Source organism: Coregonus lavaretus (assembly GCF_964263955.1).
Source record: "Coregonus lavaretus genome assembly, contig: HAP1_SCAFFOLD_502, whole genome shotgun sequence".
Classification (NCBI taxonomy): domain Eukaryota; kingdom Metazoa; phylum Chordata; class Actinopteri; order Salmoniformes; family Salmonidae; genus Coregonus; species Coregonus lavaretus.
The window spans coordinates 191715-243211 of record NW_028167160.1 but is presented as its reverse complement, the minus strand read 5'-3'; the positions used below and the strand labels follow the sequence as shown (position 1 = coordinate 243211).

The window sequence follows — 51497 nt, the reverse complement described above, 5'->3', positions numbered from 1 at the left end:
ATGTGTATGTGACCAATAAAATTGTGTTTTATTTGATATTTGAAAGTGTTCCATAATTCTCAATCCATGTTGCGTCTTGCCTAAGAACAGCCCTTAGCCATGGTACTGTATATTGGCAATATACCACAACTCCTCAGGCCTTATTGCTGAATTAGAACACTTAAGTGTATTATAAGGCCTCTCTCTCTTCCTCCATTCCTCTAACCTCTCCCTCCCTCCTTCTAACCACACCCCTCTGGCAGAACCAGGAATTCCATCCCCCTCCCACAAACTCTCTTCTGAGGAAACGAAACTGATCTGAGTCTCTGTGTCGTCTGTCTGTCTGAGAGTGAACAACCGTCCAAATGGCAGAGCAGGGAGTTCTGCTGGACCAGGACCAGTTCTGTTGTTCTGTCTGTCTGGATCTACTGAAGGAGCCAGTCACCATCCCCTGTGGACACAGTTACTGTAGGAGCTGTATTGAGGGCTGCTGGGATCAGGATGTTCTGAAAGGGGTCTATAGCTGTCCTCAGTGCAGAGAGACCTTCACTCCAAGGCCTAATCTGAGGAAAAATAACATGTTGGCTGAAGTGGTGGAGAAACTGAAGAAGACAGGACTTCAGGCTGCTCCCCCTCCTGCTCTGTGCTATGCTGGACCTGGAGATGTGGTGTCGTATATGATGAATGGTGGCAATTATTGCTGTCAACAAAAAGTCCGCTATGCTGCATCGTGTTAGAGGCTTTTATTAAAATCACGAGTTTACAGCATAGGTACAGACTCGCGATGTCCGGAGAACGGCTCCCCAGATTGATATGGCCGTTCTGACGTCTCATCGTTTAACTCCTATTTATAAACAATGCAAAAAGAGGGGTGACCCTCTTCTGACCAATCACCAGTCTCCCCTGGGGCATCACCCTCCCAATGCTACATTTGAACTAAGATCATAAAACAACATTCTTTGTTCCTCCAAAACATTTAACAAAGGCATAATCTTCAGATACGATATTCCCCCCTTTCGAGACGAAATAAACGTCTCGAAAACAAACAGAATAAGATTATGACTATTAACCATTTATCTTATTGAGCATCTTTAACATTAAACCAAACACATTCTCCTCTAGAGTGTAAATACCTTTCTATGAAATACCTGTTTATGAAGTGTGAATACATTACTATGACATATGAAGAAATCTCTATGGAGTGTAAGAGCGAAAAACTGTCTGGCAGCCATCCATCCATATCAATCAAGACAGTAAAATTCTCTCACGGTCCCTCTGCCCCAGGCAACCACCGTCGGTACTCCAGATAACCTCATTAACCATGTAAATGCATTTGAAACTATGATGCAATTAAATACACATGTAAGCCCCTGCAAACATGCAAACAAAATCCTATCCATAAACATCCATTGTACGGCTGGTCAACCCATAGGACCGGACAATGAAACTCTCCCTTCCTAGCCTCTCTGTCCCTAAACATTCACCGAAATAAACAAAAACATCTAAGATCCTCCCATGTATTCAATAACATCAAACATCATTCTACAAAAATTAATACCTGAGACTATTACACAATTATGTATTACACATGTCTATATTTCATTGCAAACACTGGAATGTAGTCCACTACACTTCATCTCCCTGTAGTGTCCTCTTCCAATGGACTTGTTGATGATGGAATCAGCCACACCCTCCTTGTTTCATCTCCTCCAGTCATATTGTCCCTTCATATTGTCTTTGTTTGAGTATTCCAATCTCCACATGTTCTCCCAAATGCTTCTGGAATGACAAGAAAATAAACGACCAAACAGTATCTTTTGCAAAACAACATTTTCAAATTAAACCTCAACATCAATTTAAGAATATAAAAATGACCTATAAATGATGTATGAATCACATTAACCTATCCCCCCCTTGATTCATAAATCATACCAACATCACCCTACTATTGAAAAAAAAAAAATGAAAAATAATCAACTCATAAAAAAAAATGATATTTATCCATCAGTAGTCCATCCATCTTTATCCAGATCAGGAACAGTCAACACCGGCATCTGAGTGTTGTCTCCAGGAATCACTCTCCAACCTATCTCAATATCATAGCTTTCTCAAAGGTAAGTAACAAATTACAAACATCACCCAGTGTTATCAAAGCTGAAACTAAAATCTGACCCATCACTGCCCCTACTGGCCTAATTGATCTTGCAACCAAATCTTCTCAGATCTCCCAAACACATCCCTTATAATGCATCTATAACCCCAGTGATCTTATCTGAACTATCTGGACTCAAAGTATAACTAATATTTATCAATATGATCTTCCCAAATGTTACACCATACCATGAATAAATTCCCCCCTTCTCCCTTAGATTCATCCTTCAATGATAGGCTTGAAGACTATGACATGTCGCTTTTCATCCTATTTTGAACTCTAGTTTCAAATTGATCTGTGTTCGGTGCTACTCCTCTTTTAATAGTAAAAGCCTCATATGGAAGCTTCAACGTTGACATGTAACCAAATCCTATCCCTCCATAGGGTAAGAATAAATATACTTTATCCTCACAAACCCCCTCTAAATATCTCTAAAATTCCCCATAGTCATAGGCAAAAGCTAATCTTTTAACCATCAAAGTCCTGCTTTTCTTACTACCTGCTACCTAAAAAGTAACATATTTCTCATTACTACCCTTAAGGTCATGCTTATCCAAAGTTATCATATAACATCCCAATCTGATCTTCCCATAAACACACCCCTTACCTCATATGTTTTATTAGAACAAAAACAACTTTTAGCCCTCAATATTTCACCTGAATACTTCATGGTTCCGTTGTTACCTGATTTTCCTTTCCATCTAACAATTCCCATAGGGTAAACCATTTACCCAAGAACACTACTTAAACCTAAGCTTAAACCACTGTTCTGACAACGACATTATTTTATCTGTCAATGACTGTTGCCAATTCCACAGTCATGACAAAGCATAAGACTGACCCACACCTGACAGAGGCTGCGCAACCGTCTAACATGTTTGGGATGGAATTCTCAACAGACATGGACCCTCAAGATTCCTCACTGATCTTACAGAATGAGTTAATCTATCTCTAATTTCCACAACAGAAGAACGAGCGGCACTGATCAGATACCTCTCCCTGTCTGTCATCAAAATCAAAGATCTCATCCTGTCCTCCATGATGAATCTATATTCTCTCTACTACTCTCTGTTCTCCTATTTTAACCCCATTCGTACTATCATTGACAGCCCTCTCCATCCGTAACATAACCCATGAGTCTAAAATCCCCCATTTAATTTCAGAAAAGTTGTTGTCGATGCCATACTCCCTACATCGTATCATTAATCCCTTCCAAAGTTATCATTAAAGTAGTTGATTTATTAACCTTAATTACTTCTAGTGCAAAAGTTCCCATTATCCTCTGTGTATTATCTACTGTTGGAGTGACTACTATAATCTACACTTCCTGAACTCCCTTGGTGACTGCGGAAGCTTCAACAGATTTCAAATCTTCCATTATAGGCATCACTTTATGAATTACATAGCCCTTTAACCAATAATTCCTAACCGGAACAACTTCTAATGCTTGCCCTAAATAAGTACACATATATTCTCCCTGACCTTTCTCTGTAACATTACGCCAAATAAGTGAACAGTCACTCCTAACCTCTTCCACTTCATATCGTTGTACAAACTATCCCTCCGTTGACTAAGTGCAACAGCTTCTACTCCTGGTCCTGATAACAATACTTATTCTCCATAATTATCTCTCCATATGAGAGAAACGTCCCCATCCTAAACCCTAATAAGTAGTTTTCCCTAACATTGGTGCTGTATTGGTTCCCTTATAATCAAATGCGATATATTTATGGCTTTAATAACTATCAATGTTGAAAGAGTTAAATTGCTTCTCCCTGTTGTTCTAATAGACTGAAGTGTTAATGTCCTTATTTACTCCTAGTTTTCCCCAGTTTTCCCCTAAGACTTTGAACTCTTTACTTGTACTTCCATCTATCACCACTAGTGTCACTTTTTCCCCAAATCTCAGTCCTATCTCTAAATCCCTGACTTTCAAACTTTTGATTACACAAAATACCCCTATAATTACCTTGATCTTCCTACTCTACAGTGTCCTTCACCATTGTTCTCTCTCTTACTACTAACTTTGAAACTTGGCTTACTGTCTTAGAGTCCCTTCAACCTAGCCTACCCCTAACTTATTTTAATCTAATCCTTTCTCTCATAACATTTAAAACCTTTTCCCCTGATTTTCACAAAATCCCTTACCACCAAATTTGTAGAATATGTGATTGGGAAAGTTCCCCACCTGCTTCTGACTCATTACACACAGACTTGGCAAAACGACTAAACACCTTTTAGCCTAGCCTGAAATCCCTTAGTGTAAGAATGTAACCCAGAATAATAGTCACCCCTTTTAACTTTTCAGACAGATTGTCTTAATATACAGTCTAGTGTACATCTTATTGTACAATTCAATTCTCTTCCCAACACTGCAATAACAGTATCTTCTAATATTAGTATGTCTATTTTGATTAACTGTTTTACTACCTCAAATCCCTATCCTAATTCGTTATCAATTAGTGAGATGTTTAACCTCTTTAGGCCTAAACCCAAATAAGTTTTTCCCCTATTCACTATCCCTTCTAATGGTCGGTTGTTTCAACTGTTAGCTATTTTCTCTTCTTCTCTAATCGATGCTCTCAGCAATGCACTCCCCTTCATCTCTTCTAGAACAGGTGATCTTCACTTTCTCCTTCATCTTCCTCTGTTGTTTTCTCCTGTTCTTGGGATTCTCTCAGCAGTTTTCTTGGTCCTCTTCCTTCTCGTCGTTGACATATCAGTATTCTTCAACCTTAGTTCTAAGTTCTGTCCTCGAAATATCATCATCTTCTTACTAGTGGGCTCTTCTTGACCTCAATGTGTTCTTCTCCTTCCATTCTTGAATTCTTCATCCAATCGTGTTACTTCTTATTCGATTTATTCAGGCATGATAAGCCATCTGCCTATATCTCCATTTCTTCTTTGCTCTTGTACCCTTCTTTCTTCAACCTTCATCAGAGATCAAGTCTCCAGTATCCTTCTTTCCTCTCTTGCCACTTCCTTCTGATCACAGAGTCATATCCACCCATGACCTCTCTCAATCACTCTCATCTTCATCATCCTCATCTCCTTAAGTTCCCAGACATCCCAGTTTTCCTTCCTTCTGGAGTTTTGAATTCATCTTCATCGTCGTTTCTGCTCGTATTCGTCTTCATCTCTGATGCCATAATCACCCTGCTGGATGATGTCTTTCTGCTGAATCCATATGTGAGAAAGGTGTACTAACTTCTGCCATTAGTCTCTCCTAACACTACCTTAGTTAAATAATTACTATTTTAGTCAATTTTCCCCTATATCAACCCTTTTAAATTCCTTTATTGTGAACTATGCTATTTTAGACTGTATAGCCTCTGGCTTCCCCCCTTAAATTATTAATATAACCCTAACAACCCCAAAAAAATAAAAAATAAATAAAAATAAAATTCCCTTTCCCCCCCCCCCCCCCCCCCAAAAATAAAATTAAATAAAATATGAATATTAAAAAATTCAATTAAATGCCTTATTCCAAAACCATTTAATTAAAAAATTAAAAACCAATTAAAAACTCAATTAAAAATTATGAATAATTTTAAAACCAATTCTTTATTCCTATATCACCAATTTATCAATTAGTGTTGGCTATCTTACCACAACCCATCAAATGCCAGTAAATGAAGTTAGTCAACTTCAAAGCAATCCCCCAAAAACAAAACCTCTAACCCCAATAAGTATTTTTATAAATTCCATTGTTTAATATGCACCCAAGTATCTTAATTGCCGAATAATGTCAGTACCTGATTCCCAACCCAATTCCAATCAAACCCCAGTTATGCACAGAGCCACCAAAATACAATTTTTAATGAAATCGTATTTGCCAAGCCTATGTAAAATTGTCATAACATCACATATTCTGTTAGGATGATTTTGTGTACTAGCCTGATCCGATCCTCTGCTGCGTCATGTGACGTCACGCCACGCACCCGTCAGCCCCTCCTCTCTCTCTCGTCTCGTTCCATGTTCCTCTCATATTTCACAAAAACATAGAAACACACACGATCTCAGCAGTTAATGCAATCACTGAGTATTTCCAACCATCCAATATTCGTTCGTTCTACATTATTCACTCTAAGACTAAACTCAGAACTAAATAGATCGCTCAAAAACATTTGTTATTTTAATCCGTCTTTTAATTATTTAATTCAATTTATTATAATCCGCTACCATATATCTAATTTATAAATTCAATAGGTCCCAAAACAAGTTTCATCTTAACCCACCGCCGTTTAAACTTATAAGATTCGTGTTAAAATCTCTTTATGCGTATTTGTTCCGTCGTCTGTGTTCCTCTGTCTCCCCCTGCAGTCTAACCAATGTGTTGTTTTGCAGAATCCCACGCATGCGCAAATATCATTTTAACCTCATGCTTGAGTTTTAGCATCCCCTCGTGGTGTCGTTTAGTGCCGTAAACAAAACGTTCCCTAATCTCGTGCCATAAACTCCCCTTTCTGTAGTGTAGTGTCGCAAAATTAAACGCATGCGCACATCCATTCAAAAACACGTTTTCACCATGGAAGATTTAAGATCTCTCCCCAAACAGACAGAATAACCGCCCAACTGTAACACTCGTTTTCCCCTCCTAGTCAAACAACATTTAACAGCGCTCACAAAACATACAACCTGACTTACAGACAGTGACAAGTTTAAGAGACTTTAATCCATCGCAATGGAATCTCTAAGGATATCCGTTAGCATGTAGCACGCAACACAATTTAGCATGTAGCATTAGCATTTAGCTTAGCCTAAGGTACACTGCGGCACAAAACACAATTAGCATGTAGCATTAGCATCCACCTCAGCCACCATGTAGAATGTAGCATGATTCACACTTTAGCCTTACAAAAATTAGCCTTAGCAACGATGTACCACGTGGCCTGAAACAATCAAGCATTAGCTTCAGCCTCCAGCCAACTGCGGCCTACTAGCTATACAAATGAACACCCCGCACCGTGGCCAAATCATCATCATCACCATTATCTCCGTCTAACTTTTTGTTGCCTTGAAAGATGAATCTCATATCAAGAGGTTATCCCCAACATATCTCCCGTCGGCTATAGAAGAAGTATAACATAAATACAACCATTCACTTCATAATTCCCGCTTAAGGAATCAACCTGACCCAGTCTAACTAAGTCCGGATTTGTAGCCCATTCCTAAAGAATCGCCTCGATCAAGAGGTCTTTTCCGTATTCACGGTGCCCTAACTATGCAGACGTCTTCCAACATTTATTCTCTACCAATCCATTGTCACCCGTTACCAATGAATTATACACTTTCAATACTTAAATCCTACCGTTTAATGCTCTACATTCCAATTAACTGCCGTTTTTGATGGAATAAATTTTAGCAGACTCCAGTCGACCAGCAACAACGCCACCGAGGCCAGGTCGAAATGGAACATCTCTTCAGTGTACACAAGTCATATCCAATCTAACAAACTCCGAAGCGATAAGGACACTCACCCTTTTTCGGCCATGCTTCAGAGAGAGTCAGGCCGGCGGTTGACTGAAACAAGGAAGAGACGCAAACCCAGCCCCACGTTGGGCGCCATTATGTCGTATATGATGAATGGTGGCAATTATTGCTGTCAACAAAAAGTCCGCTATGCTGCATCGTGTTAGAGGCTTTTATTAAAATCACGAGTTTACAGCATAGGTACAGACTCGCGATGTCCGGAGAACGGCTCCCCAGATTGATATGGCCGTTCTGACGTCTCATCGTTTAACTCCTATTTATAAACAATGCAAAAAGAGGGGTGACCCTCTTCTGACCAATCACCAGTCTCCCCTGGGGCATCACCCTCCCAACGCTACATTTGAACTAAGATCATAAAACAACATTCTTTGTTCCTCCAAAACATTTAACAAAGGCATAATCTTCAGATACGATAGTGGCGTGTGATTTCTGCACTGGGACCAGAAAGCAGAAAGCCCTCATGTCCTGTCTGGTGTGTCTGGCCTCTTACTGTGAGACTCACCTCCACCCTCACTATGAATTTCCTGGTTTCAAGAAGCACAAGCTGGTCAAAGCCACCGCACAACTACAGGAGAAGATCTGCTCTGATCATGACAAACTACTGGAGGTTTACTGTCGTACCGATCAGCAGTGTATCTGTTATCTGTGTACAATGGATGAACATAAAGGCCATGATACAGTGTCAGCTGCAGCAGAGAGGACTGAGAAACAGGTAAGACCAGAACAACTTGTTGGTGACTGTCTGATAAACAAAGAATTAAAGATACAGTAGGAACTAAGGCTGTTTGAATATGAGATCATTGAAATGAATTCGATCCTCATCAGAACAAATATGAACACAAACCTGGAGTATATTGAGTTTGCTCCAAATGTATCACCATTTTCTGAAGTCAAACACTATTATCATTCCGAATGTCCTTTTAGGAGTTCAAAGTTCAGTCTCAACCCCTTGATACATGTACATCTACCATAAAAACTATAATCATTCACATAGCAACATATAAATATTATATTGTAAATGGACCATCAATTGTTTAGACCTTCCTCTCTATGGGCCCTATGTCCCATTACTATACTATTGATCTACTTTACAAATAAAGCTTGATAGCTCATTGAAGAGTGATTCTCCACAGAGGCAGCTGGGGATGAGTCAGCAGAAGGTCCAGCAGAGATTCCAGGAGAGAGAGAAGGAGCTGAAGGAGCTCCAACAGGCTGTGGAGTCTCTCAAGGTGAGTATTGTTGACCAGAGGAGACACACCATTTCACATCTCTCCTCCAGTCAGAGAGAGAGAGAGAGAGAGAGAGGGAGAGGGGACCCCATCCAATCCGACTGACCCCGCTGTTGGGAACCGGCTGTCTGGACCCCTTTCAGAGAATAGTCTGCTTAATGTAACCGATGGAATATGAACCCGGGTCTACCACAGGAGAAACCAACATCTTGACCGTTACACCAAGAGGACATTCCCTATTGGGCTGAGGGCCGACACTGATTTTGAAGTCGCAGGCGGGGCTACCTCATCACGTAACCATGACTGACTCATGTCCCCTATATGTAACAGTGTTGCTTCCGTACCTCTCCTCGCCCCTACCTGGGCATGAACAAGGGACTCTCTGCACACATCGACAACAGTCACCCTCGAAGCACCGTTACCCGTCGCTCCACAAAAGCCACGGCCCTTGCAGAGCAAGGGAAACAACTACTTCAAGGTCTCAGAGCGAGTGACGTCACCGATTGAAATGCTACTAGCGCGCACCGCTAACTAGCTAGCCATTTCACACCGGTTACCTATACATTAACATGAAGCACTCGCTCTCTCTCTCAATTTAATTTAAAGGGCTTTATTGGCATGGGAAACGTTGCAAAGCAAGTGAAATAGATAATAAACAAAAGTGAAATAAACATTCAGAAATGAACAGTAAACATTGCACTCACAAAATGTTCAAAGGAATAGAGACATTTCACATGTTATAATTCAAGTGCAAACAGAGTGAGCCATTCGCCAGACTGAGTTCTGGAGGTGAAATGGAAATGAATGAGGGAGAGTTAAGTGAGGTAGAAGGTGTGGTGATGAGCTCAGAACCAGAGCCTGGCATCAATGGACATGATAAAGAAGAATCTGGTGCAGTAGGAGTTACATTGTTGTAGAAAGTGGATCCATACCTTTTGGCAGATCCATTTGTGGTTTCAGGGTGTGTGGGAAAGGAGTTGGGTGCAGTTTAATCAGTGAAGGTAACTTTTATGATGAGTTTCTGGTATGGAGAAGTTCAGGATGTAAGAGAGAGCAGTCGACACTCAGCTGGAAGTTTGATTTGCGTTTATTTCAGTAATGGATCATATAATAAGACAAACGTGCTTTGCCTCTTATCATATGACTGACTTCCTTACCACATCTTTCAACTTATATAATGCCCTTCCAACCTACTTTTATCGTACCCAGTTTTTTTAAGTTTTTTTTTTATTTCACCTTTATTTAACCAAGTAAACCAGTTGAGAACAAGTTCTCATTTACAACTGCGACCTGGCCAAGATAAAGCAAAGCAGTGCGATAAAAACAACAACACAGAGTTACATATGGGGTAAAACAAAACAAAGTCAAAAATACAACAGAAATACATATATATATATACAGTGTGTGCAAATGTAGCAAGTTATGGAGGTAAGGCAATAAATAGGCTATAGTGCAAAATAATTACAATTAGTATTAACACTGGAATGATAGATGTGCAAGAGATGATGTGCAAATAGAGATACTGGGGTACAAATGAGCAAAATAAATAACAATATAGGGATGAGGTAGTTGGGCGGGCTAATTTCAGATGGGCTGTGTACAGGTGCAGTGATCGGTAAGGTGCTCTGACAACTGATGCTTAAAGTTAGTGAGGGAGATAAGTGTCTCCAGCTTCAGAGATTTTTGCAATTTGTTCCAGTCATTGGCAGCAGAGAACTGGAAGGAATGGCGGCCAAAGGAGGTGTTGGCTTTGGGGATGACCAGTGAGATATACCTGCTGGAGCGCAGACTACGGGTGGGTGTTGCTATGGTGACCAATGAGCTAAGATAAGGCGGGGATTTGCCTAGCAGTGATTTATAGATGGCCTGGAGCCAGTGGGTTTGGCGACGAATATGTAGTGAGGACCAGCCAACAAGAGCGAACAGGTCACAGTGGTGGGTAGTATATGGGGCTTTGGAGACAAAACGGATGGCACTGTGATAGACTACATCCAATTTGCTGAGTAGAGTGTTGGAGGCTATTTTGTAAATGACATCGCCGAAGTCAAGGATCGGTAGGATAGTCAGTTTTACGAGGGCATGTTTGGCAGCATGAGTGAAGGAGGCTTTTTTTTTGCGAAATAGGAAACCGATTCTAGATTTAACTTTGGATTGGAGATTCTTAATGTGAGTCTGGAAGGAGAGTTTACAGTCTAACCAGACACCTAGATATTTGTAGTTGTCCACATACTCTAGGTCAGACCCGTCGAGAGTAGTGATTCTAGTCGGGTGGGCGGGTGCAAGCAGCGTTCGGTTGAAGAGCATGCATTTAGTTTTACTAGTGTTTAAGAGCAGTTGGAGGCTACTGAAGGAGTGTTGTATGGCATTGAAGCTCGTTTGGAGGTTTGTTAACACAGTGTCCAATGAAGGGCCAGATGTATACAAAATGGTGTCGTCTGCGTAGAGGTGTATCTGAGAGTCACCAGCAGCAAGAGCGACGTCATTGATATACACAGAGAAAAGAGTCGGCCCAAGAATTGAACCCTGTGGCACCCCCATAGAGACTGCCATAGGTCCAGACAACAGGCCCTCCGATTTGACACATGGAACTCTATCTGAGAAGTAGTTGGTGAACCAGGCGAGGCAGTCATTTGAGAAACCAAGGCTATTTAGTCTGCCAATAAGAATGCGGTGGTTGACAGAGTCGAAAGCCTTGGCCAGGTCAATGAAAACGGCGGCACAGTACTGTCTATTATCGATCGCGGTTATAATATCGTTTAGGACCTTGAGCGTGGCTGAAGTGCACCCATGACCAGCTCGGAAACCGGATTGCATAGCGGAGAAGGTACGGTGGGATTCGAAATGGTCGGTGATCTGTTTGTTGACTTGGCTTTCAAAAACTTTTGAAAGGCAGGGCAGGATGGATATGGGTCTGTAACAGTTTGGATCTAGAGTGTCACCCCCTTTGAAGAGGGGGATGACCGCGGCAGCTTTCCAATCTCTGGGGATCTCAGACGTTACGAAAGAGAGATTGAACAGGCTAGTAATAGGGGTTGCGACAATTTCAGCGGCTAGTTTTAGAAAGAAAGGGTCCAGATTGTCTAGCCCAGATAATTTGTAGAGGTCCAGATTTTGCAGCTCTTTCAGAACATCAGCTGTCTGGATTTGTGTGAAGGAGAAACGGGGGGGGCATGGGCAAGTTGCAGCGGAGGGTGCAGAGCTGGTGGCCGGGGTAGTGGTAGCCAGGTGGAAAGCATGGCCAGCCGTAGCAAAATGCTTGTTGAAATTCTCGATTATTGTAGATTTATCGGTGGTGATAGTGTTTCCTAGCCTCAGTGCAGTGGGCAGCTGGGAGGAAGTGCTCTTATTTTCCATGGACTTTACAGTGTCCCAAAACTTTTTGGAGTTAGTGCTACAGGATGCAAATTTCTGTTTGAAAAAGTTAGCCTTTGCTTTCCTAACTGCTTGTGTATATTGGTTCCTAACTTCCCTGAAAAGTTGCATATCGCGGGGGCTATTTGATGCTAATGCAGTACGCCACAGGATGTTTTTGTGCTGGTCAAGGGCAGTCAAGTCTTAGGAGAACCAGGGGCTACATCTGTTCTTAGTTCTGTATTTTTTGAATGGGGCATGTTTATTTAAGATTGAGAGGAAATTACTTTTAAAGAACAACCAGGCATCCTCTACTGACGGAATGAGATCTATATCCATCCAGGATACCTGGGCCAGGTCAATTAGGAAGGCCTGCTCGCTTAAGTGTTTTTGGGAGCGTTTGACAGTGATGAGGGGTGGTCGTTTGACCGCTGACCCGTTACGGATGCAGGCAATAAGGCAGTGATCGCTGAGATCCTGGTTGAAGACAGCAGAGGTGTATTTAGAGGGTAAGTTAGTCAGGATGATATCTATGAGGGTACCCATGTTTACGGATTTAGGGTTGTACCTGGTAGGTTCGTTGATAATTTGTGTGAGATTGAGGGCATCTAGTTTAGATTGTAGGATGGCCGGGGTGTTAAGCATATCCCAATTTAGGTCAACAAGCAGTACGAACTCTGAGGATAGATGGGGGGCAATCAATTCACATTTGGAGTCCAGGGCACAGCTGGGGGCTGAGGGGGGTCTGTAGCAAGCGGCAACAGTGAGAGATTTATTTCTGGAAAGGTGGATTTTTAGAAGTAGAAGCTCAAACTGTTTGGGCACAGACCTGGATAGTATGATAGAGCTCTGCAGGCTATCTCTACAGTAGATTGCAACTCCACCCCCTTTGGCAGTTCTATCTAGACGGAAAATGTTATAGTTGGGGATGGAAATTTCAGAATTTTTGGTGGCCTTCCTAAGCCAGGATTCAGACACTGCTAGAACATCAGGGTTGGCGGAGTGTGCTAACGCAGTGAATAACTCAAACTTAGGAAGGAGGCTTCTGATATTTACGTGCAGAAAACCAAGACTTTTACGGTTACAGAAGTCAACAAATGATAGCTCCTGGGGAGTTGCTAACTATTACTAACTGCCACTCACTTCCTGCATATCATTCCTCTCCTTGGTGTCGTGTGACACCCTAGCCAGGCCATTCCATCACGTACCCATCCTAATATTAGCACCAGTGGCCCCCAATCTATCTTGGCAAACTGACCTTCTATTCCTCACTCGTGACACCACTAACACATGGTGTGTCCTTGTCCTGTGTCCACATACAGCTTATGAGTTGCGCATACATTAATGAATATTGCATTACAAATCATCATTACAGTAACCTGTAGTGGACTTGTGATATTTGTGACCAGATGGAGTGGGCGCTCCGTGTCACACAACTTGGGTCAAGATCTGTTTCTTGCTTTGCTCTTAGGAACAGGGCACCATTGAAAGGAGTGATTTCTGGGGTAGCGTTAAGTGTGGTGGTGGAGCAATTCAAGTTGAAGCTTCTTGGTGTTTGTGATGCCCGCCGTTTGGTGCGACGCAGACCCGGTGGTGAGCGTGGTGAAACAGAGGAGTCACTGTCAGTCCTTTTGAGTTTTGTGTCTACCTGACAAATTCATGTTAGGATATATCAGTTATCCTGTTAGAGCTTTTGTGCCGAAACCACTGCGGTATTTCAGGTGCAACGTTTGTCATGTTGCAGCAGTTTGTAGGAGGGAGATTCCAAGAGGCTGATTTTGTACGTTTGCCCACTGACAAAGAAATGATCAGTCTATAATTTTAATGGTAGGTTTATTTGATCAGTGAGAGACAGAATAACAACAAAAAAATCCAGAAAAACGCATGTCAAAAATGTTATAAATTGATTTGCATTTTAATGAGGGAAATAAGTATTTGACCCCCTCTCAATCAGAAAGATTTCTGGCTCCCAGGTGTCTTTTATACAGGTAACGAGCTGAGATTAGGAGCACACTCTTAAAGGGAGTGCTCCTAATCTCAGTTTGTTACCTGTATAAAAGACACCTGTCCATAGAAGCAATCAATCAGATTCCAAACTCTCCACTATGGCCAAGACCAAAGAGCTCTCCAAGGATGTCAGGGACAATATTGTAGACCTACACAAGGCTGGAATGGGCTACAAGACCATCGCCAAGCAGCTTGGTGAGAAGGTGACAACAGTTGGTGCGATTATTCGCAAATGGAAGAAACACAAAATAACTGTCAATCTCCCTCGGCCTGGGGCTCTATGCAAGATCTCACCTCGTGGAGTTGCAATGATCATGAGAACGGTGAGGAATCAGCCCAGAACTACACGGGAGGATCTTGTCAATGATCTCAAGGCAGCTGGGACCATAGACACCAAGAAAACTATTGGTAACACACTACGCCGTGAAGGACTGAAATCCTGCAGCGCCCGCAATGTCCCCCTGCTCAAGAAAGCACATATACATGCCCGTCTGAAGTTTACCAATGAACATCTAAATGATTCAGAGGAGAACTGGGTGAAAGTGGTCAGATGAGACCAAAATGGAGCACTATGGCATCAACTCAACTCGCCGTGTTTGGAGGAGGAGGAGATCTGCCTATGACCCCAAGAACACCATCCCCACCGTCAAACATGGAGGTGGAAACATTATGGTTTGGGGGTGTTTTTCTGCTAAGGGGACAGGACAACTTCACAGCATCAAAGGGACGATGGATGGGGCCATGTACCGTCAAATCTTGGGTGAGAACCTCCTTCCCTTGGCCAGGGCATTGAAAATGCGTCGTGGAAGGGTATTCCAGCATGACAATGACCCAAAACACACGGCCAAGGCAACAAAGGAGTGGCTCAAGAAGAAGTACATTAAGGTCCTGGAGTGGCCTAGCCAGTCTCCAGACCTTAATCCCATAGAAATCTGTGGAGGGAGCTGAAGGTTCGAGTTGCCAAACGTCAGCCTCGAAACCTTAATGACTTGGAGAAGATCTGCAAATAGGAGTGGGACAAAATCCCTCCTGAGATGTGTGCAAACCTGGTGGCCAACTACAAGAAACGTCTGACCTCTGTGATTGCCAACAAGGGTTTTGCCACCAAGTACTAAGTCATGTTTTGCAGAGGGGTCAAATACTTATTTCCTTCATTAAAATGCAAATCAATTTATAACATTTTTGACATGCGTTTTTCTGGATTTCTTTGTTATTCTGTCTCTCACTGTTCAAATAAACCTACCATTAAAATTATAGACTGATCATTTCTTTGTCAGTGGGCAAACGTACAAAATCAGCAGGGGATCAAATACTTTTTTCCCTCACTGTATATCTTTAAGGATATGTATTGGTGCATTTAAATAAACATCTGTATGTGCCTTTCTGGAGGAGGCAGGGAAAAAATGGTCATTAGCTTATTGGGTTAGGTTGAAAGGCTGAAAGGAGTGATTTCTGGGGTAGCATTAAGTGTGGAGGTGGAGCAATTGAAGTTTAAGCTTCTTGGTGTTTGTGATTCCCGCCGTTTGGTGCAACACAGACCCGGTGGTGAGCGTGGTGAAACAGAGGAGTTACTGTCAGTCCTTTTGAGTTTTGAGTCTTTACCCAATAAAGTCATGGTAGGATATATCAGTTATCCTGTTAGAGCTTTTGTGGCGAATCCACTGTGCTGATTCAGGTGCAACGTTTATGGTAATGTTGCAGCAGTTTGTAGGAGGGAGATTCCAAGATGTGGGAAGTGTGCAGGAGGTCATGGGATAGAGCATTGTGTAGTTTCGGTGGATAAAGTTGTGTGTCAACTGATGGGATGCCCATGTTGCTGGGGATTGGAAGTGTCCGGTGCGAGAGAGGCAGGTTGAGGTGGCTAGAGTCAGAGTAGTGCAGAAGGTGTCGTATGCTGAGGCAGTGAAGAAAGTAGAGGAGGATGGGTCAAGGGTGAGAGATCCTGAGAGGATCCCTGTGAGTAGTAGATCTGTGCCAGCACAGAGGGATAGGCCAACGAGTGATATATGCTTCAGTAAAGATAGCTTCTTAGCGTTCATAGCAATGGTTATAAACTGTACCGCAGAAATGGAATGTAAATCACAGAAAATAGATGTTGTGGTGGCAGCTGCAGAGAAGTATTTGGGCATACAAGATTAGACTTCAGAAGAGTTACAGGGTGTGTTGAGTGGTGGTGTCCCGTCCTCCCAGGCCGTTGGCATGGTGCAGGAGCAGATAGGGTCAAAGTAGTGGAATGGGGTAATGGGTATTCAATGTGTAGGGTTAGTTGGAAGGGTGTTTTTTAAAATTATTATAGTTTCCCCTTTTCCCATGTTGTATCACCAAGTAAAATTGATTGATATTATAGTCCAGTAGGGGCGGTAATGCAACATATTGGATACCAACCGCCGTTAAACTCCAAAGAAGAAGAACCGTTATATTATGGCTATGTACAGTGTTGTAACACTGTCTCTCTCATTCCATCACTTTCACGGTAGTTGGTTGTGTGGGTCTCTGGTTATGAATGGGGTGCTGACAGACAATCGTTGATGGATATTTATAGAGCTCTGATCAGGACGACAATTGATTTCGGGTGTATAGTTTATGGAACAGCGGCAAAGACAGAATCCAGTATAAAGCTTTAAGGATATGTATTGGTGCATTTAAATCAACATCTGTATGTGCCTTACTGGTGGAGGCAGGTGAGATGCCTTTGGATATACAGCGTAAAAATTGTCATTATCTTATTGGGTTGAAAGGCTGTGAGGTTGAGCATCCCACTGCTACTGTTCTAGATGACTGTTGGGAATATACTAGTAGACAAGGCAGTGGTTTTGGTTGGACAGTTGGAAAGCTTGCTGATGAGAGTGGTTTGAGGGAGTTGGAGGTTGGCCCTTCTGTGGTGATAGGGGATGTTCCTCCATGGTTACTCCCAGACGCTGTTGTTGATCTAACCTTGGTAGAGAAAAGGAAAGATTGTTCAGAAGTCAGTGATATAGGGAAACTGGTTGACAATTACATTGTTAGAATTTTTTATGCTTTTTTACTGCTTTTCACAGATGGATCCAAGGACCCAGAATTATAGTATACTCAGATTCTCTGTCTGTATTGAATAGTTTATCATCTGGTAAATCTAATAGGAGTGACCTGCTATTGGAGGTATTCATGTTATTATGGAGAATTGAGAGAATGGGTGTAGTAGTGAGATTCTGCTGGGTCCCAGCACATTCAGGTGTGGAAAGGAATGAAATTGTAGACCAGTTAGCTAAAAGAGCTTTGAAACGAGATATAATTTATATTAATGTTCCACTGGGTAGAGGTGAGGCCAAATGTAAGATCAGAGCCATTTTGATAGATGTGTGGCAGAAGAGATGGTACTCTGAGCACAAGGGCCGGCATTTATATGAATAGTTTACAGTTTTACAGAAAGGTCGATGGACCAAGATTCAAAAGTCAGATTAGGAAGGAAGAGGTGGTGTTTACTCGATTGCGCTTAGGACATTTTACATTGATCTCGTCATTACATCTGGTTGGCAAGCATGGGAATGGTTTGTGTCTGGAAGGTACGGTCGATGAAACGGTGGAGCATGTGTTGTTATATTGTTGTAAGTATGTTGAAGAGAGGGAAAGATTGAAGTGTAGGGTCATTGAGGTTGGACGGGGTTGGGGGGGTTTGGAAGGGATTTTGGGGATGGGGGAGGGTCTATTAGAAGTTAGTAGGGCTCTTCTTTATTTTCTCAGAAGTACTGAGTTAGGTAGGAGGATTTAGAAATGATGGAAACCGTGATTGACCACACACTCCAGCACAGTAGGTGGCGGCATGCACCTTTAACGTTGGTTTGTGGACCGCCATTATATCATAGAAGAAGAAGTTTGTTGTGTGATAGTTTTGTGGTTCGTGAGGAGGGCTACTATTCTTTTTTCTTTTGGTTCTTGCGTATTTTCTGAATTGATTTTCTCATGGTGGAGGATTTGTTTATTGGTTTCCACTGTTTATCGTTTAGATTTGAGGGGGGAGTAGGGGTAGTTTTTTATGGCGGCGTGATGGCCTCAACCGAGTGGAGAAGAAACCCTGTCGCTTCGGGTGCGTTCCGAAGAAAGGTGTCGAGGAAGTTTTGCTCATGGTCGGCGAACAGGTTGGAGCAGAACATCTGCACTCTGCATCCAGAATGAACAAGGCGGTGGTTGTGTTAATGAAAAAGGTTTGTCTTGTTGCGAGTGGGATTTTTGTGAGGGGTGTGTTGGTGCTGAATTCGCCTCTTTCGACAAGAGTTGTGGTGGCTAATCTGCCTCCGTTTATTACTTACGAACAGACCGCAAGTAGTTGGTTAGTTTTGGTAAATTTAAAAATAAAGTGGTTTTCGTGTGCTCTCGGCTGGGTGCCAAGCGGAATCCGTTAAACATGTCTCTTTTTGTAGACAAGTGTTTGTTTTTTAACAAACTCTTGGTTATGCAGGGAAGGGGTGGAACGCAGGGTTTGCTAGCACAGATAGTTTTGGGTGTTTCTAGTGTGGGGATGTAGGGCATAATGTTAGTGCAGACAAGCGCGACCAGCCGGCAGCGGGGGCTAGGACTAGGCTGGACACAATACATTTTGAACGCCTTGTTCTGATAAAACTACTTAATTACATCCGCCATGGAGCCCAGTTTCATAATATTACCATATGTCCCAGATGCTTGCCGTAGTTTAGAAATAATAGGGCATGTTTCACCCTGCCAGCTCCTATTAGTTGTATTGAGCTCTGTGGCACCAACTCGCCTAATGAAAGTTCTATTCCCAGCCCATTGTTCTGCGTCACAATGCCAGCTTCACTATTGTTGGTAATGAGACCAGCCCGTATTAACATTGTAGCTTTACCTCAGGTAACTTATTATTAACAAGGTTATGACTACTTGGTGAGCAAACTCATTGTTCACCTGGGTACATGTTGTGGTGACCAACAGTGCTACATATGGTTGGCGCATAACATTTAACATTTTCTGGTCATGGTTAATCATATTTTATTTCAGAAAAAGGTGTATAACCTAAACAAAACGCATATCCATCCTCTTTTTCAAGATGTATCCGATTTAAACAGCCAGAATACATTTTTTCAATTAAGAAATAACCTTAAAAAAAAGGTTTTTACATTTATTGTTTCTATATTACTGCTGGGTAATTTGATATGCGTCGAAATCGGTAAGTTCGTTGGCATTGAATTGAGCTAATGCTGCGCAGGTTCACTGAGTTGTAAACTAAATGGATAGGTGTAGCTCATTGATTTATAGACCTGACACAGTTGCTACCTCAGATAATGAGCCTAGCAAGTGTCGTGAATGAGGTATGTAGTACCCACAGAAGGCCACAGGGATGAGCAAGATAGCTATAAACCTATTCATTTTTTTTGCTTTAAATACCCTAAACCTAACAATCAATCAATCAAATGTGTTTATAAAGTCCTTTTTACATCAGCAGATGTCACAAAGTGCTATACAGAAACTCTAACCCTACTTATAACCTATTTTAGCCTTAACTCTAACCCCTAACCCTAATTCTAGGGTAGGGTAGCCTAGAACACATTTAGAAACTATTTTAGTAATAATGTTATGTTAGTAAATACCATTATAGTACTAAATAGCATTTATTGTTATTTTTTTAATAAAACCTATGTAATCTTTATTAGTCATTTTATTATATGTATTATTGCAAGGCAGAACACTTGATAAACAACACATTAGTTTAATTTTTTTAATGTGGTTTGAACTGGGTGTGACCTAGTAACCTGTATGTGAAAGTCCAGCAATTGGCATGTCATAGGTGGGGCAGGTTTGAGACTGATCTCCAGAATTAATAAGAAAAATACACTTTATTTCTCAGCTGCCTCACCAATGTCTTTACATGAATTAATAACTTTTAATTGCTAAATATTTCCAATAGATGGCTGCATAAGACCACAAAGCATCAGTTATAGGCTACAAGCATAAAATAGCATGCAACCAAAGACTATGTGCTATGATTTTCTAAAAAGGTCACTCATTACTTTACAGTTAGCTATATATCTCGTATTAAGCCTGTGTTGCTTTTGGGAGAGCAACAAAATATTAACTCTAGCAGGTATTGAACACCGGCCAAATAATCACTAGTCAAATGCGCTAACCTCAACCCTAGTAAACATGCATTATGACATCATCTTAATATCTCATATATTCCAGCCCACCAATAAATCATGCAACCATCGCGGTTAGAAAATGTACCTCAACATGCCCCTCGCTTGTGCTAGAAGGCAGAGTGCTCGCTGCCGCTGACGGCACAAGCTTTTTGCGGGGCTTGTTGAGTTGGCTACTTGTTCGAGAAGGCAGAGTGTCTCTGTGCTGGTTGATGAATTTGACAATGAATGTACTAGAAAAATACATTTTTGTCGACCAGAGGTGACTGAATTAATGTTCACGCTTTTTGATAATCGTTATAGTAATGAGGTATAATTTTAAAACATGAGCATAAAAACAGGTAATAATAAACATGAATCATCATTATATTACTTCACAGTAATGTGTTTTCAGTCCTTCCTCTTGCCTTAGCAGTGTGGAAAGGGACAGTAAAAAGCTCAGGCAGGAGTTTTCCTGTGAGGTTCTTATGCTGTCATTCGTGGTCTTATGCTGCCATCTATTGGAATTATTTAGCAACTGCAGTAGTACTGAATAAAGTGTATATCCTTACTAAGTGTATCCTTACTAAAGTAGTAATTACTCAAAATTGCTAAATATAAAATGTTCTAGTTCATTTGATCACTTACAACCATAAAATAACAATTCATAGCATAACAAACAATGAAACTGACATAAACCAAAAACACCATACATTTAGTTAATTATATAAAAAATAATATATATATTTAGATGGGTGACATTATCTGCCAAAGTAACACCCCCTTAACATATAAACAGACACTGGACACACACTGAAAATGAGCTTTTTTTTATATAAATCTGGTAGCTCTCAAAAGAGCCTTTGCTTTGCTGAGCAGTTAGTTTTCATGAGTGTGCTGCCTGCCTGCCTTCAGAGGAGTCTGTCTGGGAATAATGTAAAGTTAATAAGTTATTGCCACGCTTTCACAGAGGCCTAGTTTACATTTACATGTGAGCCATTTAGCAGACGCTCTTATTCAGAACGACTAGGGTTAAGTGCCTAAATCTGTCGATGTACAAGGGTACAGATTTCTCACCTAGTCGGCTCGGGGATTTCGAACCAGCCACCTTTCGATTACTGCCCAACGCTCTTAACCGCTAGATTAAGAGCGTCTGCTAAATGACTCACATGTAAATGTAAACCAAATGTAAACAATCCACAAAAAGGCAAATGGTCGTAGATAAATGGTAAACTGGTTAAATAAAAGACTGCTCTTAGAACTTTCAGACTGCCATTGTTTTGGGGAAATAGGGACATGTCTGTCTATTTCACCAATTATGTCAAATATATGTATTAATTTTAATGGTTTGAAGTTCTACATCATTTTAATCAAGATAACCTATTATTTATAATGATGTAAGTTTGGGCAGCGTATTGCTGGTAGTTAAAACGTCAAAAACAAAAAACATGTACTCCTGGAACTCTGAGGTCGTCCCATTGTTTCCTTTACGGGAAATATAGGTATGTCTCTTTATTTCACAAAATATCTCACAATGATATATTTCAAGTCAGACTCCATTTTAATCAGGATAATCTCCTCTTTCTAATGACATCGGGTTGGGCAGTGTACTCTGCTGTCATCGATCGCTAGACCAGAAATAGTCAGAAGTTTTAAAAAATTCCCACTTCCTGGTAATGCAGACATAAGCACACTTGGCACCATCGAGGTGTGGATGTTTACTTTCTATACCAGTTGTTATTTATTACTTATTTTTTTCTGTTTCGTCCTAAAAACAGATTGTAGTGGTGAAATAAAAAGGTAGACATTTTTTGGTGCCATTTAGGGAAAATTGAATTCTAAGGATCATTCCAGTAAGAAGAGGCTCAGTGATGGTTCGCTTCAATTCATTTGCTTTGGCCTCAGGCTAGTGTTCCAGCTCAGCCAATGTTCTTTGGCCGTTTTAAAGCCTTCAGTGAATTTTGACTTGTTCTATTGTCCAGCCTACTAGGACTCAGGGGGCAGAGGCTGGGAGGAGAGTAGAGCAGGGTCAAGTGGTGGTGGTACCAGGAGGGAGGAGAGTAGAGCAGGGTCAAGTGGTGGTGGTACCAGGAAGGAGGAGAGTAGAGCAGGGTCAAGTGGTGGTGGTACCAGGAAGGAGGAGAGTAGAGCAGGGTCAAGTGGTGGTGGTACCAGGAGGGAAGAGAGTAGATCAGGGTCAAGTGGTGGTGGTACCAGGAAGGAGGAGAGTAGAGCAGGGTCAAGTGGTGGTGGTACCAGGAAGGAGGAGAGTAGAGCAGGGTCAAGTGGTGGTGCGCAGGCCTTGGAGAAAGCGGTGGTGGGGAGGTTGCAGCTGGGCTACATGAGCTGAGGCAGGTTTCTGTAGTAACAGAGACTCTGGTAGGCGAAGGCTTGGTGGGCTCATCCCAGGAAATATTGCCTGTCATTGGGGAAGAGGCACTGATCAGGGGAAAGTGCAGGGGGGAAGAGACTGGGGAGGAGGAGGACAGTACCTTGCCAATGGAGGAGGAGGAAGAGGGGGGAGGTGAGTCTGCGGGAGCGGAGGACAAGGCGGTCTCGTTTTCAGACGGCTCATTGGATCCAGAGCTGTCAGGCTGAGGGCCCAGTATATACGGTGAGAGAACTTTCTAGGTTCCTGATGGAGACTAAAGGGGAAAAAGAAGGTTCTGCTGGAGTCTTATTTGATTGATCCTGGAAGGTTTGTAAGGTCAGTACAACACGTGATGAAGAATGAGGGGTTTAGTGTCCTCTCACCCAGGAAGTGGTATAGGCTGAGAAAATGGGTCATGGGTTCTTAAGGGCATGTCTTCAGAATCTGCTTAAATTGATGTTTTTTTCTGGCATGGCTGCTTTATGGGCTTCTCTACTGGTTTCTGATTGTGGTGATTCCCCTCCCACCTCTTATGGATATTTCACGGTTAGACTTCCTTAACATGAACGGCGGCAGAGACTGGGGGAATAAGTCAAACAAAAAAATGTAAACGTGATTAATGAAGTGTTTTGGGGGTCTGGTGGAAAGGGGCGCAGGTGCTGAGCCATGGCACTAATCTTAGTGCAGGGGTAGCAAAAGAGGTGTGTAAGGGTAGGTTGTTAGTGGTTAGAGCCAAAATCAATGACCTTGTCTTTGCTTTCCAAAATGTGTCTGCACCTAGTACAGGGCTCAGTTCTCTGTTTCACCAGGGCCCAGGCAGGTGTCCTATTGGAAATTCAATGTAAAGCTCTTACAAGATGTCACTTTTTTCTCAAACTTCCAAGGCTTTTGGGAGAGGTGGGGACAGCAGAAGGGGGAGTTTGAGTCTCTCAGTCAGTGGTGGGACGTAGGGAAAGCACAGATTCAGGTTTTCAGTCAGCAGTATACATATTTTTCCTCTTCAGAGGCCAGGAGAGTACTGGGGGGGCTTGAGTGGTTCATTAGTGAGGTGGAGGCTGAGCTGGTGGGGCAAGGTAGGGTGGGGCTACAAGATAATCTATCTGAACTACGCAGGGACCTAGGGGCTTTCATTTCAGAGAAAGCAAAAGGATCACTTGTAAGAGCTAGTTTTTCCATGTTGAGGGAGATGGATGCTCCCAGCTCTTTTGGGTTGGAGAAACAGAGTGGGGAAACCAAGAAAATCCATTGTTTACGTTGGTCTGATGGGCGTGTAACTTCTGTTGTGGGGAGATGAGGGAGCCTGATGGGTGGGTAACTTCTGTTGTGGGGAGATGAGGCTGTGGCTGTGGAGTTGTATTCTGATTTATAGAGGGCAGAACTCTGTTATCCTGGGTGTTCTCAGGTTCTGCTCACAGACCTTTCCAAACTCTCTCTGTCACAGAGTAATCAAATGGACATTTCCCTGGCCTTTCACAAACTCTCAGCTGCTGTCTCTCAGACGTGGATTTTTCTAAACAATTCTGGGGAATTATTGGACAGGACTTGTTTTGTGTGTACGACGCTGCCTTACACAGGAAGCGGAACAGGTCCTAATCCAGGCACTTGTCTTCTCCCGTCTGGATTACTGCAACTCGCTGTTGGCTGGGCTCCCTGCCTGTGCGATTAAACCCCTACAACTCATCCAGAATGCCGCAGCCCGTCTGGTGTTCAACCTTCCCAAGTTCTCTCACGTCACCCCGCTCCTCCGCACACTCCACTGTCTTCCAGTTGAAGCTCGCATCTGCTACAAGACCATGGTGCTTGCCTACGGAGCTGTGAGGGGAACGGCACCTCCGTACCTTCAGGCTCTGATCAGTCCCTACACCCAAACGAGGGCACTGCGTTCATCCACCTCTGGCCTGCTGGCTCCCCTACCTCTGCGGAAGCATAGTTCCCGCTCAGACCAGTCAAAACTGTTCGCTGCTCTGGCACCCCAATGGTGGAACAAGCTCCCTCACGACGCCAGGACAGCGGAGTCACTCACCACCTTCCGGAGACATTTGAAACCCCACCTCTTTAAGGAATACCTGGGATAGGATAAAGTAATCCTTCTACCCCCCCCCCCCCCCCCCCCCCCCCCCAAAAAAAAAATGAAAAAACATTGTAAAGTGGTTATCCCACTGGCTATAAGGTGAATGCACCTATTTGTAAGTCGCTCTGGATAAGAGCGTCTGCTAAATGACGTAAATGTAAAATGTAAATGTGTGTTGCGTGAGTGCGTCGGGGTGGGGGACCTGTCGCTAAGCTGTAGACGGATAGCTTTTAGTCTCCAACCCAGACAAGTACATTTGAGCGACTTAAAGAACTGGAAGCCTGTTGCATTGCTCTGTTTGGACTATAAGGTCTTTACCAAGGTCCTCGCTAACAGACTCAAGTCCCACCTGGACTCTATTGTACACAAGGACCAAACGTATTGTGTACCAGGACTCTCAATCACAGACAATCTGTTCATAATCAGGAGAAAGCCTTTGATAGGGTGGACCATGAATATCTGTTTAATGTGTTGTTTTGGTTATGGGGAGAATTATGTGGCCTGTGTTCAAATGTTGTATGCTGGGGCTTCATGTATGGTCAAGGTGGGGGGAGGGCTCAGTAGGCCAGTCTGGGTAGGGAGGGGCATTCACCAGGGATGCCCTCTGTCAGGGCAGCTATACACTCTTGTTATTGAGCCCTTTCTGGGCCTGCTACGCAGGAGGCTACAGGGAGTGTGGGAGCCAGGCATAGGGTTGGGGACAGGCATAGCAGTGTCAGCATAGGCTGATGACGTCTGTGTTGGTTAGGGATGAGCAGAACCTACAGGCCCTGGAGAATAGTTTGAGGGTGTACGAGGGGGCGTCTTCTGCTTAGGTAAACTGGGGCAAGAGTGAGGCTCTGTTATGTGGGGCATGGAGGGACAGGGCACCTCCGCAGCTTCCAGGGGGGTTGCAGTGGGGCTGTGAGTGGCTAAAGATGCTTGGGGTGTATCTGGGCTCCGAGGGTTGGGATAGGAAGAACTGGGAAGGAGTGTCACAAGTGGTGGTGTCGAGGCTGACGAAGTGGAGGTGGCTCATCTCCCAAGTGGCATACAGAGGGACGGTGCTGATCATCAACAACTTGGTGGCATCCTCTCTATGGCTTAAATTGGCCATTCTCAACGCCCCCGGTGGTCTGCTTGTGGACCTGCAGCGCAAGTTAGTAAATATTTTATGGTCAGGGTGGCAGCGTTCTGACTCCCTCAGTGTCAAGGTTAGACACATCAGGAGCTTAGCGGGAGTGAAGGGGCATCAGTGGCAGGGGGTTGTGGGGGCTGAGAGCATGGCAGGGTATAGGTGGAGGGTGCTCTATAAGCTCCCAGTGCTGAAAAGGTCAGGGGTCCTCCAGTGGAGGGTATTACATGGAGCCCTGGACACCAATAGCTGGTTGGCTCGGGTTGACCTGGGAGTTGGGGAGGGGTGTCCGTTTTCTGCAATGACAGACTGTTCATCATGTTTTTTCTGTGTTGCCAGGGTAATGCCATTACTGTTGACGCCTTAGGGTTGAGTTTGAGTTGTACAAAATTATCAACAGTGTGGAGATGTTTCAGGAGGTATGGGGGCTCAGGGGGGCTGTCTGTACGGCTGGAGAGGAGGGGTTGGATGGACGGTTGGAATGTGGTGCTGGATGGTGTATTGTACTGTGGTGTTGGGTACTGGATAATGTGATTGTGTGGAGGTTGTGGTGTCACGCAATGTGCTTTTAGGGGCGGGGGTGTTAGTGTAATGAGGATGGCTCATTAAAGTAAGACAAGTCTCTCTCTCTCTCTCTTAACAGAGCTCTGCACAGGCAGCAGTGGTGGACAGTGATAAGATCTTTATTGAGCTGATCCGCTCCATTGAGAGAAGGCGCTCTGAGGTGAAGGAGCTGATCAGAGCCCAAGAGAAGGCTCAAGTGAGTCAAGCTGAAGGACTCCTGGAGCAACTGGAGCAGGAGATAGCTGAGCTGAGGAAGAGAAGCACTGAGCTGGAGCAGCTCTCACACACAGAGGATCACATCCATTTCCTCCAGGTAACTAAACTGTCCTGTTACATGTGATATGAAACTAAAACTCAATGTGAAACTCTCACTCGTTTGGTTATTCTCTCTCTCTCTCTCTCTCTCTCTCTCTCTCTCTCTCTCTCTCTCTCTCTCTCTCTCTCTCTCTCTCTCTCTCTCTCTCTCTCTCTCTCTCTTCCCCCCCCCCCCCCCCCCCCCCCCCCCCCCCAGAGTTATCAGTCTCTCTCCAGTACCAGTGTATCTTTAGACTTACCCAGCATCGTTGTCCGTCCTCTTCAGTACTTTGGAGATGTGAGTAAGACTGTGTCTGAACTGAGAGAGAAACTAAAAGACGTCCTTAAAGGAGAATGGACCAAGATCTCCACTACAGGTGTATTGAAAATAATAACAACATCAACTTTAGACCATTGAAGTTCCCTACTACTCATATACATGTGGAATATGGTATGATGATAACATTCCCTCTCTCTGTGAATGTGTTTGTGTGTCTGTAGTGAATATAGTGGATGTTGTACTGCCTCCAGAGCCCAAGACCAGAGAACAGTTCTTACAATGTGAGTCTCTTTATTCTGAAGTAACTAACAGTCTCTTTTTACTGACACTCCTAACAATCCCTCTAGAAATATATAGCAATAGTAGATCTAATCAAAGACTGGGTAGATACAGTATCTGACTTAACTTATTGTTCTAACTACCCTCATTGGTCTCTGCTCTGCTCTTCTCCCAGATTCCTGTCAGCTCACACTGGACCCAAACACAGCACACACAGACCTCTCTCTGTCTGAAGGGAACAGAAAGGTGACCTATACAGGCCAAGTCCAACCATATCCTGTTCATCCAGACAGATTCACCAACTACTACCAGGTTCTGTGTAGAGAGGGTCTGTCTGGACGCTGTTACTGGGAGGTGGAGTGGAGTGGGTGGGGTGTTGATACAGCAGTATCATATAAAGACATCAGCAGAACAGGGAGAGGTGGTAGATTTGGAGAGAATAACAAGTCCTGGAGTTTAGAGTGTTATGGAGGTGGTTATTTGTTCATGCACAATAATGTTGGGACTAAAGGATCAGGCCCTCAGTCCTCCAGAGTAGGAGTGGACCTGGATCACAAGGCAGGTACTCTGTCCTTCTACAGTGTCTCTGACACAATGACCCTCCTCCACAGAGTCCAGACCACATTCACTCAGCCCCTCTATCCTGGGTTTTATCTCTCTGGTACTGCTGAGCTGGTTAAACTGTAGTAGGGTCAACATAGATACTAGTCATGCTGGTGTAGTCTATAGCTGAGCTGGTTAAACTGTAGTAGGGTCCACATAGATACTAGTCATGCTGGTGTAGTCTATAGCTGAGCTGGTTAAACTGTAGTAGGGTCCACATAATAATAATAATAATATGCCATTTAGCAGACGCTTTTATCCAAAGCGACTTACAGTCATGCGTTCATAGATACTAGTCATGCTGGTGGTGATGGTCCTCAGATATAATGCTCTGTTTTTCTGTACAATTATTTTTGTCTGACTGATTTAATCTTCAGAGTTTAATTAAAACTTAACATTTTTTAAATCAAATGCAATGTTTTAATTGGCTACATTTACATTATCATGATGTATGCTGTTAATGTATGTTGGTTGACATTCAGAACCATTTAAATGTTTTCTCAATTGGTTCTCTGTCTCAATGTCATTTTCCTCAGTATCATGGAACAGGTAGTGTTACTTACTTGCTAATTGAACTATGTGGGCCAGTTTCCCGGACACAGATGAAGCCTAGTCCTAGACTAAAAAGCATGTTCAATGGAGATGTCCGGGAAACCGGCCCTAAATTTGGCATCTTTTATTCTCCCATACTGCTCAGTCAAGCAACATTAAACCTGTCCAGCAGGTGGTGATATTAACCAAACAATAAAAACATCAGATATATTGACTTGCCACTCAGTATATCAGTAATGTTCAGAATTGTACTTTAATATCATTGGAGATTGATGGTCTTTTTAATCCACTACCCAGAGTCAGGAACAGATGAAGTTTGGTCTGCTACTGTTCAGTTATTAAATATGATTCATGGTGATGGGAAATAAAAAATACATTTAGTAGTAGTTTTCCTTTGCTATTTATTCCAAGGTGTGTCTTTAACTTGTAAATGGATTGTGTTGATGCTGGCATGTGGTGTGGATGATAGAATAGAGTGAATAGAGGAGAGAAGAGAGGAGGAGAGGAGAACATAATATAGAAGACAGATAAGATAGAGAGAGAATTCATACCCAGGGGAGTTACTGACTCTGGCCCAAATGACACCCTGTTCCCTACGTAGTGCACTAGGCTACTTCTGACCAGATCTAAAGTAGTCTTCTAGATTTTACATGTTTTCTCCCTGTCGTTAGAAAATGACAATATGGTAATGACTTTAGTGGTTTCCTCCCCCTTTGTTTTTATTGGTTGTGTGTTATGTGTGTTGTTGTGTTAGGTTTTCCCCCTGTGTTCCTAATGGAAAATCCATTAACAATGAATCAGAAACAAATTATATTCCAGTTGTGTTTAGACAACTTCATTGCTGACATCCCCCAGTTCTGTTAAGACCCATTGAACTGGGTCACATTCTAAATGGTCACTTGTATTGATAGTCCATACTGGGGTTAACCATACTGGAGGGTTTCTTTCTGCACACATATTCCCTCATCTCCAGAACTTTACCTGATGTCCCCTCTCTCTCTCTCTCTCTCTCTCTCTCTCTCTCTCTCTCTCTCTTTCTCTCTCTCTCTCTCTCTCTCTCTCTCTCTCTCTCTCTCTCTCTCTCTCTCTCTGTCTCTCTCTCTCTGTCTCTCTGTCTCTCTCTTCAAACCGTATAGAAAGCAGACAACCTCAATATGGTTTCATTCCTGTAGTTATCAGGACACATGGGGTGTGGAACTATTATCTCCTTTCTAAGTTTGAACTTGTCCACTTCCCTTCATGGATTTAAAAGGAAATGACTGGTATATGTAAACTCCCTCTACCCCATGCCAACACCAATCCAATGCTTTTACATTTGAGAGGAGTAGTGAAGGAATGATACACTTCAGGAGGAAGGAGAGATTATTGGGACACACCCATGGAGTGATGATAGAGGGATGTGAAAGAGGAGAGAGGTAATGGTTGGAATTGACTTATTTATTCTCTCATTAGACTTATTCTGTTTCAATAACATAATTGCACAACACAAAATAAGTACATTTAAGGAAGTATCCATGTATTATAGATTTTATAATCACTTTTGTACTATTTTCACAAGTATGTGGTAAAATCTCACAACTCTTAATACAAAACTCAAAAAAGATCATCAAAAAGGCTGTTTTTTCAAAATTTTAAGCACATTTTCAATTGATTAAGTGCAACACACAAAGGAAGTATCCTTGTATTATATCTTAATATGTGAAATGCTCACTTCCTCCCATAAGAGTCATCAGTAGTTGATGTAGGGTTTCATCTGTCAAAAGGTAAATCACACCTGGTGACTTATGAGTTATAAATGTTATTACTGTGGAGTCACCATGATCAGGTTACTGTGGTGTGTGTGTGTGTGTTAGTCTTTGATTAGTTTAGTCATCAAGGCTGAGAGGATGTATATATTTGAAAGGGTGTCCTGCTCTTTGATCAGACCAAATGGTTGTAAAGTCCTCAAGACAATAGAATGGTTGTCAGGCAGTGGAGTCTGGTGGGAGGAGCTATAGCAGGACAGGCTCATTGTGATGTCTGGAATGGAATAAATGGAACTCAGTCAAACATGTGGTTTCATGTGTTTGTGTTTGATACCTTCCATTGATTCCATTCCAGCCATTACAATGAGCCCGTCCTCCTATAGCTCCTCCCACCAGCCTCCTCTGGTGTCAGACCTGCATGGTGCCTCAGAGTCTGTGTAGGAACTGTGAGGTGGGTGTGTTGGGAACATTATTCCCTATTTTTCATAGTTCCACAATGTATTAATAACCAGAGATGTGAATAAAACATTCTGCCAATCATGGTTATTTTATTTATAACTAGAGAATTGGGCTGATTCAAACAAGACAAACATGCTTATTTTTAAAGTAAGGACATGTGCAAGAAAGGTTACTTGTAAAACTAAAATAACCAACACCCTTTCTTGTGATGGGTTGTAATATATATAAAAATATGATAATATATTTCCATTCACATTGTGTGTGTGGTCCCAGGTGTGAGGGGCTTGTTGTGATCCTGGGGGTAGTGCATTGGGCTGTACACTGACTGTATGCCTTCTTAATATTGAGTTGCATCGGGTGGGGGGCTGTTGAAACTGTTTTGAATGGGGTGTGTTTTTGGGGTCTGGGGGTGAAATCAAACATTGTATTCAAACTGGTTAGGGGTAGACTTAGAGCCCCCAGAACATTCACACCTGGTCCTTTGTTGCAGGATTTGTTTTAGACATGTTTGTACATTAATTTCTTACATTTCCATTCCCAGGTTGAATGTCAATAAGAAGTAATATAATTGTATGTATGACTTTACAATGTCCAGCTAAATTATACTCCACATAGCTTTATAGGAAGCAGACTTTACAATGTCCAGCTACATTATACTACACATAGCTTTATAGGAAGCAGACTTTACCATGTCCAGCTACATTATACTCCACATAGCTTTATAGGAAGCAGACTTTACAATGTCCAGCTACATTATACTACACATAGCTTTATAGGAAGCAGACTTTACAATGTCCAGCTACATTATACTCCACATAGCTTTATAGGAAGCAGACTTTACAATGTCCAGCTACATTATACTCCACATAGCTTTATAGGAAGCAGACTTTACAATGTCCAGCTACATTATACTCCACATAGCTTTATAGGAAGCAGACTTTACAATGTCCAGCTACATTATACTCCACATAGCTTTATAGGAAGCAGACTTTACAATGTCCAGCTACATTATACACCACATAGCTTTATAGGAAGCAGACTTTACAATGTCCAGCTACATTATACACCACATAGCTTTATAGGAAGCAGACTTTACAATGTCCAGCTACATTATACTCCACATAGCTTTATAGGAAGCAGACTTTACAATGTCCAGCTACATTATACACCACATAGCTTTATAGGAAGCAGTTCCTAATCTACTGAAACTTCTTCATGGCCAAGTTGTTTTATTGAATAATTTTGACCCACCCTTGGTTTTTGAATTTATTCAACTATGAATTCGGCTCTATACTCCAGCATTTTAGATTTTATATTAAATGTTTTATATGAGGCGACAGTACAGAATGTCACCTTTTATTTGAGGGTATTTTCATTCATGTCTGTTTTACTGTTTAGAAATAAATATACTGTATTTATCTAGGCCCTCCATTTGTAGGTGTCATAAGTATTTGGACAAATTATTATTTTATTTATTTTTTTAGCAGACGCTCTTATCCAGAGCGACTTACAGGAGCAATTAGGGTTAAGTGCCTTGCTCAAGGGCACATCGACAGATTTTTCACCTAGTCAGCTCGGGGATTAGAACCAGCAACCTTTCGGTTACTGGCACAACGCTCTTAACCACTGAGCTACCTGCCGCTTATAGTGTATTACACTTTGTCAAAAGTTTAGTATTTGGTCCCATATTCCTAGCAGGCTATGACTACATCAAGCTTGGGACTCTTGTTGGATGGATTTGCAGTGTGTTTCGGTTGTGTTTCAGATGATGTTGTGCCCAATAGAATTGAATGGTAAATAATGTATTGTGTCATTTTGGAGCCACTTAAACATATTATGTTCTTATTTACAATACAAGTGACTCCAAAATGATTCAATACGTAATTTACCATTCAATTCTATTGGGATATTGTTTATAGATGAGGATATTGTTTTTATGCAGATTTTTGAATATTCGCATGAAAATCTGTTTCCATTTGACTGGCGTCAGATGTGAATATTGTAAAATCTTCATAAAAACATGTGCATTTTACCAGCAGAGATGTTTCCATCAAATTGACGTGTTGAAGATAAATGGCTGTGCGTGATAATATAATATGCCATTTGGCAGACGCTTTTATCCAAAGCGACTTACAGTCATGCGTGCATACATTTTTTTTGTGTATGGGTGGTCCCGGGGATCGAACCCACTACCTTGGCGTTACAAGCGCCGTGCTCTACCAGCTGAGCTACAGAGGACCACGTGATGACGTAATGCACATACAAATATATATTTTAGAAAATACTAATATATTTTTGCAGTTAAATTCCCATGTACCGGTTTAAAAAGTTATGTTAAATGGGTTTCCATCACATTTTCAACTCTACCGATGGTTTTGTCAGATGTGTTGGGGGCATTATATAGTGAACACGCCCACTCTGGACAGGCTGCCTACATGATGACATTATTATGGACAAAAAGACCCTCGATATTTATTGGAAAGGAGCATCAAGCTCTTCACTGTGAACTTTCACCAACCTGTGATGTTCAGCATAACTTATTTCATCTGTAGCTTAATAAACTGCATGGTTTCCCGAGTCGTAGTGGGAGGACCACACCACATATCATCGTGTGACTCCAAGTTCACTTTAATATGATGGTTATTATATCAATATTTGTGCATAAAGCCGTTTCCACCGCCATTTCTCGCTTAATTAATTCTACAGAGATATTTGCACCCCACTGCATCCACATGTTTCTTTACAATTTCTGATCATTTTACATGACTGAAAATGAAAGAAAACTTTTGATTTTACATATTCATCATTCACCACTGTGGCTTCTGAATAGGTCACTGTACATTTATGGAACCTTTAAAACGTTGTAATGTTTTACCACAACCTTATATTTGGTTACACGTCACTATGGCTTCCATCCCTATATACCTCAGTGCATCCATCCAGGACTAACGTCTCCAAACAGATCTAAAAGGCCTCCCCCACCACTCAGACTTTCAAAGAAATTAAAGTTATCTCTGATACTCTGCTGTGCATTTTGTTGTATGGACATTACAGAGGCCCTTTTAAAATATCCACTCTGCTGTCTGGATCTACCAAAGGATCCAGTTACTATTCCCTGTGGACACAGCTGTATGCAACGTCATCTTCTTAGCTTGACTTCCATCCCCCAAAAACCTGTAGATACAGAGTACACAGTCAAGAGGAAGCCACTCCCTGTCCTCTGGTGTAGAGTTCCATGAAACAGAAAGTCATCTTTGACACCCTGTTGCTCAACCTTCAGGTGAAAGCACTAAAATGGCTGACAATCTAGAACTGTTCTGTTGCTCCGTCTGTCTGGATCCACTGAAGGATCCGGTGACTACTGCCTGTGGACACAGCTACTGTATGGGCTGTATTAAAGAAAGCTGGGAACAGGATGATCTGAAATGTGTCTACACATGTCCCCACACTCTAAAAAATTCTGGGTTGTTTGGTTGACCCAAATGTTGGGTTGCAGGCGTTGGGTCACTTAGTTGGGTGGTTTTCTTTAAAAACTGCTGGGTTATGGATGCTGGGTGTTGGGTTATTGTTGCTTGGTTATTGAGATATGACCCAGCAGGTCAGATCAGAAGACTTTAGGCATAGTTTAGTAGGGGTGTGGCTATCAGATAGTTATTTTTAGCCACCCATGAGAGTAAATAAAATTCCTGTTCATCTGGTCTGTTGCGTAGTTAGCACATGTTAAGGTTGAACATTGACATTTTTGTAGCTTCAATTATGCTTATAGAGTTTCCTAAAAGTCCACGTATGTCTCATTGTTGGGCAATGATAGAGTGGTATACCTTATTATAATATGTAATAAATACTCTACATATTATAGAAGAATTTAATAAGGAAAAATTGAGTTTACAGTATGTAAATTTGATATGATAAACTGGAATGACATTTACTCTCATGGGTGGCCAATAAGATCTAGCTGAATGCCACGCCCATAGTAAGCCACACCTCTTTAAAATAACCTACAGTAAGGATGACATTAAAACAGACCCAGTAGCTAGGTCAACCAAGCATGACATTAAAACAGACCCAGTTGCTAGGTCAACCAAGCATGACATTAAAACAGACCCAGTAGCTAGGTCAACCAAGCATGACATTAAAACAGACCCAGTTGCTAGGTCAACCAAGCATGACATTAAAACAGACCCAGTTGCTAGGTCAACCAAGCATGACATTAAAACAGACCCAGTTGCTAGGTCAACCAAGCATGACATTAAAACAGACCCAGTTGCTAGGTCAACCAAGCATGACATTAAAACAGACCCAGTTGCTAGGTCAACCAAGCATGACATTAAAACAGACCCAGTTGCTAGGTCAACCAAGCATGACATTAGAACAGACCCAGTTGCTAGGTCAACCAAGCATGACATTAAAACAGACCCAGTTGCTAGGTCAACCAAGCATGACATTAAAACAGACCCAGTTGCTAGGTCAACCAAGTATGACATTAAAACAGACCCAGTTGCAGGGTCAACCAAGCATGACATTAGAACAGACCCAGTTACTAGGTCAACCAAGCATGACATTAAAACAGACCCAGTTACTAGGTCAACCAAGCATGACATTAAAACAGACCCAGTTGCTAGGTCAACCAAGCATGAGAGTAAAAAATACCCAACTGATGGTTAAATTAACCCGTGTTCTGTTAATACTAACAACCCAACATATTGGGTTATTCACGCAACCAAACTGTCTGGGTCAAAATAACCCAACATGTTCTTTCCACTACTTAACCTGCGCTGGGGTACTAAATAAACCAGATTGAGTGCAGTGCAGACATACCTTCACCCCAAGACCTATTCTGAACAGGAGTGCTGTGCTCGCCTAAGTGGTGGAGAAACTGAAGAACTGAAGGCTGCTCCCCCTCCTGCTCTGTGCTATGCTGGACCTGGAGATGTGGCGTGTGATTTCTGCACTGGGACCAGAAAGCAGAAAGCCCTCATGTCCTGTCTGGTGTGTCTGGCCTCTTACTCTGAGGCTCACCTCCAATCTCACTGTGAATTTCCTGGTTTCAAGAAACACCAGCTGGTCAAAGCCACTGCACAACTACAGGAGAAGATCTGTTCTCATCATGACAAACTGCTGGAGGTTTTCTGCTGTACCTATCAGCAGTGTATCCAGGGCCGTGCACAGACCTTTCAGAAGCATGTGCTCAAAATGAAAATAGGGCAACCCCCATTAAGAAAAATACATTCATAATTCATATCTGGAAATTCATAACAAACAAAATACATCTGTAGGAAACATTTGACAAGAGGATGAGCTATTAGCTGATCAATGATGTTGATTGTAGTAACTTTACAAGGATTATCCACACGCCTTTCAATTCAACATGAGGTAGTGTCCCGTTAATGCCGTGCCAACTCTAGGATGATGACATCACAGGAGGGTAAAGGTCACGGTCAACATCAATGTCCATAATAACCATGCTCCAATGTAAGGTAATAATACTATACTGCAGTTAAGTACACAACCTATTCAGTAGGAATTGTTTATATAGTGTCCACACTAAAACACTGTTCAATGACTATCTCTAGACCTCTTTCCCAGTGAAATGTGCTTGAAATCAAATAACCTTTGTCTTTCTCAGTATCATAGTTTCCAGTCTCTCTGTGTTCCTCCTGGATCTGAGGCCATACCCAGCATCATTATCACATTGAAGCATGTGAAGAAATGTGTCAATGAACTGAAAAAGCAACTACCAAACATCTACAAGGAGGAAATTGACAGGATATCCAGAAAATATGTTTTTTAATCAGATATTATTATTATTATTGAATTGTTGTTGTTGTTGTTTTGTGTGTGTGTGGTTGTTGGTGGGGGGGGGGGGGGGGGGGTAGATCAGCTTTAATATTGCAGATATATTGTGGCTTCTATCTGTGTAATTGTCTGCATCATTTCCAATCCCCCATATATATGTTTTGTAAATATTATTTTAAATATATCTTCCTTCTTTATTATTTTCCCCTAACCCTACCACCCCTCCTAAACTAATGGACAACAATACTTAGGCTTCCACTTCCAGCTTATAAATGTACATACTACATACATTTCACAGACACTACATTTTACATTAGTTATCTTTTGTTTGTTTTTAGTCCCCGCCTTCAGCTACCCTCAGCCCCTCCCATCTATCTCTGAAGACCATCCAGTTTTGATTTCTAGCTGCCATACAGTGCATTCGGAAAGTATTCAGACCCTTTGACTTTTTCAACATTTTATTACGTTACAGCCTTATTCTGGAGTCACCTGTGGTAAATTCAAATGATTGGACATGATTTGTAAAGGCACACACCTGTCTATATAAGGTCCCACAGTTGACAGTGCATGTCAGAGCAAAAACCAAGCCATGAGGACGAAGGAATTGTCCGTAGAGTTCCGAGACAGGATTGTGTTGAGGCACAGATCTGGGGAAGGGTACCAAAACATTTCTGCAACATTGAAGGTCCCCAAGATCACAATGGCCTCCATCATTCTTAAATGGAAGAAGTTTGGAACCACCAAGACTCTTCCTAGAGCTGGCCGCCTGGCCAAACTGAGCATTGGGGGAGAAGGGCCTTGGTGAGGGAAGTGACCAAGAACCCGATGGTAACTCTGACAGAGCTCCAGAGTTCCTCTATGGAGATGGGAGAAACTTCTAGAAGGACAACCATCTCTGCAGCACTCCACCAATTAGGCCTTTATGGTAGAGTGGCCATATGGAAGCCATTCCTCAGTAAAAGGCACATGACAGCCCGCTTGGAGTTTGCTAAAAGGCACCTAAAGGACTCTCAGACCATGAGAAACAAGATTCTCTGGTCTGATGAAACCAAGATTGAACTCTTTGGCCTGAATGCCAAGCGTCACGTCTGTAGAAAACATGGCACCATCCCTATGGTGAAGCATGGTTGTGGCAGCATCAGGCTGTGGGGATGTTTTTCAGCGGCACGGACTGGGAGAATAGCCAGGATCGAGGGAAAAATGAACAGAGCAAAATACAGAGAGAACCTTGATGAAAACCTGCTTCAGAGCGCTCAGGATCTCAGACTGGGGCGAAGGTTCACCTTCCAACAGGACAACAACCCTAAGCACACAGCCAAGGAGAGTGGCTTCAGGACAAGTCTCTGAATGTCCTTGAGTGGCCCAGCCAGATCCCGGAGTTGAACCCGATCGACCATCTCTGGAGAGACCTGAAAATAGCTGTGCAGCACTGATAGCAACAACAACCACCGCAGAGAAGTTGTGTTTAGAGCTGTCACAATAAACAGACAGGCAGACAGACAGACAGACAGAGGTTGTTTACTATGACTGGATTAAGGGATGCAGTGTGCAAGGCTTATTTTAGGTCTCCTAGTCTCTTGGGATTGAAACTGTGAATATAGAGAGATAGTCCTAAACATTTAATCAATGTACAGAACAAACAGTCATCATTAACACTATACAGAGTAGAGCCTATGGATAAATAATATAATACAATACAATAGAATGACTAGAATAGACTAGAATAAGGGTTTTGACATGAAAGCACAGCCAGATGTTTTGACTTGACAGTGTGTCTCTATACCTCTCAGTCTCTGAAGACACCCAGCCATGGTTAGGATTATTAGAGGCAAATCTGACCACGACTCCATTTTGCTCCTCCCTTCCTATAGGCAGAAACTCAAACAGGAAGTACACGTGCTAAGGACTATTCAACGCTGGTCTGACCAATCGGAATCCACACTTCAAGATTGTTTTGATCACGCGGACTGGGATGTGTTCCGGGTAGCTTGCGAAAATAATTTAGATGAAAACACTGAAACGGTGACTGAGTTTATCAGGAAGTGTATAGGTGATGTTGTGTCAACTGTGACTATTAAAACCTACCCTAACCAGAAACCGTGGATAGATGGCAGCATTCGCGCAAAACTGAAAGCGTGAACCACCGCATTTAACCATGGCAAGGAGACTGGGAATATGGCAGAATACAAAACAGTGTAGCTACTCACTCCGCATGGCAATTAAACTGGCAAAACGTCAGTATAGAGAGAAAGTGGAGTCGCAATTCAACGGCTCAGACACAAGACGTATGTGGCAGGGTCTACAGGCAATCACGGACTACAAAAGGAAAACCAGCCACGTTGCCGACACCAGCGTCTCGCTTCCAGACAAGATAAACACCTTCTTCGCCCGCTTTGTGGATGACACAGTGCCAATGACGAGGCCCACTACCAAGGACTGTGGCCTCTCCTTCTCCATGGCCGACGTGATTAAGACATTTAAGCGTGTTAACCCCCCGCAAGGCTGCCGGCCCAGACGGCCTCCCTAGCCGCGTCCTAAGAGCATGCGCAGACCAGCTGGCTGGTGTGTTTACGGTCATATTCAATCTCTCCCTTTCCCAGTCTGCTGTTCACACATGCTTCAAGATGGCCACCATTGTTCCTTTATCCAAGAAAGCAAAGGTAACTGAACTAAATGAATATCGCCCCGTAGCACTCACCTCTGTCATCATGAAGTGCTTTGAGAGACTAGTCAAGGATCATATCACCTCTACCTTACCTGTCACCCACTTCAATTTGCTTACCGCCCCAATAGATCAACAGACAATGCAATCGCCATCACACTGCACACTGCCCTATCCCATCTGGACGAGAGGAATACCTATGTAAGAATGCTGTTCATTGACTATAGCTCAGCATTCAACACCAACGTACCCTCCAAGCTCATCATTAAGCTCGAGGCCCTGGGTCTGAACCCCGCCCTGTGCAACTGGGTCCTGGACTTCCTGACGGGCCGCCCCCAGGTGGTGAAGGTAGGAAACAACATCTCCACTTCACTGATCCTCAACACTGGGGCCCCACAAGGGTGCGTGCTCAGCCCCCTCCTGTACTCCCTGTTCACCGATGACTGCGTGGCCAAGCACGCCTCCAACTCAATCATCAAGTTTGCAGACGACACAACAGTAGTAGGCTTGATTACCAACAATGACGAGACCGCCTGGAGGGAGAAGGTGAGGGCTCTGGGAGTGTGGTGCCAGGAAAATAACCTCTCACTCAACATCAACAAAACAAAGGAGATGATCGTGGACTTCAGGAAACAGCAGAGGTTGCACCACCCTATCCACATCGACGGGACTGCAGTGGAAAAGGTGGAAAGCTTCAAGTTCCTTGGTGTACACATCACTGACAAACTGAAATGGTCCACCCACGCAGACAGTGTGGTGAAGAAGGCGCAACAGAGCCAATTCAACCTCAGGAGGCTGAAGAAATTTGGCTTGGCACCTAAAACCCTCACAAACTTTTACAGATGCACAATTGAGAGCATCCTGTCAGGCTGTATCACCGCCTGGTATGGCAACTGCACCGCCCGCAACCGCAGGGCTCTCCAGAGGGTGGTGCGGTCTGCCGAACACATTACCGGGGGCAAACTACCCGCCCTCCAAGACACCTACAGCACCCGATGTCACAGGAAGGCCAAAAATATAATCAAGGACATCAACCACCCGAGCCACCGCCTGTTCACCCCGCCATCATCCAGAAGGCGAGGTCAGTACAGGTGCATCAAAGCTGGGACCGAGAGAATGAAAAACAGCTTCTATCTCAAGGCCATCAGACTGATAAATAGCCATCACTAGCACATTAGAGGCTGCTGCTGCCTATTGAAATCACTGGCCACTTTAAGAAATGGAACACTAGTCACTTTAATAATGTTTACATATCTTGCACTACTCATCTCATATGTATAAACTGTATTATATTCTATAATATTCTACTGTATCTGTCATTACTTGTCCATATATGTATATACAGTGAGGGAAAAAAGTATTTGATCCCCTGTTGATTTTGTACGTTTGCCCACTGAAAAATAATGATCAGTCTATAATTTTAATGGTAGGTTTATTTGAACAGTGAGAGACAGAATAACAACAACAAAATCCAGAAAAACGCATGTTGTAAATTGATTTGCATTTTAATGAGGGAAATAAGTATTTGACCCCTCTGCAAAACATGACTTAGTACTTGGTGGCAAAACCCTTGTTTGCAATCACAGAGGTCAGACGTTTCTTGTAGTTGGCCACCAGGCTTGCACACATTTCAGGAGGGATTTTGTCCCACTTCTCTTTGCAGATCTTTTCCAATCATTAAGGTTTCGAGGCTGACGTTTGGCAACTCAAACCTTCAGCTCCCTCCACAGATTTCCTATGGGATTAAGGTCTGGAGACTGGCTAGGCCACTCCAGGACCTTGATGTGCTTCTTCTTGAGCCACTCCTTTGTTGCCTTGGCCGTGTGTTTTGGGTCATTGTCATGCTGGAATACCCATCCACGACCCATTTTCAATGCCCTGGCTGAGGGAAGGAGGTTCTCACCCAAGATTTGACGGTACAAGGCCCCGTCCATCGTCCCTTTGATGCAGTGAAGTTGTCCTATTAGCAGAAAAACACCCCCAAAGCATAATGTTTCCACCTCCATGTTTGACGGTGGGGATGGTATTCTTGGGGTCATAGGCAGCATTCCTCCTCCTCCAAACACGGTGAGTTGAGTTGATGCCAAAGAGCTCGATTTTGGTCTCATCTGACCACAACACTTTCACCCAGTTCTCCTCTGAATCATTCAGATGTTCATTGGCAAACTTCAGATGGCCCTGTATATGTGCTTTCTTGAGCAGGGGGACCTTGCGGGCGCTGCAGGATTTCAGTCCTTCACGGCGTAGTGTGTTACCAATTGTTTTCTTGGTGACTATGGTCCCAGCTGCCTTCAGATCATTGACAAGATCCTCCTGTGTAGTTCTGGGCTGATTCCTCACCGTTCTCATGATCATTGCAACTCCACGAGGTGAGATCTTGCATGGAGCCCCAGGCCCGAGGGAGATTGACAGTTATTTTGTGTTTCTTCCGTTTGCGTATAATCACACCAACTGTTGTCACCTTCTCACCAAGCTGCTTGGCGATGGTCTTGTAGCCCATTCCAGCCTTGTGTAGGTCTACAATCTTGTCCCTGACGTCCTTGGAGAGCTCTTTGGTCTTGGCCATGGTGGAGAGTTTGGAATCTGATTGATTGATTGCTTCTGTGGACAGGTGTCTTTTATACAGGTAACAAGCTGAGATTAGGAGCACTCCCTTTAAGAGTGTGATACTAATCTCAGCTCGTTACCTGTATGAAAGACACCTGGGAGCCAGAAATCTTTCTGATTGAGAGGGGGTCAACTACTTATTTCCCTCATTAAAATGTAAATCAATTTATAACATTTTTGACATGCGTTTTTCTGGAGTTTTTTGTTGTTATTCTGTCTCTCACTGTTCAAATAAACCTACCATTAATATTATAGACTGATCATTTCTTTGTCAGGGGGAAAACGTACAAAATCAGCAGGGGATTTAAATACTTTTTTCCCTCACTGTATTCTTCAGTTCCATTCCTTACTAGATTTGTGTGTATAGGGAATATGTTGTGAAATTGTTAGATATTACTTGTTAGATATTACTGCACTGTCGGAACTAGAAGCATAAGCATTTCGCTACACCCGCAATAACATCTGCTAAACACGTGTATGTGACAAATACAATTTGATTTTATTTGATTTAGAGAAGCTTTTCCTGCTAAAAGGCAGTTTCATTTCGTCTGGTACGAGAAAGAATTCATTGGATATGTTCATAACCCCATCCACCTATAAGATGTGGGGGGTTTCTGTATGACTAAGAAGTATTACAAAGAACTCTGATTATAAAACGTCTTCTCTTTTTAGTCCTAGATATGGCTAGGGTTAGGGTTACTGCTGAATGTAGTAACTCTAACCCTGACCCTAGGCCTAACAGTAATAACCACTGTAATGTAAAGTATTACCTCATTCTCAATGATCAGTCAATACATACAGTATTCATTTAAACTACAGTACATTGTATCATTATCAAGTCCCCCCCCCCCCCACCCCCATTACAACCACTTCTGAATTATTATAGACACTTATAATCAGTGTTATAACACATACGTGTATTATAAGGCATTATAAAGGTCATGAAAATAGTTATAATATGTAGTTCATAGGAACTGTTACCCTTTATATATTCTAACAACTCATATTTGTTAGATTTATTCCAAATTAAGGGCCCTAACCTAGAAACTAAAATATTTGTCTCCCTCACTACGTTGCACGCAGTTCTCTCTCTCTCCCTCCCTTCCTCTAACTTCTCCCTCCCTCCCTCCCTCCCTCCTTCCCTCTAACCACACCTATCTGGAAGATCCAGAAAGTCCTCGCCCTCCCAAAAACGAACTTATGTGGAAACGAAACTGATCTGAGTCTCTGTGTCGTCTGTCTGTGTGAGAGTGAACAACCATCCAAATGGCTCAGCAGGGAGTTCTGCTGGACCAGGACCAGTTCTGTTGTTCTGTCTGTCTGGATCTACTGAAGGAGCCAGTGGTTATTCCCTGTGGACACAGTTACTGTAGGAGCTGTATTGAGGACTGCTGGGATCAGGATGTTCTGAAAGGGGTCTATAGCTGTCCTCAGTGCAGAGAGACCTTCACTCGAAGGCCTAATCTGAGGAAAAATAACATGTTGGCTGAGATGGTGGAGAAACTGAAGAAGACAGGACTCCAGGCTGCTCCCCCTCCTGCTCTGTGCTATGCTGGACCTGGAGATGTGGCGTGTGATGTCTGCACTGGGACCAGAAAGCAGAAAGCCCTCATGTCCTGTCTGGTGTGTCTGGCCTCTTACTGTGAGACTCACCTCCAACCTCACTATGAATCTCCTGCTTTCAAGAAGCACAAGCTGGTCAAAGCCACCACACAACTACAGGAGAAGATCTGCTCTGATCATGACAAACTGCTGGAGGTTTACTGTCGTACCGATCAGCAGTGTATCTGTATGCTGTGTACAATGGATGAACATAAAGGCCATGATACAGTGTCAGCTGCAGCAGAGAGGACTGAGAAACAGGTAAGACCAGAACTACTTGTTGGTGACTTTCTGATAAACAAAGAATGAAAGATAGAGTAGGAACTAAGGCTGTTTGAATATGAGATCATTCAAATGAAATCGATCCACGGCAGAACAAATATGAACACAAACCTTGAGTATGTAGATGTGTTAACCCAGAGTCTCCAAATGTTTCACCATTTTCTAAAGTCAAACACCATTGTCATTTGTTATCAAACACCCAATAAGCTCCACTGTTTTGTGCACTGTTAAAACAATAATCATTCACATAACAATATAATAATATAATTTCACACAAATACTTCCTCAACATTTTAATCCCTATCTTCTATGGGCCCTATGTCCCATTACTATACTATTGATCTACTGGACAAATAAAGCTTGATAGCTCATTGAAGAGTGATTCTCCACAGAGGCAGCTGGGGATAAGTCAGCAGAAGGTCCAGCAGAGATTCCAGGAGAGAGAGAAGGAGCTGAAGGAGCTCCAACAGGCTGTGGAGTATCTCAAGGTGAGTATTGTTGACCAGAGGAGACACACCATTTCACTTCTCTCCTCCAGTCAGAGAGAGAGAGAGAGGGAGAGAGGCCCCTATCCAATCCCACTGACCCCACTGTTGGGAACAGGCTGTCTGGAACCCTTTCAGAGAATAGACTGCTTTATGTAACTGGCGGGATATGAACCCGGGTCTACTGAGGGAGAAAACAACATCTTGACCGTTACACCAAGAGGACATTCCCTATTGGGCTGAGGGCCGACACTGATTTTGAAGTCGAAGGCGGGGCTACCTCATCACATAACCATGAGTAACCATGACCGACTCATGTCCCCTATACATTAACATGGAGCTCTCTCTCTCTCTCTCAATTCAATTGAATTCAAATGGCTTTATTGGCATGGGAAACATATGTTTACATTGCCAAAGCAAGTTAAATAGATAATAAACAAAAGTGAAATAAACCACCAGAAATTAACAGTAAACATTACACTCACAAAAGTTTCAAAGGAATAGAGACTTTCAAATGTTATAACTCAAGTGCAAACAGAGTGAGCCATTTGCCAGACTGAGTTCTGGAGGTGAAATGGAAATGAATGAGGGAAAGTTAAGTGAGGTAGAAGGTGTGGTGAAGAGCTCAGAACCAGAGCCTGGCATCAATGGACATGATAAAGAAGAATCTGGTGCAGTAGGAGTTACATTGTAGGAGAAAGTGGATCCATACCTTTTGGCAGATCCATTTGTAGTTTCAGGGTGGGTTGGAAAGGAGTTGGGTGCAGTTGAATCAGTGAAGGTAACCTGTAGTGGACTTGTGATATTTGTTTGTGTTTCTTCTGACCAGAGGGAGTGGGCGCTCCGTGTCACGCAACTTGGGTCAAGATCTGTTTCTTGCTTTGCTCTTAGGAACAGGGCACCATTGAAAGGAGTGATTTCTGGGGTAGCGTTAAGTGTAGAAGTGGAGCAATTAAGGTTGAAGATTCCTGGTGTTTGTGGTTCCCGCCGTTTGGTGCAACGCAGACCCGGTGGTGAGCGTGGTGAAACAGAGGAGTCACTGTCAGTCCTTTTGAGTTTTGAGTCTTTACCCAACAAAGTCATGTTAGGATATATCAGTTATCCGGTTAGAGCTTTTGTGGCGAATCCACTGCACTGATTCAGGTGCAACGTTTATGATCATGTTGCAGCAGTTTGTAGGAGGGAGATTCCAAGATATGGGAAGTGTGCAGGAGGGCATGGGATAGAGGATTGTGTAGTTTTGGTGGATAAAGTTGTGTGTCAACTGATGGGATGCCCATGTTGCTGGGGATCGGAAGTGTCCGGTGCGAGAGAGGCAGGTTGAGGTGGCTAGAGTCAGAGTAGTGCAGAAGGTGTCGTATGCTGAGTCAGTGAAGAAAGTAGAGGAGGATGGGTCAAGGGTGAGAGATCCTGAGAGGATCCCTGTGAGTAGTAGATCTGTGCCAGCACAGAGGGATAGGCCAACGAGTGATATATGCTTCAGTAAAGTTAGCTTCTTAGCGTTCATAGCAATGGTTATCAACTGTACCACAGAAATGGAACGTAAATCACAGAAAATAGATGTTGTGGTGGCAGCTGCAGAGAAGTATTTGGGCATACAAGATTAGACTTCAGAAGAGTTACAGGGTGTGTTGAGTGGTGGTATCCCGTCCTCCCAGGCCGTTGGCATGGTGCAGGAGCAGATAGGGTAAAAGTAGTGGAATGGGGTAGTGGGTATTTAATGAGTGTAGGGTTAGTTGGAAGGGTGTTTTTTTGTATTATTATAATTTCCCCTTTTCCCATTTTGTATCACAAAGTATAATGGATTTATATTATAGTCCAGTTGGGGGCGGTAATGCAACATATTGGATGCCAACCGCCGTCAAACTCCAAAGAAGAAGAACCGTTATATTAAGGCTATGTACAGTGTTGTAATGATGTATCTGTCTCTCTCATTCATTAACTTTCGCGGTAGTTGGTTGTGTGGGTCTCTGGTTATGAATAGGGTGCTGACAGACAATTGTTGATGGATATTTATAGAGCTCTGATCAGGACGACAATTGATTACTGGTGTACAGTTTATGGAACAGAGGTAAAGACTTGGCTTCAGAAGCTGGACAGAATCCAGTATATAGCTTTAAGGATATGTATTGGTGCATTTAAATCAACATCTGTATGTGCCTTACTGGTGGAGGCAGGCGAGATGCCTTTGGATATACAGCGTAAAAAATTGTCATTATCTTATTGGGTTGAAAGGCTGTGAGGTTGAGCATCCCACTGCTACTGTTCTAGATGACTGTTGGGAATATACTAGTAGACAAGGCAGTGGTTTTGGTTGGACAGTTGGAAAGCTTGCTGATGAGAGTGGTTTGAGGGAGTTGGAGGTTGGCCCTTCTGTGGTGATAGGGGATGTTACTCCCAGACCCTGTTGTTGATCTAACCTTGGTAGAGAAAAGGAAAGATTGGTCAGAAGTCAGTGATATAGTGAAACTGGTTGACAATTACATTGGTATAAGTTTTTATACTTTTTTACTGCTTTTCACAGATGGATCCAAGGACCCAGATAGTGGGCTCACAGGAGCAGGCGTTTACGTTCCTGAATTTGATGTGCAGATATGTAGAAGACTAACAGATGAACTGTCAGTATACTCAGTTGAACTGTTGGCGATAATAGTTGCCCTCCAGTGGGTGGAGGACGTACAACCTGGTAGAATTATAGTATTCTCAGATTCTTTGTCTGTATTGAATAAACGGTGGAGCATGTGTTGTTATATTGTTGTAAGTATGTTGAAGAGACGGAAAGATTATAAGTGTAGGGTCATTGAGGTTGCGGGGTTTGGAAGGGATTTTGGGGATGGGGGAGGGTCTATTAGAAGTTAGTAGGGCTCTTCTTTATTTTCTCAGAAGTACTGAGTTAGGTAGGAGGATTTAGAAATGTTGGAAACCGTGATTGACCACACACTCCAGCACAGGTGGCGGCATGCACCTTTAACGTTGGTTTGTTGACCGCCATTATATCATAGAAGAAGAAGTTGGTCGTGTGAGAGATTTGTGGTTCGTGAGGAGGGCTACTATTCTTTTTTCTTTTGGTTCTTGCGTATTTTCAGAATTTATTTTCTCATGGTGGAGGGTTTGTTTATTGGTTTCCACTGTTTATCGTTTAGAGTTGAGGGGGGAGTAGGGGTAGTTTGTTAGGGCGGCATGATGGCCTCAACCGAGTGGAGAAAAAACGCTGTCGCTTCGGGTGCGTTCCGGAGAAAGGTGTGGAGGAAGTTTTGCTCATGGTCGGCAAACAGGTTGAAGCGGAACATCTCCACTTTGCATCCAGAATGAACAAGGCAGTGGTTGTGTTAATGAAAAAGGTTTGTCTTGTTGCGAGTGGGATTTTTGTGAGGGGTGTGTTGGTGCAGATTTGCCTCTTTCGATAAGAGTTGTGGTGGCTAATCTGCCTCCGTTTATTACTTACGAACAGACCGCAAGTAGTTGGTTAGTTTTTGTAAATTTGCAAGTGGTTTTCGTGTGCTCTCGGCTGGGTGCCAAGCGGAATCCGTTAATCATGTCTCTTTTCGTAGACAAGTGTTTGTTTCTTAACAAACTTCAAGGTTACACAGGGGAGGGGTGGAACACAGGGTTTGCTAGCACAGATAGCTTTCGGTGTTTCTAGTGTGGGGATCATCAGTTATAGGCTACAAGCAGCACTATGATTGATAGGTAGGACAGGTATTGAACCCAAACAATCCCTACTCAGATGCGCTAACCTCAATCCTAGTAAACATGCATTATAAAAACCTTCTATATTAAATTCTCATATTGGGAGTAAATAGCCTCTGAATAGAAAAGAAAAAACACTGCATCTTCCAGCCCACCAATAAATGTCATAATGCAACCATCGCGGTTAGCATATTTACCTCAACATGCCCCTCGCTTGCGTGAGAAGGCAGAGTCCTCGATGCTGGTTGATGAATTTGACAATTAATGTTCTAGGAAAAGACGTTTTTGTCGACCAGAGGTGACTGAATTAATGTTCAGGTTTATTGATAATCATTATAGTAATGAAGTATAATTTCAAAACATGACCATAAAAACAGGTAATAATAAACATGAATCATCATTATATTACTTCACAGTAATGTGTTAAATGCTTTTTCAGTCCTTCCTCTTGCGTTAGCAGTGTGGAAAGGGACAGAAAAAAGCGCTGGCAGGAGTTTTCCTGTGAGGTGGAGTGGTGGTGTATCCAGGGAGTGAACTAAACTAATATTCTGAAATGTCATTCATGGTCTTATGCTGCCATCTATTGGAATTATTAAGCAACTGCAGTAGTACTGAATAAATAGTTTTTCCTTACTAATCCTTACTAAAGTAGTGATTACTCAGAATTGCAAAATAAATGGCGGAGGTACCAGGAGGGAGGAGAGTACATTTTTTACATTTTGTCATTTAGCAGATGCTCTTATCCAGAGCGACTTACAGTTAGTGAGTGCATACATTTTCATACTGTCCCCCCATGGGAAACGAACCCACAACCCAGGCGTTGCAAGCGCCATGCTCTACCAACTGAGCTACACGGTAGTAGTGCATGGCCAAGTGGTGGTACGCAGGCCGTGGAGAAAGCGGTGGTGGGGAGGGTTGCAGCTGGGCTACATGAGCTGAGGCAGGTTTCTGTAGTAACAGAGACTCCGGTGGGCGAAGGCTTGGTGGGCTCATCCCAGGAAATATTGCCTGTCATTGGGGAAGAGGCACTGATCAGGGGGGAAGTGCAGGAGGCTGGAGACTGGGGAGGAGGAGGACGGTACCGTGCCAATGGAGGAGGAGGAAGAGGGGGGAGGTGAGTCTGGGTAGCGGAGGAGGAGGCCTCGTTTTCAGATGGCTCATTGGATCCAGAGCTGACAGCCAGTCAGGCTGAGGGCCCAGTATATACGGTGAGAGAACTTTGTAGGTTCCTGATGGAGACTAAAGGGGAAAATTAAGGTTCTGCTGGAGTCTTATTTTATTGATCCTGGAAGGTTTGTAAGGTCAGTACAACACGTGATGAAGAATGAGGGGTTTAGTGTCCTCTCACCCAGGAAGCGGTATAGGCTGAGAAAATGGGTCATGGGTTCTTAAGGGCATGTCTTCAGAATCTGCTTAAATTGATGGTTTTTTCTGGCATGGCGGCTTTATGGGCTTCTCTACTGGTTTCTGATTGTGGTGATTTCCCTCCTACCTCTTATGGAGATTTCACGGTTAGACTTCCTTAACATGAACGGCGGCAGAGACTGGGGGAATATGTCAAACAAAAACATTGAAATGCCATGGCAGAAATCTTAGTGCAGGGGTAGCAAAAGAGGTGTGTAAGGGTAGGTTGTTAGTGTTTAGAGCCCAAATAATGACCTTGTCTTTGCTTTCATAAATGTGTCTGCACCTAGTACAGGGCTCAGTTCTCTGTTTCACCAGGACCCAGGCAGGTGTCCTATTGGATATTCCATGTAAAGCTCTTCCAAGATGCCACTTTTCGCTCAAACTTCCAAGGCTTTTGGGAGAGATGGGGACAGCAGAAGGGGGAGTTTGAGTCTCTCAGTCAGTGTTGGGACGTAGGGAAAGCACTGATTCAGGTTTTCAGTCAGCAGTATACATATTTTTCCTCTTCAGAGGCCAGGAGAGTACTGGGGGAGCTTGAGTGGTTCATAAGTGAGGTGGAGGCTGAGCTGGTGGGGCAAGGTAGGGTGGGGCTACAAGATAATCTATCTGAACTACGCAGGGACCTAGGGTCTTTCATTTCAGAGAAAGCAAAAGGATCACTTGTAAGAAATAGTTTTTCCATGTTGAGGGAGATGGATGCTCCCAGCTCTTTTGGGTTGGAAAAACAGAGTGGGGAAACCAAGAAAATCCATTGTTTTACGTTGGTCTGATGGGCGTGTAACTTCTGTTGTGGGGAGATGAGGGAGCCTGATGGGTGGGTAACTTCTGTTGTGGGGAGATGAGGGAGCCTGATGGGTGGGTAACTTCTGTTGTGAGGAGATGAGGGAGCCTGATGGGTGGGTAACTTCTGTTGTGAGGAGATGAGGGAGCCTGATGGGTGGGTAACTTCTGTTGCGGGGAGATGAGGGAGCCTGATGGGTGGGTAACTTCTGTTGTGGGGAGATGAGGGAGCCTGATGGGTGGGTAACTTCTGTTGTGGGGAGATAAGGGAGCCTGATGGGTGGGTAACTTCTGTTGTGGGGGAGATGAGGGAGCCTGATGGGTGGGTAACTTCTGTTGTGAGGAGATGAGGGAGCCTGATGGGTGGGTAACTTCTGTTGTGGGGAGATGAGGGAGCCTGATGGGTGGGTAATTTCTGTTGCGGGGAGATGAGGGAGCCTGATGGGTGGGTAACTTATGTTGTGGGGAGATGAGGGAGCCTGATGGGTGGGTAACTTCTGTTGTGGGGAGATAAGGGAGCCTGATGGGTGGGTAACTTCTGTTGTGGGGGAGATGAGGGAGCCTGATGGGTGGGTAATTTCTGTTGTGGGGAGGTGAGGGAGCCTGATGTGTGGGTAACTTCTGTTGTGGGGAGATGAGGCAGCGGGCTGTGGAGTTGTACTTTGATTTATAGAGGGCAGAACTATGTGATCCTGGGTGTTCTCAGGTTCTGCTCACAGACCTTTCCAAACTCTGTCTGTCACAGAGAAATCAAATGGACATTTCCCTGGCCTTTCACAAATTCTCAGCTGCCGTCTCTCAAGACGGTCTGCCTCTGATTTTTTTTTAAAAAGGTCTGGGAAATTATTGGACAGGACTTGTGTTGCTACTGTACCCTATGGAGGTGAGCTGGAGGGAACCAGCATGTGCTCTGTTGAGGAGGGCTGGTGGTTTGGGACTGGATCAGCAGCTCTTCATTAACATTTAACATTTAAGTCATTTAGCAGACGCTCTTATCCAGAGCGACTTACAAATTGGTGCATTCAACTTAGGATAGCCAGTGGGACAACTACATCTCGATCACAATAAGTACATTTCTTTAAACAAGTCAGTGCTAGCAGGTGAAATAAGTCAGGTGTTAGTTTAGGCAAAAGACAGTTGTAGTAAAGGGGGGGTAGAAGGATAACTATTATACTATTGCAGGTATTCCTTAAAGAGGTGGGGTTTCAAGTGTCTCCGGAAGGTGGTCAGTGACTCCGCTGAGCTTGTTCCACCATTGGGGTGCCAGAGCAGCGAATAGCTTTGACTGGGCTGAGCGGGAACTGTGCTTCCGTAGAGGTAGGGGGGCTAGCAGGCCAGAGGTGGATGAACGTAGTGCCCTCGTTTGGGTGTAGGGTCTGATCAGAGCCTGAAGGTAAGTAGGTGCCGTTCCCCTCACAGCTCCGTTGGCAAGCACCATGGTTTTGTAGTAGATGCGAGCTTCAACTGGAAGCCAGTGGAGTGTGCGGAGGAGCGGGGTGACATGAGAGAACGTGGGAAGGTTGAACACCAGACAGGCTG

At 43.2% G+C, this 51497-nt stretch overlaps 2 protein-coding genes across 2 annotated transcripts in view; both read left to right on the top strand.

Annotated features, from left to right (window-relative positions):
* Positions 1-344: 344 nt before the first annotated feature.
* Positions 345-28106, top strand: LOC311113827 (tripartite motif-containing protein 16-like; the record flags this gene model as incomplete). Its single annotated transcript, XM_084189123.1, has 7 exons — positions 345-666; positions 8041-8336; positions 8758-8853; positions 26515-26748; positions 26947-27106; positions 27231-27290; positions 27464-28106. 7 exons carry the CDS (start codon positions 345-347, stop codon positions 27973-27975), a joined length of 1680 nt encoding a protein of 559 aa, XP_084045249.1. The 3' UTR covers positions 27976-28106.
* A 14810-nt stretch (positions 28107-42916) lies between these two features.
* LOC311113830 (tripartite motif-containing protein 16-like) overlaps positions 42917-51497 on the top strand; it is an 11440-nt gene continuing 2859 nt past the window's right edge. Inside the window, exons 1-2 of the mRNA XM_084189125.1 lie at positions 42917-43575; positions 43989-44084. Coding sequence (XP_084045251.1) covers positions 42979-43575; positions 43989-44084 — 693 coding nt within the window. The 5' untranslated portion in view covers positions 42917-42978. The remainder of the gene's footprint in view (positions 43576-43988; positions 44085-51497) is intronic.